The sequence below is a fragment of the Humulus lupulus genome, chromosome 2 (genome assembly GCF_963169125.1).
Source record: "Humulus lupulus chromosome 2, drHumLupu1.1, whole genome shotgun sequence".
NCBI classification, from domain to species: domain Eukaryota; kingdom Viridiplantae; phylum Streptophyta; class Magnoliopsida; order Rosales; family Cannabaceae; genus Humulus; species Humulus lupulus.
In genome coordinates, this window is record NC_084794.1 from 68,477,143 (window position 1) to 68,549,231 (window position 72,089).

General features: G+C 34.0%; 1 protein-coding gene, 1 non-coding gene and 1 pseudogene across 2 annotated transcripts; 2 read left to right on the forward strand and 1 right to left on the reverse strand.

The window, feature by feature from the left end:
* Positions 1 to 4,628: 4,628 nt before the first annotated feature.
* LOC133820317 (small nucleolar RNA R71) lies at positions 4,629 to 4,735 on the reverse strand. Its single transcript, XR_009886735.1, has one exon. It is a non-coding gene; the product is annotated as a small nucleolar RNA R71 (small nucleolar RNA).
* An 18,194-nt stretch (positions 4,736 to 22,929) lies between these two features.
* LOC133814370 (protein FAR1-RELATED SEQUENCE 4-like) lies at positions 22,930 to 33,937 on the forward strand (annotated as a pseudogene).
* A 20,709-nt stretch (positions 33,938 to 54,646) lies between these two features.
* Positions 54,647 to 61,606, forward strand: LOC133814371 (aquaporin NIP2-1-like). The gene is made up of 8 exons (XM_062247338.1): positions 54,647 to 54,866; positions 55,310 to 55,425; positions 56,450 to 56,568; positions 59,459 to 59,603; positions 59,876 to 60,100; positions 60,619 to 60,813; positions 60,930 to 60,991; positions 61,237 to 61,606. The coding sequence occupies exons 1-8, from the start codon at positions 54,647 to 54,649 to the stop codon at positions 61,490 to 61,492; spliced, it is 1,338 nt and encodes a 445-aa protein (XP_062103322.1). The 3' UTR covers positions 61,493 to 61,606.
* Positions 61,607 to 72,089: the final 10,483 nt, after the last annotated feature.

Here is a 72,089-nt window from a genome sequence, read left to right on the forward strand (position 1 = left end):
GATGAGATTTTGTTTTAGAAAAATAAAAGACAAGTAATAAAAATATTAATGATAAAAATGGTTTTCAAATGAGATATGTAAAATAAGATTATTAAGATTTTAGAATCTACAAAATGCAAGTTCAGTAGTATTTATAAGTATATTGATTCCCAAGTTTTGATATAGTTGAAATAAATCACACTATATATTTTTTCAAAATATATTTTCTATTCAAGCACAAGTTACTCTTTCAAAAATGTAGGATTTTTCTTCACTTATATAAGATATAATTTCTAAGCATTAGTTGTGTTACAACCTAATAGAACTACAAAAAATCAAAGAGATTATGTTTAGGCAAAATATGATACTTATGCTCTAAGAATTAGATGTGAACAATTTAATGAAAAACATTTAATCAAAGAATATCATATTTTTGCATAATGAAGAACTAAGTGTAATATGCTTTAACAATCAACACTAGATGAAAAATGCATATCTTTGATAGAAAAATCCATAAACAATGTTGTACAAATGGGAAATCAACATACAACAAAAAAAATACTATCTAGTTACATTTTGCTTCATCATTATCTTAATAACCTTTGAAAAAGATTAGAAGCTCATAACTAGATTCAAATAAAAATTACAAAATAACATACTTGACATGCTCTTCAAAAGATGAAAATGGTAGATAGAAAATAGTGAAAAGAAGAAAGAAATATGGAGTGTAGAAGAGGTTGGAAAAAAGATGAAGAAGAAGAGCTCCCAAATGGTCTTACAAGACTCTATTTATAGGCAAAATATGGAGATTAAATTAATCAAATTAAAATAAATAAATTGATTAATTTAATTTTGTTGGGAAGTGGTAGGATAAATAGAGTAAGTGTAAGAGTATTGGAAAGATGAAATGGTTGGTTGGGTAAAATATTAGTGAAAAGCTAGGGTAAAAAAAATGAATTAGGAATATTTATTTAGGTAAGAAAAATATGGAAAAGTGAATTGATATTTGAGTGAAAAATATTGGGAATAAAAATGTGAGTTTTGGGTCTTTTTGTGGCTGTGGTCTTTGGTTGGGTAAAAGATTGTGGATGTCTTTTTGTGGCTGTTTGCTGGGCTGGGCTGGCGCAGGCCCAAAGGCAGGGAGATGTGGGCCTCGGGTGGAGCAGGCTGGGGAAGCAACTGCTTGGGCGCGGGCGCTGGGCCTTCTTTGCTGAAGGAAGGAAGGCAGCATGTAATTTAGTTAAAGCTGGAAAGAAGTGCTCGGCTGGGGCTTCAGGTTGATGCAAATGTGATGCATGGCTGGGCAGGAAGCTGAAGGCTGAAGACAGATGAGGACAGCTGGCGTTGGAGTAGCTGATTGATGAGTGATGCTTCAGTGTTGGTGTTGAGAAAGCCAGGTGTGGGAAGTGGAATGGTGAAGCTGATTGGCATTGGGCCTTGGTTATGGCATTTCAAGAATGCCATTTTTTCTTTCTTTCTTTACTTTAAAAATGCCACCTTTTCTTTATTTTTTTTTCTTTTCAAGAGCAAAAGTGTCATAAATTTCCCTACAAAATAAATATAAAATAAATCATAATAAAATATTTTCAACTATAAAATAAATCAATTTAATTCTTTGAAAATATTAATTATAACTTAATTTATATTTCACATTTAAGTTCAATAATACACCATTTTTTTACCACTAAACACAACAATAATTCAAATAATTAAACTACAATATATTACAACAAAATAACTATAAGAACACACAAAAATATATAAAATCAAAATAAGACTAATAAATTCAAAATTACTTAAAAACTTAATAAATCAATTAAAAACTCAATAATTAAGCAACAATTAGCACATAAAAAGTGGTAGAATAACTCTATTTTGTAGAGTTATCAGGATGCAACCAGTACTTAACTCTTAGAAGTTGGTTCAAGTTGGTTAACAGATGTCTTTTTTTTTAGAAAAGCGTAAAATGTCGATCACAACACCAACAGAAACTAAGATTATTACCAGAAGGAAAAAAGGTGTAAATCAATCAAAAATAAGATTGGAGAAATCAATTGTCTCGAGGTTAGAAAACCTCATAATGTAAATTTACAAAAAAAAAATTGCTGTGTAAATGGTAAAAAGAAAAGAGAAGTCCTATGCCCCGCCAGGCTGCTCCGATGAGGTCACCACCTCGCCCTCCTGCTCGGCGGCTGTGGAAGTCTCCCCGATCTCGGAGGGCACCTCTTGTTGAAGGCGAGCTTTGAACTTCTCCAGGAAGGACTCCCACGTGTCCGACCCCAAAAAGGAGAAGTCACCATCTGGGTTGAAGACCCAGCAGTGGTACAGCATAGCCTCCATGGAGGAGATGGAAGTTACCCTCTCCGCCGCCAGGGCAGCCTTGGCCTCCTCGGCCTCAACTTTCGCGGCGTCTAGTGTGGCCCGAGCAGCCCTGGCCTCCTCGAGCTCAGTTTTCGCAGCGGCTAGGGCGGCCTTGGTGGCCTCGACCTCCAGCAGCTTAGGTTGAGATGCGTCCAGCTCAGCCTGCGCGGTTGCCAGGGCGTCCTTGGCGTCCTGCTCTTGTTTCTTGGCAGTCGCAAGGGCGGCCAGAGCAATCTGATGCTCACCCCTCATGTCCTCGAGCCTGGCCCTAGATCGGGATATGCTCCGGTGAAGAGCCAAAGCACCCTGCAAGACCAAAAGATAATAAGGCAACTGCCTTAGAAAAAAAACATGAGATGCATACGAGCAAGGAATACCAATGGCGAGGCCAACTTACTGTGAGAGCCATTGATAAGCGTACACAATATACGCTTATTTATAACCTTTTCAGATTGATTTGGTTGTTTTCTCAAGAGAAAGTTTCTATTTAATCTGTTTGGTGAACTTGTGCAGTGTGTCGTTATAATTCTGATTTGTTCGAGAATTCGGATAAATATCTGTTTTAGTAGTCGAAATTGGTTAATATTTGGAGATGTGGTGCAGGCGATATATCGGCACACTTGGGCGATATATCGCAGAAGGAGTATTTTCAATTTTCAGCTGAAGCAGAAACGACATCAGAAATTGCGTTTTTATCGAGTACATTTATCAGGCGATATATCGCAGCATTATAGGCGATATATCGGCACAAGGGCATTTTTGAAAATTTTATGGAAATTCGTAGGTTTTTGGATTTTTGTAAAAAGAATAAAAAGAAGATCAGGAGAGACAGAAAAAGGGGGAAGAGCGTTCTAACGGCAGAGGAAAAGAAACAGAGAAGAATCCACTTTTAATTTGTTTGTTTTTCTTTATGCTTTTGAATTTTAGATTGTGTGATGAAGTTTAATATTATGAACTAAATTTCTATTTAGAGTATTTTAATGTAGTCACTGGATATTCTATTCGTCTTTAATGCAATTTCTATGATTCTTTGAATTTATGGTTATCTATTGTTCTTATGTTTAATGCTTGTAATTCATTGGCCATCTTTTGCATGATTATTGGTTTTAATTCAATATCTGAAAAGTGAGAATTGGAATAGCTTTAGGCAATAGACATAGATTTCAATTTAGAACGAAAGTATCAAATTGGTTTGTGTAGCAACTAGGTTTTTGTTCTTAATGCGGTTTATGTATAGAATTTATCACAGACATGTAGAGAATTCACAGGCAAACTGAATATTTTATATCTTGAGAAAGAATAGAATTGTCAATAGTAAACTTGCTATAATCATAGATCAAAGAAACATATTAGTTGTATTATTGATTGAATAGAATTGAAGGTTGATGAAATTAGAATGCTCTAATATTTCGCTTATATTAAATTTCGTTAATTAAATTTTGTTTTTCTAGTAGATTGTTCATTGTTAATTGTCATCAAATTTTCATTAGTCAAATAGAAATAAAAATTTGCTATTGGTAATTATTAGATCAATTCCCTGACGGAACGATACTGTATTTCCACTACTATTACTTGTTCATTCGATTGCGTATACTTGCGCAGTAAAAATATCGCAACAAGTTTTGGGCGCCGTTGCCGGGGAATTGATATTCTATTAATATCAAAATAGTTAGTTTTTATTCTAATTTGGCTGTTTTTAATTATTTGAACTAATCCAAATTGTCGCATTTTGTTTTAATAGGTGAATCTTTTGTATGCGACGTGAAGGATCTGCAAATCTTGTGCCTGTTAATCATGAAATCGAAAGATCCTGCAGACAAAACAGAAAGAAAAAGAGGTTGGAAGCATCAATGGCTGCCAACCAAAGAGATGGGGTTAACAATAATGATGGTCCAAATCACATCGCTCAGGACCAAAATGTGCGAGCATTAAGAGATTATGTGCTCCCTGCTATCACAGGAGTGCACTCGTGCATTAGGCTGCCAACTGTTACTGCCAATAACTTTGAGATTAAGCCGACGATGATACAAATGGTCCAGACTTCTGTCCAGTTTGGTGGTCTCCCCAATGAGGATCCTAACTTGCACATAGTGAACTTCCTTGAGCTTTGTGCAACGTTTAAGTTTAATGGGGTGAGCGATGATGCAATAAGGTTGAGATTGTTCCCTTTTTCACTAAGGGACAGGGCAAAAAGTTGGCTTATTTCTCTACAAGCCAACTCGATCAATACATGGGAGGAACTAGCTCAGAAGTTTCTCTCAAAGTTCTTTCCTCCTGCAAAAGCTGCTAAGTTAAGGGGAGAAATCAATAACTTCTATCAGAATGAGGGAGAGTCATTGTACGATGCTTGGGAAAGATTCAAAGACCTGCTCAGGAAATGCCCTCATCACGGTATAGAGAAGTGGATGTTAGTCCATAATTTTTATAATGGGCTTTGCGGTACTACTCGCACTATAATAGATGCAGTAGCAGGTGGTGCTTTCATGAGTAAAGGGGCTGATGAGGCATATGAATTGTTAGAGGAGATGGCTATGAACAATTATCAATGGCCTGCCGAACGAGACACTTCACAGAGAAAAGTAGCTGGGGTACATGAGTTAGATGCTATCACTGCTTTAACTGCTCAGGTTGCTTCATTGACAAAGCAGTTGCAACAAAACAAGATCTCAGCTCAAGCCCAGGCTATACAGATGCAATCAAGGTGTGAATTATGTGGAGGGCCTCATTTGTATGAACAGTGTACAGCGGCCAACATGTATGGTAATATGCCAGTTAATCAGGCTCAGGTACAGGCAGTTGGTAATTTTCAGAGACCTTATCAGAATCCGTTCTCCAATACTTATAATCCTGGGTGGAGAAATCACCCAAACTTCTCATGGAGAAACAATCAGGGCCAACAGTCACAGTTTCAAGGGCCATACCAGCAACACATGTCACAACAGCCTATGAATCAAGCCTCATCGTCACACCAGCCTAGACCGCAAGATAAACCAGAAAAGCCTAATGACTTGCAAGCAGCCTTGTTGACCCTCACTAATACTCAGACTCAATTCATGACTGAAACCAGATCCTCTATTCGAAATCTTGAGACACAAGTGGGTCAGTTGGCCAACATGCTTAATAACAGACCGCAAGGGAATTTGCCTAGTAATACCGTGGTAAATCCTAAAGATAATTGTCAAGAAATTTCGTTGAGGAATGGTAAGCAAGTGGAGCAACCCAGTGTACAAAAGTCAGTGGTTCAGAATGAAGAGTTGGGTGAGAAATCAGATACAAAAGCGAATGGGGTTACTGAAGACCACCTAGGTTCAAACAAGTGTCCTCCCTTTGTTGATAACCAGCCAGTTCAAGTTCCATATCCTCAGAGGCTTAGAAAAACTACACTGGATAAACAGTTTTCTAAGTTTTTAGAGGTATTCAAAAAGCTGCATATCAATATTCCTTTTGCTGAGGCTTTAGAGCAAATGCCCAGCTATGTGAAATTTATGAAAGAGATTCTGTCAAAGAAAAGGAAGATGGAAGAGTATGAGACGGTGGCACTCACTGAAGAGTGCAGTGCGATATTGCAGAGGAAGTTTCCCCAAAAGTTGAGAGATCCGGGGAGCTTTACCATACCTTGCACAATTGGGAAGTTTGAATGTAAGCACGCTTTATGTGATCTGGGAGCAAGTATTAATCTGATGCCCTTAACTGTGTTCAGACGACTGGGTTTGGGTGAGGCAAGACCGACAACCGTCACTCTACAACTAGCAGATTGATCGGTGAAACATCCACGGGAAATTATTGAAGATGTTCTTGTGAAGGTAGATAAGTTTATTTTTCCTGCTGATTTTATCGTTCTGGATATGGAGGAGGATATGGATGTACCTATCATTCTGGGCAGGCCATTTTTAGCTACTGGGCAAGCTTTAATTGATGTTTAAAAAGGTGAATTGACACTTCGAGTCCAGGGTGAAGAAGTGGTATTCAATGTGTTCAAGGCTTTCAAGTTCGCAAATGTAAATGACAGCTGTTTCAGAGTTGACCTGGTAGAGAAAGCAGTGGCAGAAATTAATCTTATAGAGGATTCACTTCAGAAGAGTTTGACAATTGGGGATATGGATGTTGAGTTAGACAGTGAGGTCCAAGAGTGTGTACAATGGATGAATTCAAAAGGGCCAATTTATAATCGAAAATATGAAGATTTGGGCCAAGGACCTAAACGACCATTACCATCAGTTCAGAAACCTCCAGAGTTGGAATTGAAATCATTGCCTGAACATCTTCGATATGCTTTTCTGGGTGAGAATGAGACTTTACCAGTCATTGTGTCTTCTTCTCTTTCTAATGAAGAGATGGAAAAATTATTAAGGGTGTTGAGAACCCATAAGTTGGCAATTGGATGGACATTGGCAGATATTCAGGGAATAAGTCCATCCACAGTTATGCACAAGATCTTGATGGAAGATGACAGTAAGCCCTCTATTAAAGCACAACGTCGATTGAATCCAGCAATGAAAGAGGTGGTAAGGAAGGAGATCTTGAAGTGGTTAGATGCTGGGGTAATCTATCCCATTTCAGATAGTAGTTGGGTAAGTCCAGTTCAGGTAGTCCCTAAGAAAGGAGGGATTACAGTGGTGAAGAATGATAATAATGAACTTATCCCAATGCGTACCGTAACTCATTGGAGGATTTGTATATATTATCGTAAACTGAACAAAGCAACCAGAAAAGATCACTTTTCCACTGCCTTTCCTTGATCAGATGTTAGATAGATTGGCTGGACACCAGTATTACTGTTTTCTGGATGGCTATTCAGGGTACCATCAAATAGCCATTGCGCCTGAGGATCAAGAAAAGACGACCTTCACCTGTCCTTATGGTACATTCGCATTCCGTCGTATGCCATTTGGTCTGTGCAATGCCCCAGCCACTTTTCAACGGTGTAGGATGGCTATTTTCTCTGATACGGTGGAACGAAGCATTGAGATCTTTATGGATGATTTCTCTGTTATGGGGTCTTCTTTTGATGATTGTCTAAGGAAATTGGAGGCTGTGCTGAGAAGATGTGAAGAGGCGAATCTAGTCTTGAATTGGGAAAAATGCCATTTCATGGTAAATGAAGGCATAGTACTTGGGCACAAGGTGTCTAAGAATGGTATTGAGGTTGATAGGGCTAAGATTGCTACTATTGAGAATTGGCCGCCTCCAGTTTCAGTGAAAGGGGTGAGAAGTTTCCTTGGTCATGCGGGGTTCTACAGAAGATTTATAAAGGACTTCTCCAGGATTTCTAAGCCACTCTCGGCATTGTTGATGAATGGGGTGCCATTTGAGTTTGATGAGAAGTGTCCTGAAGCTTTCAAGATACTAAAGCAGAAACTGGTGTCAGCACCTATTGTAATTTCACCGGATTGGGACCAGCCATTTGAGTTAATGTGCGATGCAAGTGATTTTGCAGTGGGTGCGGTTCTGGGGCAATGTGTTGACAAAGTATTTCAGACTATTTATTATGCCAGCAGAACACTAAATGGCGCTCAGTTGAATTATGCCACCACTGAGAAAGAGCTTCTTGCCATTGTATATGCATTCGATAAATTCAGGCCTTATTTGATGGGAAACAAAGTTATTGTGTATACTGATCACTCAGCAATCAGGCATCTTATTGCTAAGAAAGATGCTAAACCTAGACTTATTCGTTGGGTACTTCTTTTACAAGAGTTTGATATGGAGGTTCGGGATAAGAAGGGTACAGAGAATTTGGTGGCGGATCACTTATCAAGACTTGAGTTGGGGGATAAGTCAGAATTTGCTGCAGGAGAGATTAATGAGAGTTTCCCAGATGAACAATTATTTGCAGTGGAAGATGAGTTGGTGCCATGGTTTGCGGATTATGTGAATTATTTGGCAGCCAATGTAGTGCCACCAGAATTTATTGGGCAGAGATTGAAAAAGTTTTATCATGATGTGAAGAACTACTACTGGGATGATCCTTTCTTATTCAAACAATGTCCGGATTTGATTATCAGAAGATGTGTGCCTGAAAGAGAAATGAAGGACATCTTGTTTCATTGCCATGCATCACCTACTGGTGGACATTTTGGGGGAGCAAGGACTGCTGCAAAGGTCCTTGAATGTGGATTTTATTGGCCTACTCTGTATAAAGACAGCTATGACTATGTGAAACGGTGTGATCGTTGTCAAAGGGTAGGTAATATCTCAAGACGTCATGAAATGCCTCTCACTAATATATTAGAGGTTGAATTATTTGATGTTTGGGGTATTGACTTTATGGGACCCTACCCACCGTCGTTTGGTAATTTGTATATTTTGTTGGCAGTGGATTATGTAAGTAAGTGGGTTGAAGCAGTTGCTACTTCAACTAATGATGCTAAGGTGGTAGTCAAGTTTATGAAAAAGAATATTTTCTCTCGTTTTGGCACACCTCGAGCGATTATAAGTGATGAAAGGACTCATTTTGCCAATAAGATTTTTGATTCCTTAATGGAGAAGTATGGAATTAAACACAAGATGGCATTGGGATATCATCCGCAGTCAAATGGGCAAGCGGAAGTGTCAAATCGTGAGATTAAGCTGATTTTAGAGAAGACGGTGCAAGTTAATAGAAAGGATTGGTCAAATAAGCTTGATGATGCGTTATGGGCTTATCCGACAGCTTTTAAAACATCAATTGGTACGTCTCCCTACCGTCTTGTATATGGTAAAGCTTGTCACTTGCCATTTGAACTGGAGCATAGGGCACAGTGGGCGTTAAAGAAGTTGAATTTCAATCCGGTCGCTTCGAAAGCATTAAGGCTAGCTCAACTGAATGAGCTAGATGAATTGCGTCATGATTCCTACGAGAATGCAAGAATCTACAAAGAGAAGACAAAGAAATGGCATGACAATAATATTGTCAATCGGACTTTTCAAGTGGGCGATAAGGTGCTGTTATTCAATTCCCGTCTCAAGTTATTTTCAGGAAAATTAAAGTCTCGATGGTCGGGGCCATTCATTGTTACAAAAGTCTTTCCATACGGGGCGTTGGAGATTCAACAAGGTGATTCTTCGTCGTTTAAAGTTAATGGACAGCGGGTGAAGCATTACTATGGAGACGAAATTGAGACGAAGGTCAATATTACATTGGTGGATTCTTGAAGGCAAGAAAAGTAGCGTCCGGCTAAATGACGTTAACGACAGCGCTTTTGAGAGGCACCTCATTATTTTTACTTTTCAGTTGTTTTCAGTTTTAAAATTTATGAACAATTTGTAGTGAGTTTACATTTCATTTTTGTTTTCGTTTGACATTATTTTTTTTTAATGTAATAAAACCGTGAACAATGTGAAAAAAGAGATGATTTTGAACAGCGTTTAGGCGATATATCGCCTGGACAACAGATTCGGATGGGATTTTTGTTTTAAGTTGGAATTTTTTTCATGTGCCCAGGAGATATATCGCCTACAAATGGCAATATATCGGCACCAGTGAAGGAGGAGGCAACATATCAGCGGTGCAAGAGGCGAAATACCGCCATGAAAGTCAGGGACGACGTTTGGCTATAGAGCATGTGGCGATATATCGCCACTTACAGGCGATATATCGCCTGGTGGAATTTTTTGGAAAAAAAAACATCACGTGGGGAGCACATGATCCATTCATTTAAGTATATTTTTCCCCCAAAAATAACCCAAATCCGACCCCTATTACAGAACCGAAACACTCCCAATATCCCCTTCTTCAATTTTTCCTCTCAAGCCAATCATTCTCTCAAGCATCCCATCATCTCCATCAAGCAATCAAGGGGCCGAATATTGCTGTGATTCACCACCAATTTCATCATCCTCTTCAAGATTTCAAGGTACATTGTTGAGTTTTGATGTGCTTAATGATATATTGAGGAAATTTGAAGAACTTAGATTTTGTGTTGGGCATTGGATGGATTTTTGGGGAATTATTGTGAGATTGGTTTGTGTTTATTGTTTTTATCATCTTGGGAGATTACTCTATATATTTGAGAAAGATTGTGGGGTTGTTTGAGTATTTTTGGCCACTTTTTCACGATTGCACACTAAGTGTTCGATAAAAGTACCCAATGAACGGTTTTGCCATAGTTTGGAGATTATTGGGTGTTTCTGAGTTGATTTGGGGTTGTTAGTGTGTTCAGTGACTATTAATTGTGTTTTTGCGATTCAACTACTCCATGGCTCCCAAGAAAGTGAAGACCATGTCCACAGTCCAACGTGCCAATGTCATTATTCCTCATACCTTTGTTAACCCCACTGCTCAAAATAAATTCGAGGAATGGATTGTTAAAAATAAAACAGTGATTGTGGAGTCTCACTTTCGGCCAAGTGAATTGGATGGCATTCTCCCACAGATGATTATTAATAGAAATTGGCAGCAGTTGTGTGAGCCAAAACTTTTGGCCAATATCAGTTTGGTCAGGGAATTAAATGCCAATGCTTTTGTGGAGAGGGATGATCATACAGTCTTAGTTCGGGGTAAAAAAGTTTGTTATTCTCCTCAAGTAATAAATAGGTTCTACGGCCTCAATGATCCATGGGATGACGATTATCGCGCAGGAGCCGCTGAAAAGGATTATGATTTGCTCTTAAAGAAAATGACTAAGCCCGGCTCTACTTACAAAATGGGGAGTGACATGGTTACTCCAAGATCAATCAGGGCCACCTGTTTGAGTCCGTATGGGAGGCTTTGGAACAGGTTCGTCATTAGTACTCTTATGCCTTCCACTCAACAAATGGAAGTAACTACTGAACGTCTATACTTGCTATATTGTATTTGTTCGGGCAAGTCAATCAATGTTGGGCGGCTTATCGCAGAGAGTATTAGTTATATTGCGCGAGGGGCCACATCTGGTGGTCATGGACATGCTTCGTTAATTACTAGTTTATGTAAGGATCAGGGAGTGCCAATGAACATTAATGAAGTCTCTGAACAATCTCCAATAATTAGTCATCAGTCAGTGTTACATCAAGATGAAAATTATGGGGGTGTTCCTCGACCCACTGGTTTGGGATACGAGCCTGTCGACCCGAGTCTGCTGCCATTGCCACCTACCCATGAACAACCTGAGTCTACTCGGCCGAAGAGAAAGGGTAGAAAACCATCCACTTCTAGAGCTACTGAAGGCTCTAGTTCTCGGCAATATAGCACCATGCAACAAGATATTGAAGATTTGAAGAGACAACAACAGCTGTTGTTGCATGGTCAAGCGGATATTAGAGATCATCATTTTCACATGACGAACTACATGGCTGATTTTTGTGGGGCATTTGCGCGCTACACATGCTTTAATGATTTTCCACAATGTCCTCCAGAATTGCGCCAGCCATATCAGTCGCCTCCAGATTCTGAAGATGACGAGTAACTGTTCTGTTGTCAGGTTTTTTTTAGTTTATTTTATTTTATTTTTATTTTTTTATTTTAGTTCAGTTCCTTTGGATTTCATGAAACAGTGAGGGCACTGTTTATTTTAAGTTTGGGGGACTATTTATTTTTCTTTTGATTTTTTATTTCTATTTTTAATGTTGGATGACTGTACGAAACTATTATTGACTAAGACAGGTGGGGCTTCAATGATGAATTATGTTAATTCTTTGATGTTGTTAAACTGATGCTTTGAATATGTAGACTATGTGCTTAACCTGTTGATAATTGATCTGAGTATTGTCATTTGTGTATTATATGTGTTTTATTTAATTTATGCTTCACATTATATAAGTTTATAAGTATTGTGGGAATTGGTATGTTTGGTGGATATGGAAATAAGCTAGAACTTGCTCAGTTAATTTGTTGAGACGAAATGCTAAATGAAGTATTCAGTAGAGATGATTTAGGCAATTTTCTTTGGTCAACGTTTGAGCCTTTCCAACTAACCCATAAAAAAGAATTATCCTTAGTTACCCTTTTTTAGCCTAAAATTTTGGTTTTTGTTCTTGATTATACTATTTGAGCCTAAATTTCCTAACTTCATTATTTTTCTTTTTCCTTTGTTATCATAAGCATATAATTTGTGGGAAAGAAGAATGGAAAATAGTGAGGTATTGGTATGATTTTAATGTAGTATGATTGTACAAAAAGAAGAGAGAGAGAAGTTTTTGAGATTATAAAAAAAAAAAATCACTTTGTCACACTCCTTGATTATATATATATATGGAAAATATTAAGTTTGGGGGAGTGTGACTTGAAAAAAAAAAAAAGGTGATAAGTCTAGAAAAAAAAATGACACAAAAAGAAAAGAATAAAATAATGAAAGTGTTGTAATCTCTCTCTCTAATTGTATAAAAGGGTGATTTTTGGTGTGTGAAGAGAAATTTGGCTGGTTTCGAGGTTTATATGCTTATGGTAATTCGGAGCCTAAATGACTATTTATCTACCTTTACCTAAGCCTAATGTTATGAGCCTATCAAAGTCCTTTTGATCTACTTGATACAGATTTTATATTAGTGGAGACAAGTTAATTGAGCAAGCTTATGGTGAATTTTGATGGGTTTGTGGTATGAATGAATGTTGATACTTGTAAAATTATGTTTTGTACGGTATTTGTTAAATGAAGTGTGTATTTGCATGAATGACAGTATTTGGAGATATTATTGATATGTTGAAATTCTAGTCACATGATCTGAAGCATTGGTTGAGCGATTGAAGAAGAATTGGAATTTTTGAGAAAAATTATGCCCCTAGTCTAAGTTTAAATTTTTCTGTAAAGTTAAGTCATCCAATAGTTTTTTTTTTAGTTTTGGATTGTTTCTTTGTTCTTTCTTTTGTTTTCTTGAGGACAAGCAACCAGTCAAGTTTGGGGGTGTGATAAGCGTACAAAATATATGCTTATTTATAACCTTTTCAGATTGATTTGGTTGTTTTTCTCAAGAGAAAGTTTCTATTTAATCTGTTTGGTGAACTTGTGCAGTGTATCGTTATAATTCTGATTTGTTCGAGAGTTCGGATAAATATCTGTTTTAGTAGTCGAAATTGGTTAATATTTGGAGATGTGGTGCAGGCGATATATCGGCACACTTGGGCGATATATCGCAGAAAGAGTATTTTCAATTTTTGGCTGAAGCAGAAACGACATCAGAAATTGCGTTTTTATCGAGTACATTCATCAGGCGATATATCGCAACATTATAGGCGATATATCGGCACAAGGGCATTTTTGGAAATTCGTAGGTTTTTGGATTTTTGTAAAAAGAATAAAAAGAAGATCGGGAGAGACAGAAAAAGGGGGAAGAGTGTTCTGACGGCAGAGGAAAAGAAACAGAGAAGAATCCACTTTTAATTTGTTTGTTTTTCTTTATGCTTTTGAATTTTAGATTGTGTGATGAAGTTTAATATTATGAACTAAATTTCTATTTAGAGTATTTTAATGTAGTCACTGGATATTCTATTCGTCTTTAATGCAATTTCTATGATTCTTTGAATTTATGGTTATCTATTGTTCTTATGTTTAATGCTTGTAATTCATTGGCCATCTTTTGCATGATTATTGGTTTTAATTCAATATCTGAAAAGTGAGAATTGGAATAGCATTAGGCAATAGACATAGATTTCAATTTAGAACGAAAGTATCAAATTGGTTTGTGTAGCAACTAGGTTTTTGTTCTTAATGCGGTTTATGTGTAGAATTTATCACAGACATGTAGAGAATTCACAGGTAAACTGAATATTTTATATCTCGAGAAATAATAGAATTGTCAATAGTAAACTTGCTATAATCATAGATCAAAGAAACATATTAGTTGTATTATTGATTGAATAGAATTGAATGTTGATGAAATTAGAATGCTCTAATATTTTGCTTATATTAAATTTCGTTAATTAAATTTTGTTTTTCTAGTAGATTATTCATTGTTAATTGTCATCAAATTTTCATTAGTCAAATAGAAATAAAAATTTGCTATTGGTAATTATTAGATCAATTCCCTGACGGAACGATACTGTATTTCCACTACTATTACTTGTTCATTCGATTGCGTATACTTGCGCAGTAAAAATATCGCAACAGCCATCCCCAGCGAAGACTCCATCACGTTCTCCGGGCTCCTTGTCTCAATCGCCCGCAGGTCCCTCTCGGCGGCATTGTAATAGTGGTCCACGGTGTAGCTCGTCGTCTCGTAGACCGTCCCCCGAAAGACATCGGGGATCTTCTCCAAAGCCCGGGGATGCACCGGAACGCGCACCTTGGGGGTTGTGGTCGACAAGGTCTCGGGGGGCACCTCCGTTTCCCAAACAGAGGCGAGGGAATCTTCTTCATTGCAGGAAGGGGTGAAGGCACTTTTTCCTGGGCAGTCGGGGCTTGGTTCTTCCCCTTTGCAGGGGACTTGGAGGTAGTCCCGATGGCCTTCTTCGCCATCCGGAGCTTTTTCACCATGGGCCTGGAAGCCCCGGAGGAAGGGTTCCCTCCAGGGAACATAGCTCGCAAATCGTTGTTCCCGGGCTGAGACATCTCCTCTGTGGAAACAAAAACAAAGCATTAATATACAAGTGAAAATATTTCTGCAAAACAACAAAAATAAAAGGGAAAACAGATCTCAAGTATGTATTGAAAGGGATCCTACCCTCCGAGCTAGAGGAGGAATCTATGGTCTCGACCACCGACCCCGGAGCTGCAGCAGGGGAGTCTAAGATAACGACTTCATGGGCTGGAAGAGGCTCTGGGTCCGAATCTGGCTCAAGATTAGACTCTTCTACGTACTTCCTAAGACCCGGAGCTACTACGCCCTCCCGGAGGGAGGGCCACGACCGAAGGTTGGTCCCGTACTCCTCAAAAAGGGCCGACCTAAAGGCTAGGGTATTATCTATGACTACAGTACCCCTAGGGCGGCTACTGTCATAACCCAGCATGAGCTGGTTGACGCATTGGAGTAGGGTTATGTCGCGGTCTGGGTCATTTCGATGGCGATGAACGAGCTGGCTAGGATTGAACCTAGCAAGCCGAAGATCTGCGGTGGCCCTATCTAAATCCCTAAACAGATAAGGGTTACCTTGGCCAGAGGGGCCGGCTGCTGCCCCAGACTGGGCCCTCTCCACGTTCACTTCTTGGGCAACCTCCAACGCCCGCTTCCGCCGTACGAGGGGCACCTCGTCCTCCTCGTCCTCTTCCTTTCCCGCGGCCTCTGCCTCGGGGATGGGTGCCATCTCGCGAGCTGGAGGGAGACCTCGCGATCTCCTTAAGGCCAAAGTCTGGCCCGGAGAGATTAGCTTGCACGCCAGCATCGTCTCGTCAGACACGAGCTGGTGATAGTCTTTTTCGCTTGGGGGCAGCCCCGCCAATGTCTCGTATTGACCCCCGAGGGTCACGGACTTAGTCGTCCTCGCGAAAATGGCTGCATGATTGTTTCTAAGTCAGGAACTAATAAAAGAAGCTAATCAGTAATCAACTTACGAGCTAAGAGTAGAGGATACTTACGAGGGCGGTTGAAATAGTGGTGTTCATAGTTGCGAAACCCCTTGGACATAAAGAACTGGTCTTTAAAATCGTTGGGGTGGCTGGGCAGCTCGATGACCGCAGCCGAATTTGGAAAGCGGGTCAGATAGTAGAACCCGTCGCCTCGCCCCTGCTGCTCCGGGCTGGCCTTGAGGCAGAAAAAGTAGAGGATGTCCGCCGGCGTGGGGACCTCCCATTCCTGCTTCAGGAATAAGTATTTCAGCCCTACTAATAAACGATATGAGTTAGGGGGGAGCTGGAAAGGAGCCAGCTTCACGTAATTAAGAAAGTCCGCGAAGTACTGGTCCAGTAGGAGGAAGGCCCTAGCCTTGAGGTGCTCGTCGCTCCAAGCGGCGTACTCCTCATCGAGCAGCGCGCAGCTCCGCTCACCTTCGAGGGGAGGTCGGGCGTCTAGGGCGCCCCTCCCTATTTCAATGTTGTGGGAAAGGAATATTTTATTCACTTTCCCCTGGGTGGTGACCTTCGAGGCGATCCTCTCGGCCTCAAAGAAAGCATCGGGCCCCACCTCGAGCTCCTGCTCCATGGCTGGACCGAAGACAGGGATTGGGGAGTCTATGACCACCTCCTTCCCCTTGTTGGCTTGCTGGGAAGAAGAACTGCCAGTACTCTTCTTGGATGCAGTTTTCTTTGGTCCCATCTGGTCGCCTAACGAACAAAAGAAGAAAATTTAGAAGGGGCGACCTAAGCATAAGAAAGAATCTAACGCGAAGTGTTTCCTTTACACGGGCTGAGGTAATCTCAGCCCGTGGAGAGTGAGACCACGCGGTTCTATGAACACGCGCCTGTGCTCCCAACAGGTCCCCGATTACTCGGAATCCGTGTGCCAGGAGGGTCAGAATAAAAGTTTTCCTTGGAAGGAAAGTTTCAGTAGGCAAACAGTGCAAAGCCGCATGTGAAGCGTGTCCCCTAAGCTACCCGATTTTGCACCCTAAAAACTGGTTATTTCAAATAGGCATACAAAAATTTTACCCAGAAAATCTCCCTAGAAAGCGTACCCTATGGATCATGTCTCTAAATGGTTTTTTCTACGGTCGATACCCTAGGACAAAACCCTACGCGTATCATACCAGCAAAAGACCAGCAAAATACTGCATGCTATTACAGAAACAGTTTACCTAAGCAACAGTGAAGAAGAAATTTAAAGCATGCGCAAGCGGAGGACTTACAGGGGTATTTTGGTGTGGTGAGATTGAAAGGGTCGTCTGGGTTGGAGTCTTGCTGGGATTGTTGGTGCCAAAGTCTCAAAGGAGCTCTCGTGCCTGAATTTCTGGAACGCTGGGAACAGTAACCGGAAGAAAGAGGGGGTTTTTTGAGACTGAGAAGAAAGAAGAAGATGAAGAAATGAGAAAATTTTCAAATGAACGAGTGGCCCATGCGAAAGGTGGCCACCCCTTTTATATACGTAAAAGGCCAAAAGAGGAGGGCCGTTGGATCGCCTTGATGTAGGATACGAGGATCACTACTTGAAAGGCGAAACGACGGCCAAGTATAGGCTAGGTCATTTAAAGCGGTTCTCGAAAGACGTACCGTCACCAACCACGATGTTCCACGTACTCGACGCCTGCGTAATGGGCGGAATGTGAAGAGTCCACAAAGAAGCCTAAAAGCCCCCACTGTGGCCCCAGATGACGTCATGTGCCACGAGCAAGGGCTTGGGGGGAAAATGTACACCCTAAATATCCACGGGCTATTAGCAAGTTGAGAAATGACATAATGATATCAGCCACGTGGATGTCACGTACCTGAAGCTGCTGTTACCAGGTCCTACCTCTTTAGCTCGAGGTAACCAAAGGCTTACTAAGATTACTAAGGAGTCGGGTCAGAAGTATGGACATCACGGGCTAAGAATACAACAAGCTCGAGGTACGAGCTTGGGTTGGCATCTATGACCCCATATAAAGTCAACCACGTAATGTAAACGTGCATATATCAGACATCACGTGTCTGATATATCCCTGAATTCTCGGACACGCAGCATAAACGTGCGTGTTCAGGCACCCACGACTGGGTTGGGCCGTGCGGCCCATTACCCCTCTTACCTATTGATTAGATCACACTTCATTGTCAAGTTTTAGGAATTAATCATGAATGTCACAGAAGTGACATGATGGGTAAGAAGGTCACGGGATGACCTCCATTGCCAACCCCCAGGTGCCCTCTCCTTATAAATATGGAGACCCTGGGAGTTGCAAGGGGTTGGAGTCTATTGTCTAAAGAAAGACCCTGTAAATAATATCAGAAAAATAGCAATAATATTGGCTGGTGGACTAGAATGATTTTAACCTTTGAACCACCTAAAAAAGTATTCGTATCACTATTTTATTTTAAGATCATTCATCTATTACGGTTCATTACTTATCACTAATCTCACTCTCTATTCTATTAATTATCTGTTGGCGAAGAACCGCGTCAACAAAATATATATGAAAAAAACACTTACAAACAATTCATAAAAGAGAAAAAAATATACAAAATAAAAAAAAATAGGTAGGACAAAGGGAGTGTAGTAATAAATAATAAATTTGTGAAAAAATAAAGAGGGTAGAATAAAATTTGAAACACTGTATAAACAAATGATAAATTTATAAATAAAATAAGTGACATGATTAATGTAAATAAAATAGAAAAATGAGTACCACAATAAAAAAATATGTACACATCATAACTTGTGTTCTTTCGGTAATACCTTTGAGATTTGGGAATTTTGTGAAAATAGCATTTAAAAAGAATAAAATTGACAAAGTAATATGTCATTTTCAACATTATGATACAGTACTTAGTGTGGATGGCTTCGATTTGCCTAGGTGATCTTAGTTGTCAAATAAAGTTTATTTGAGGACAATTATTTATTTGAGGACAATTATTACAGGGCTTCAATTTAAGTCTTATTAGTGGGACTTTCAATATTTTTTGACTTGTGAATAGTTTTTTGCACGATTTTTTTTTATGATCATGTATATTGTAGCTATTTAGAGTGTCCTGCAAAATTTCAGAAAATTCTGAATAGTTTACAATACCAAAAATTAAGTTCAAACATGTTGCTTTTCACGTACATAAAAAACATAGTCACGCGTGCAACATATTTGAACTTAGTTTTCGATAATGTAAATTATTCGAAATTTTTTAAAAATTTACAAGATGCTCTAAATAGCTACAATATACACGGTTATAAAAAAAATCGCACAAAAAACTATTCACGAGTAGGAAAGAATACTTCTAAATATATATGTGCTACCATTAAAAGAAAAATGAGAAAATGTTTAAGATAAAGAAGAAATTTTAATGAACAAACAAAACCCAAAAATATTAGTTTCTAGAGCAAAAAAATCACTTAGTGGCACTTTATAAATCACATGGTGTGCATCTTTTGAACTGGTTGCTACTACAACTTTACACAAATTAGGTCTGCCATTATTTGCAGAAAATACTTGGAAGAAAAAAATATACAGTGGTCGGTTTGAATGATCTGCAGAGAATCTGAGATTAAAAAATGAGGTTTCCAAGTTACAAAGTTGAAAATTCTTTTTTCCCTCTAAATGACTGTCGTTTATGGAAAAAGGAAAGCTATTTAAACTCAAAATTTTCCTAACATTTTTTTCAGCTAGTAGTAATAAAAATGAAAGAGAGAATTACAGAGAGATTAATTGGTAAGAAAAACTTACAGTTCTGAGATTGTTGTAAACTGTGGTTTTGTCTTACGGAGAGGAGAAGTTTTCCGTTTGGTTATGTACAGTGAAGTAAAAAGTAAAGGAAAGAAATACTTATTTTATATATATATAAAAAAAAATACTACAAAGTAGAAGTTACACATGTATAGCTTTACTTACTATGCTTTAGTTCCGTGTAGACCAGCTGTCATTTTATGGCAGTTGTAACTTGTATGTATTTGTTTTTAGAAATGCTATGATTCTGATTGGTTCGCGATTAGAAAACTGTATTTTTGAAAATTGGGATTCTGAAATGAAAATTTGAATTTGATGACTAAAAACATATTTCTGAAAATGTGATTGGTTCAATATCAGTAAATTGTTTTTGAGTTTTAAAAAACAAAATCTGTGATTGGTATTAAATTTGAAAATATAACAGAAACTGAATATGTAATTGGTTCAGCTGAATCTGAATATTATTTTAATTTTGTATAATATTAAATTTTGATTTATCAATAGATTTAATTAAATAAAATTTAATTATATTAATAAATTAATAATAGTGCATTGATTAACTTGATAACAATATTGTATTGTCATTAATTTTTTTTTTCTAAATTAAAGTTACATTTTTTAATTAACTAAACGTTGTTATAACTAAGCCACATTTGTCCGGCAATGTCATTTCTAACATTTTCCTTCTGAGCCATATAAGCTTGACTAAAATTAATCTCTAGTGCCTAATAAATTCCTGCTTCATCTCCTTCTTGTTGGTTTTCTATTGTTGTATTAGATTGACTTTCAGTTCCTTCAATATCTTCAACAAGTGTGGCATCAACTGAATATTGTTCAAACATTTTATCATTAATAATGGAGAGAATAGAGGGTTAGAGACAAAATAATATATCTAATTTTAGGGGAATAGGATAAGGGCTAGAAACAGATTAACAAATATGATTTTAGGAAAACAATATTCACACTCAGATCAAGAGCAAAAACACATTCAAACTCAAATCAAGAGCTTTTAAACTCAGATTTATTTCTCTTTCAATATCAAACATTGTGGAAATGACTCCTCTCTTTCTCAGAAAATTTTCACAAATGTACACAGTTGGTAATCTAGTATTTTTTTAATCAATTTTTGTGAGACCTAATATTAATGAAAATGATTGTACAATTTGTAGAGGTTGTCTAATTGGATAATTAACCTCGAATTTAAAAAAAAAAATTAATCAGTAAAGTGAATGAACATTGACATCCACCTTATGTTGCCGAGTTTAAAATATTGGGTTTGTAAACCAGAAAAGATCGTTTGCCAATGTAGCTTGATGCCAATGCCTTTCCACTCGAAGTGAGTGGAGAAAATGCTACCTGAAACTGTTCAAGAACAAATCCAGTGCAAAAGCTTTTCCTGTATGAATATGAAAAGAAAGAAAACAAAAAGAGAATCAAAATTCAATTAAGACGAGATTGGTAACGATTAGAAAGTAATTTCAACTCAATCCCAGTGTTGCAAACATAAAGACCGAGGAACACAAATCTTTTTGTTGCATAATCTTCAACTATATCAAAAGAATCCTTAAAACAAATGTCCCACCATATACTAGCTTACACTTCTAATGAACATACTATAAGAGGCCCATGTACCTTGATAATATGTTAATTTATATATGACTTAGACTTGAACACAAAACAATCCCAAACTAACCAAAAAATCAAACTTTGTTGGACCCTCTGGGGGCCAAAAAAAAAAAGCAATTTTATACATCCATATATATATATATATAATATATATATATAAACACAAAGCAATATCTGTTTGGGTTCCGATTTCACTTTATGCAGGTTTACCTATATATACATATATATATACATCCATATATAATATATATATATATAAACACAAAACAATACATGTTTGGGTCCGATTTCACTTTCTGCATCTTTACCTATATATACATATATATATACATCCATATATAATATATATATATATGTATATAAACACAAAACAATATATGTTTGGGTCGCGAGCTCTGCGAGTGTATGCGTTGAAAAACTGGTGTTCTTTCTTCTCCCAGATGTCTAATTCGCCATCTTCTTCAGAAATCGGAGGTGGGTTTGGGGATTCAATCGAAGAAGAAGACGAAGTTCAGATCAATAGCAAATATACTCAAAGGGCAAGTCTTAAAACAAAACTTTCAAAGAAAAAAAAAATTAGATGTAGAGGATAGAGAGAAAGAGAAAGAGCTCACCTTAGATGGAGTGTTGGCAACTACATGTGGACTGGTCGACTGAGATGTTGAGCTGCTTAGAGGAGAGAATGAAGTTGAGAGATTTTTTTTTTGGGTTTTTGAAAAGTGAGAAAACGTGAATTTATCGTTTTCTTTTTTACAACGTAAAATTAGGATTCGATTTGGATACAATTTTTAAAAATACTATACCACTCAAGAGTTTATATAGGCCCCACAGATGTTAATATTTGAAAATGATAAAAGTGGATCCAAATCCACTACCAATCAGACCCTAAACTTCCCGGTGGAAAAAAATCACGAGTCCAGGTGGAGTTACAAGTGTATGCCATATTAATTAAAAAATATGGTTCAATTTAATAATAAAAAAATAGATTTTGTACTGTTTATTTACTTTACCAAAATATACTCTATTCTTTTTCATTTCCTTTTACTTTGCAAAGAAGATAACTTTTCAACTACTCTCAGAAAACGGAACGGAACAGAAGCTTTTTTCATCTACAATATATCAAAGAGGAGAAAGAGAAGCTCTTTTCATCTACAATATCAAAGAGGAGAATCAATATAACTATTTTCATCAACTATGGGTAAATGAAGATTACGATAATGTGATATTTTTCTTAACATAGGTATTTATCATTTCATTTTTTTTCCTATTTCTTTTTTTATTTATAAACGAGAGATGCTATATGATAATTTTTTTTATCAATTGCTAATATGATAATTTTTAATCATAGCAAATAGGCTTACTGTGAAAGATAATTCCTTTTGTGGTGTAATATTCTTTTCCTCAAGGTATGTTATCGTTAAATAATTTTTTTTATACATGATATTTTCCTCCAAAATAAAATTCATTGTAGTGTGTAATTGTTCTTTTAATTAACCATGAATAATTATTCATATATGAACAAGTTTTGTGTGTTACCTATTTTTCTTAGCTGAATTAGCGCATGGAAGAGGCATATATGGACATGGATTTGATAAAAGAGAGAAGTGAAAGAGTTTTAGATAATAAAAAAGAGAAGGTTGAGTATTCAGAAATTCTAAAAGAACGGGAACCTCAACCTGGAATGTATTTTAGTTCATTTAGTGATCTTTATGATTACTATAGACACTATGGAAAGCAAGAGGGTTTTGGAATAACAAAGAAAACTTCACGTGCTTCAAAAGACAAAAAAACAAAATTTTTAACTTTATCGTGTTCTCGAGCAGCAAAACTATCTTAATCCAAATCCTTTGACAAAAATGGGATGTAAAGCCAGAATTAATGGTATTATTCTTGAAGATGGAAAATGTAAGATTAATTCAGTTATACTTGAGCTTAACCATGGGTTGAGTCCTCAAAAGTCACGATTCTATTTGTGCAATAGAGAGATAAGTATTGGTGCTCAAAGAAAACTTGAATTAAATGATCTAGCAGGAATAAGTATTGTAAATAATTTTCAATCATTTGTGGTTGAAGCTGGGGGTCATGATAATGTTCCATTTTTAGAGAAAGATTGTAGAAATCTTATTGAGAAAGCAAGACGATTACGACTAGAAGTTGGAGATGCTGAAGCAATTCACCAATATTTAGTTCGAATGCAGTCTAAGAATTCAAGTTTTTTCTATATGATGGATTTAGATGATAAGTCAAGAATCAAAAATGTATTTTGGGCTGATGCAAGGAGTAAAGCGATATATGAAGAATTTGGTGATGTGATTACATTTGACACTACATATTTGACAAACAAGTATGATATGCCCTTTGCCCCTTTTGTTGGAGTAAATCACCATGGTCAATCAATTTTGTTAGGATGTGGATTGTTATCAAGTGAGAGTACCGAAACATTTATTTGGTTGTTTAAGACGTGGCTTGCATGCATGTCTGGATGTGCTCCGAATGCCGTAATTACTGACCAAGCTCTAGCAATGAAGAAGGCGATTAAGGTAGTGTTTCCCCAAAGTCGACATCGTTGGTGCCTTTGGCATATAATGAAAAAGATTCCTGAGAAGTTATGTGGCTATCAGTCTTATAAACCAATTAAAAAAGCTTTGAAAAATTGTGTTTATAATTCTTTGACAAAAGAAGAATTTGAACGAGCATGGAGTCTACTCATCAATGATTTTGATCTTTAGGATAATGCACGGTTGCATAGTTTATATGAAGAAAGATATCGCTGGGTTCCTGCTTTTGTCAAAGACACATTTTGGGCTAGAATGTCAACTACTCATCGAAGTGAAAGTGAATGCATTTTTTGATGGATATGTCAACTCAAAGACAACACTTAAGCAATTTGTTGAGCAATATGATAGTGCTTTAAGAGACAAGATTGAGAAGGAAAATCGAGCTGATTTTCAATCTTTTAGCACGTTGATTCCATGTGTGACTCATTTTGCAATAGAAAAACAATTTCAAGCAGCCTACACAAATACAAATTTTAAAGAATTCCAAAAGGAGTTAACTGGGAAGATTTATTGTGATATTTCCTGTGTTGATGAAAGTTCTGGGTTATTCGATGTGTGTGAGGTTGTATTCTTTGATGGAGGAAGTAAAGAAGTTCATTTCAATAAAGAAAATTATGAGGTTCAATGTGCTTGTCAATTGCTTGAATTTAAAGGAATTTTATGCAAGCATGCTATCTCAATTCTTATTAAAATGGGAGTTCAAAATATTTCAATGAAATATGTTTTAGCAAGATGGAGAAAGAATTTAAGAAGATGTCATACAAAGATCAAACTTGTTTATGATGATTTACATAGCAATCTTGAAGCACGGCGATATCATGAGCTCCAAAAACAATTTGACAAAGTAGCAGATTGGGCTATTATCTCTGATGAAAATTTCAAAATATTTTGGAATTTGATTCATGAATTTGAAATGAACTTAGCTAAAGATGAAGCAGATTATATTGTGGATTTGGCTACCACTCAAGGTTCTCCTACTAAAAATCATCATGATGAAATGATTAATGAAAGTAATGAACCTCGTTCTCCTATTAATGTTCGAAGACATGGGCGTCCACCAAAGAATAAGAGAGTTCCAATGGTTGAAAAGCTAACAGCTATGAAAAAGAAAGGAAAAAGTGAAAGAATCAAAAAAGAAAGAAAGAAATTAAAGGCAAGGAATTTATCTTGCTATATATTGTTATATTCTTAATATTTATTCCCAATTAAAGCTTATGCATGTATTCCATATTTTTACAGGATACAAAGAAGGGAGAATGTAGTATACATAATGCGAACATTGCTGGTACATTAGATAGATTGAGTATCCAGGTATAATAAGCATCAAATTTGTATAGTGACTTGTTTATTTTTTTTTAATTTAATCATCTAGTAACTAGTATAACTTGATCTGTTACTCTTTTTCAGAATAAAGAAGCACAAATACAAATGACCATGTCATATGAACTACCTACAACACAAATTTTAGGTTTCCAACCAAATTTGCAAACCTTACCTATGTCCTACTTCCATTACCCACCATCATATAGTTTGAATCATTTTATCTTTCCAAGTAGCATATACAATGCACAAGGTAAAAACAAAATTCATTGGAAAAATTATTACATTGTTTATATCCTTGTTAATTTACTTGACCTTTTTTTTTTTTATAAAGAAACTGCAAACCTTTCAAATTCTGGCCAAACTAGTAGACAACATCAAATGGGAGAATATTTTTTTTTATTTTTGGCTATGTAATTGTTAGTTATCTTTACATGCATTCCACTGAAATTTTATTATATTGAAATTTGAATTTACAATTCCAGGATTATGAGGAAGTTCCATGATTGTGAAGAAGTTCAATATGAAGATCTTTGTAATATTTTTTGTTCTGGTTTAACAATGGTTGTACTGAAGAACTTCTAGTTAATTTAGTGTGATTAGATAAACCTTTGTAGCTTACTAATGCTCTCCTATTTTTGGACAAATTGGGTGTCAATGCAGTTCTTGACTAGAGTTACATACACCTCCCACTAAAGGTATCAAAACAGTTATATATACCTATAATTATTACAGATCTTTAAAAACTTTGATTAGTCACGTATCAATCTAGGATAGGCTTGTGCAATACCAAGCTATCAGCATCAACTTTTGAATGAGCAAAATATCACTTCTTAGTATTTCTCCACTCAAACGCATATATACAATCATAGCTCTCGTCATCATTGTGAAAAGTTTTTTATAGAATGATAATAAATCTTGCAACAAGATGATAATGAAACTAAATAAATATAATATTAACAACAACAAAAATTAAATGAAAATTATACACCAAAAAAATAATATAAATAAACAAAATACCTTTATTTTGATTTACATAAAAAAAGGAGCAAGTAGAAGACCTAGAAATTCGATTCATAATTCCTTTTATTGATTGTAAAAATTAATTTTCATATCAAATAGAAGTTAAATTTATTTTCTTGGATACTAAACAGAAATTTCAATGAAAATATTCAAAGTTAAAATAGAAAGAGGGAATAGGAGAAAAAAAAAACTTAAATATAAAATTTTAGATATACAAACCTATGAATGTGAACCTTGCCTTAACAAAATCATAAATGAGGGATTGAGCATTCAAACCTCTAGTCTTAGAATATGGACTATAAAATAATGTTTTGCATCTTCTCCATAAGCAAAAAGAAACAGAGGTTTGTCTTTCTTTTTCTATAGAAGAGAGAGAAAATAAAATTTAATACGTGTAATAAAGTAATCAAAGTTAAAAAAAAAAAAGTAAGTGCCATGTGGCTATTTGTATAGCCTACGTATTACCCATGATTTATTTCCATCGGGATGTATCTTTTTTCATTTTTTTTTCTTTTTTGAAGGACATGTGTCTCTTATTTTTACTACAGCTGTCAATAATAAATTTAAACATATCAGTTAATGATGATTATTCTATACATTAAATAATAAAATGGTAAAAATCACCGAAGGAATAAAAAAAAGAAAAGATATACAAGAACAAATCTGTTTAATTATTACGGTAAAATATCTAATTTTAATTTATTTAATTATTTTTTTATTTAAGTTTAAATCATGTTTATAATTTATCATTAAATATTAAAATTAATTGTAAAAAAAATAAAAAATTATTAAAATAAAAAATTTCGTTATCTACACATTTTATATATATATATCTGTTTTATATAAAAAGTGTGTAGATAACGGAAATTTTTATTTTAACGGTTTTTTATTTTTTTCCGTTAACTTTAACAGAATATTCTTATATTTAACAGAATATTCTTATATTTAATAGTAGATTGTAAACATGGCTTAAACTTAAATAAATAAATAATTAAACAAATTAAAATAAGATATTTTGAGATATTTTACAATGACAATTGTTTAAAAATAATAAAACCATACATGTTATAACTTAAATAAAATTTAATTAAACTTAATATCATATTAAACATATAATATATAACATTTTGTTGTCACTACCAAATTGAAAAGCTATAACAAACATAAACTTAAGCAAAAATAAATAAATTAAAATAAGATATTTTAAAAATATTTTATGATAATTTAAATAATTAAATCATATTTATTTTAAAATAATAAAGACATACATATCATTTTTTTTATCTTATAAATTTTTGTGATAGTTTATTTTTTATCAAGCGATTGTAGTTTTTTTTCTTCATAAAATTCATCAAAGGACATTGCGAGATATATTAGCACCTAAAAATAGTTGATGTATATATCCTTCTGTCTATAGTGTGACTTTTTCTATTCTTATTTTATTTCTATTATTAATTTCTTTTTAAATATTATTATATTTTATATATATGTCATGTAGTTGTGTAAATATATATCTATGTCGACGTTGTGTTTAAATGTCATATATGTAAAGATTATTGATATAAATATTTATATATACTATAGAACTATAATTTATTTTATAATATATATTTTTTTTTAAATAGTGAACCAGTTTTATTAAAATTATAGGCAATGTTTACAACTTTATAACTAAGCAAACGTGCATTGCACGTTGCTTCTACCTAATATATATATATACACTAGATATTTTAAATTTACTAGTACAATCTTTGGTTTCTCATTTTTAAGAGATGACGAAATTGTAAATATTGTTACATATATTTATTAAAAATTGTACTTACATTCCTATTTTTTTATTTTACTAATAGAAGCCTTTAATTTATATTATATATATAAAAAAAAAACTGTTTAATGAACAACAAATTACAATGGTGAATTTTACTTTATTTTTTCTTCTTCTTTATAATCTATGAAACATGCAATAACATTTGGTTTGTGATGAAATGACACAAACAACACATCCATAACTCTCAAGTATCTCACACACAACAGTCAAGCCAATGACTAAATTCCATGACATATTGTTTTAGAACAAATGACATATCATTTTCAAATGCCTCTTCTTTGAGAAATATATATCAATGAAACATAATTCAGCTTATCATCCTCAACCCCAGCCCAATATAAACACCTACAAGATTAAATTAAAGCAATTCAGCTCCATGATAGACAGGGTCGGCCCTAGCACAGGTGGGCTGGGCCTATGCCTAGGCCCCAATTAAAAAGACTCCATTTATTTTTGAAAAATATCATTATTTTTCTATATAAAAGGCTCCAAATTTTGAACAATACTAATTTACATAAAATTCATTTTTTTTTGATGAGAAATTATAGGAAATGGTCCAAAATAAAACCATCAAGAAGCTAATGTCCTCATTTTTAAAATTGTAGATAAATGACCATTTTACATTGTTGATTACCTAAATTGCCCATTTTTATAATTTATTTATTTATTTAGGACTGTATGACTTTAATACAGTGGTATATGTATATTAGTTTTGTTTAATTAGTTTTTATTTTAAAGTTATATTGATTTTTTAAGTTTTTTATAAGTTGTTGGTATATTATTTTCCAATCAGTGTATATGTTTTTTTGTGGTATGGTATATAATTTTTTTTTGTGATATTTAATTTCTATTTTATTATACATAATGATAGTATATAATTTTGTATCATGGTATATACATTTTAATGGTAGTATATAACTTTGTTAGCATAGTATATACATTTTTTAGTAATAATTTTGTAAGTTTTGATGGTATATTATTTTTCAACTCAGTATATATATTTTGTGGTATAGTATATCATTCAACAACTCATAAAAAATGAAAAAAAATCAAAATAACTTTAAAATAAAAACTAATTAAACAAAACTAATATACATATACCATAATATTAAAATATTTAGAATAAAATAGTAATTTGTTAAAAAGTGTATTTGGTAATATGTGATATTAAATAAATGATTAGACTATTTTACTACAAAATTAAAAACATGAACATTTACTTACTTTCACACAACATTAAAGGTCATTTTGATCCATGCCCATTTTTTTATTTTATAAAAATACAATATTTTGTATTGGGCCCGTAAAGTTCAGGGCCAGCCCTGATGATAGAAAATCAAGTATAGAAAAACATAGACATTAATTGAAAACAATCATCAACTAGTACTTTTCATATAACCCTGTTTAAGATGTCTTGAATCACTTTTTGATACATTTGAATCCAAATGAGAAATTTGCAAAATGAAACATCCATTATTACCCGATTGTCATGGACTCACCACACTACCTTGCTAGATCAGGTACTCTCAACCAATCATAGGATCTACAATCCATATGGTTCATACAGGAAATACCGAAATAGGTTGAACAAATGAGTAAACGCATTATCCAAATATGCATCTCAGTAAACACATAAAAAACAATATGGAAAGGTCCAATTTTCTTCGAACAAAGAAAACCTCCGTACTGAAAATAATACAACTATAATCATTGAATGCAAGAAAAGAAAAACATGAAAATTAATATTGCATAGAAGAATATTCAATAGATTACCTGGAACCTGGAGAGTTGGGCCTGGCTGAGGGAAGTGGGCTTGAAATGAGGCTGCTAAGCAGTGAAGATGGTATGGATTCTTGCCCTTCTCATCTTCATCGTCTACATTCTCCATCTTGTCATGAGACGATGGGTTTCGCCATTCACTTATCTCAAGTGAGCTCCACTAAACAACCTTTCGTGTTACTCAAGGACATCAGTTAGCTTGTTGCTCAAATTTAGCCATTAGCGTATTGTTGTTAGTGCACACATTGACGCTAATAATAAAACCCATTAGCTTAAGTTTTTTTAAACTAATGCCAATTGACTTATTTGAAATAAAATAAAAAAGTAAATTGCCCAAAATTCCATTATTAACGTGACCCTAATACATATTTCTATCTCTTCCTCATTTTCTAAAAATACCCAATCGCACATTCATTCTATCACCCTTTCACTTGCTCTCAATCTCTCTCTTGTTCACTCCCTCTCAATTTCTCTCACTGTGACTCTCTCTCTCTCTTGCAGGTGGCTCATGGGACCGACGACTAGGGGATGAGTCTCAAGGACTCGATAAGTTTTTTTCTCATTTTTTTTAATCTAGGTTTAGGGACCAATTGTGACATACTAACAACGTTAGCACATACTAACGCTAAAAATGGGTCCATTTGCGACAACAACTTTGGCATCAATTTCCCAAATGTGATTTACTTTAATTTAAATTTGTGCCAAATCCTATTTTTCTTGTAGGGCACCAATATAAAATAAATACCTGAAAGAAACCCAAAAAAGGTGAAAGAGACTTAGCGAGATAGATATATAAAGAAATCTAAAATTTACTAATATAAGTAAGAGAGAGATAAAGAGAGAGTCAAATTGCTAGGTAAGCTACCAAGCCAATGAGAGTTACTGAGTAATTGAGAGAGAGCTTAGAGTTCTTAAAGAGAGAAACTTTGATGGTGCGAGCAAAAAGAGTATTTACTTGGTATTTTAAAAATCAAAGTTAATTTTGCATTTTTTAACTTTCATTTAAAATGACCAACATATTCTTGCACAAGTTAAATTTAAAACCACTTTTTCTCAACTTCACTTTTAGTTGTAGCTTTTTAATAAAATAAAAAGATTTCTATTTTTACCAAACACAATTTGGTTTTCAACTTCTCAAAAAAACCTAAGGGTGTTTATTATTGGTTTGGTCTGGATTTCTATATTTTTGGAACCAAACTAGCATAGCTGTTTTTTTAAAATGTAAAACCAAGCCAATTAAATACTTAATCAAACCACTTAAAAATTGATTGCATTTTGGTTCATAACCTTGGTTTGGACTTTATATAATTGTTTCAATTTATTTTATTAAAAGAGCATATTGGTTTGGTTCCAATGTTTTTTTTTATTAATGTTATTTTTTATTAAAAAAAAATACTTAATTAGTCTGGTATGGTTTGAACCAACATAAATATTGTCAGAACCACCAAGATCAATCCATAAATGAAGAAAGTGATTCTTATAATTGAACCGCTAGCATCAAATTCTTTTGATTTAGATTTTGGCCCGATTGATTTGCGTTTGGAACCGTGGTTTACTAATTTTATCAACAGCCATACAAAAAAACTATTTTAACTTCTCAACGATCCTTCCCAATCATATAAGAACCAGCATAACTTGGATAATATATGGAAAGCCCTTGAAACATATTAAAATAAAATGCCAAGTTTGAAAAGAAACATCAATCACTTATAGATTTTTATTTTTTGCTATGACACTTGCAGAAATTTCGTCACATGTTTCGGTTGTTAGAATATTTTATTAAATTAATTAGAGTTACCAAAAATCATAATTTTAACTCATTATAATTAAAATTAATACTGGAATTAACTGATATATATTCTCAATATGGTCAGTATTATTTAAGGTAGTTACTCGATATTGAGTTACTCAATATCTCATATTCTATTGAACATTTATTTAAGATACTATTCTTTTCTTTTTGCAAATAAAAAACTATTAGATCGAGGCTAACAAAATCAATAATTGAAGGTATACTTTAATGATCATCTTTATTTTGTGACAATCATTTTCAGGCTATTCGGCATATTAGGATTATTATGCAACTAGATAAATTATCGTACATTTGATATTAAGAGTCATGCTATATATCTCTGCCTTGATCTTATTGTATATGCATATATATATATATATATGTGTGTGTGTGAACATTTATATGATTTGTATATGCTGAATATAGTCTTGCCAATTGCTCAAATTGTTCCCTCATTATATTATGTTTCTATTGCTCACTGTTGTTAGGAATGATTTAGTTTATTAATTCCTTACATTTTTGTGAATTAGTAGCACTGAAACCATGTTTTGAATATATGGATTCAAATTTCTTGGTTTAGGCATTCAGATAAACATTTGTTTTGCCTCAAACTTGTTTTTTTATTTTATTTTTTTATCCAAACTACATTAGACGTACCTTAGTTTATATGTCTTAGTGCCTCTAGGATAAAAAAAAATTGTTGCATCACATCTTAAAAACAAAGCTTTTGATACCTTGAGAACCATGTTAATGGACTAAAGCTTTGTTTAAATTAAACTTTGTTTTTGAGTGGTTGTTTATGAAAAATAAAGCTATTAATCTTCATATTCATGTATTTCTAATCAATTTGGGTTAAAATCCTATGTTTCTGGTGTCAAGAATGTCATTTTTCAGCCAGATTTTGTAATCGGATCTGTCATACCCGTTTTCTCAGCAACCAGGTCAACACGATCTGGATCTTTGAAGAAGACAAAAAATGACATGTCGTTTTCATGTCCACCGAAGTGTAAACGATATGTCGTTTATACACGCGAAATGACACAATAAGGGAAAAACGACTACATGGCATATTTAAAACAAATAAGAAAAAAATCCAAAATTTTAATTTTTGATTTCTAAATTATTTTGGGCAATAAATTTAATTTTTAATTTTGTTTATTTTAATTATGCATATAATTTAGGTAGTTTATATTTTATTTAGAAATAAATTAAAATGTGCAATTTTTTTTATTTGATATATTTTGCATGATTTATTTATCTCGTGCATGCAATTATAATAATTGTGCCAATTTGAGTATGTAATTACATTTAATGTTTTATTAAGTTTTAGTATAATTATTTATTAATTTATCAAATATTGTGTAATTAATTTATTGCCGTATTAAGTATTAATTTTTTAAATTAATTCTGCCAATTAATTATTTATGAAATTATTGCATTTATTTTTATCATATATATATAAATGTAGATTATTGTAATAATTTGTATGTTTATTTATATTTTAATTAATGCAATATTTATTATTTGTACAATTAATTTTTGAGATATTATAAGTATACTTTTACGGTTTTAAATGCATGATATATTCTACATTTGTGCTAGATATATTAAGCTTATAATTAACATATAGATTAGTTAAATGATATTTAGCTCATTAAGATTCATAATTTATTCTCTAATTAATTAGAATAATTACTTAGATAAAATAATTAAGTTATGAATATAATATATAAATAATTTTTGTAGTTAACATAGGAAATATACAATGCTCAATCTATACCGATTTTTAATGATATTCGGACGACCACACTAGGAGAAGTCTTAGTGATTGCCTATTATGTTGCTGCACAATTGATCTTAGGAATTAAGTAGAGCCTAAAACATAATGTCTAGTGAACCATATAATTTTAAATAATTAGGAAGTAGTCACAACATCTTTAATTATATAAAATTATACATTAAGTTGATTAGGATCACATAATGGACATAAATTGTGATTGGTTATATAGATATAATAATTTTTCCCCACATAAATTTTATTATGTTTATATAATTAATTAGGATATTATATTAAATTATTTTTTCTTAATCTACCCACATGAATTATGATAATTAATTTAATAGTTTTATCATAAAGTTTATTTAGATAGAAATATCAAACCTTAAATTTTTCCATTGTTTGATCAATCTATCATAATGTACATTCAATCTTATTAAATTAAAATTTTAGCCCACGTACAATTTTTGTTTAACTAGATTTCATTTTCAGCATGTTTATACATTGGTAAAACATGATTTCATCAACCCTCAATTCTTTAGATTCTTAAGTTTGTAATCATATTCATGTAGTTTCTCAGTCCGCCTCTAGTTTTACTGCTATCCTAACTAAAGTTCCTAAGCTTAGGCGTGACAATTTCAAGATATGGAAGGAGAGAGTTCTCTTCCATTTAGGATGCGCGGAAATAGACTACGCGATCACGAATGATAAACCTGTTGCAATCAAGAAAACCTGCACCGATGATGAGATCGCGTTGCCTACAAATGGGAACAATCCAACTTTCTGAGTATCATGTTCATCATGACTAAGATTCCTATAGGAATGTGTGGATCAGTGGAGCAACATGAATAGGTCAACGACTTGATTAAGGCCATCGACAAGCAGTACGACACCTTTGACAAGACCATTTGCAACACTCTCATCATCAAGGCTCACTAGAATTAAAGGCATACATGAGCACATCACCAAGATGAAAGACATCACTGGACAACTGAAGAAGTTTGAAGTGGTGATAGCTGACTCATTCCTGGTTCTTTACATCCTTAACAATCTTCCCTCCCAATACACGCCTTTAAAAATTTCCTACAACACACATAAGGACAAGTGGAGTATCAATGAACCGATGAACATGTGTGTACAAGAAGAAAGAAGGTTGTTAATGGAGCAAGGAGAAAGCACTCACGTGTAAACTCGGGGAAAGCCTAAAGATCCATCCAAGAAGGACAGAGGGAAAAATAAGAAAATGCCTCCCAAAGCTGGCATAAAGAAGGATTCCAACAAGTATTTTTTTTGTAAAAATAAAGGACATGTGAAAAAGGAATGTGTCAAGTTTAAGTAGTGGATGAAGAAGAAGGGTAATCTAATTTCTATTTTATGTTATGAATCTAATATAGCTAATGTCAATATTAACACATAGTGAATTGATTATGGATCAACAATTCACATATAAAATTCATTGCATGGTTTACAAAACCTAAGGAAGCCAGTGGGAAGTGAGCAAATCATCTTATCTAGAAACAAGATGGGCTCGCATGTGGAGGCTGTAGGAACATGCAATTTAATTTTAATTAGTGGTTTTATTTTAAAGTTAGAAAAGACATTTTATGTTCCAAGGTTTTCTAGAAACTTGATTTTAGTTTCAAGGCTTGTACCTTTTAGTTATTCCTTTACATTTTCAGATAAATCTTTTAATTCATTATATAAATCTGAATGTGTTGGAAATTGTATCTTGTCTAATGGTTATTACTGCATTAACTTACAAAATAATACCACTCTTAATGTTATGGATGATCACACTGGTAATAAAAGATGTGTTATTAATAAGGATTCCTCTACATTATGGTACCGGAGATTGGGACATATCTCCATTGATAGGATTAAGAAGTTAGTATAGGATGTGGTACTTAATACCTTGGATTTTACTGACTTTGATACTTGTGTGGATTGCATTAAGGGAAAGCATACCAACAAGTCTAAGAAAAGTGGTATCTATAGGAGTTCAAAATTATTAGAAATCATACATACTTATATATGTAGTCCAAATATGGACACATATGGTCAAAATCATTTCATCTCCTTTATAGATGATTACTCATGCTACATGTATCTTTACTTGCTTTATAACAAAAGTGAAGCTTTGGATGTCTTTATTAAGACATTAAAGCTGAAGTATAGAAACAATGCAATAAGTAAATTAAGATAGTGAGATCAAATAGAGGTGAAGAATATTATGGTAGATACACTGAGGATGGACAAGCACTTGGTCCATTTGCGAGGTTACTTGAAGAAAATGGGATTGTTTCCCAGTACATTATGCCTGATACACCCCAACAAAATGGTATTGCAGAAAGAAGAAACCGAACATTATTGGACATGGTGCGGAGTATGCTTAGCGTAAACTCAAAAATTCCTAGATCCTTGTGAACTGAAGCTCTAAAAGTGGTTGTGTACATATTAAATAGTATTCCAACCAAGGCAGTCTCAAAAATGCCTTTTGAATTATGGAAAGGTTGGAAACCAAGTTTGCAAAATGTACACGTTTGGGGATGCCCGTCTGAAGTTAGGGTGTATAATCCACATGAAAAAGAAACTCAACCCTAGGACCATTTGTGGGTATTTTATTGGTTATGCTGAAAGGTCCAAAGGTTACAGATTCTATTGTCCATCTCATAGCACTAGGATTGTGGAATCAAGAAATGTAAAATTTCTTGAAAATGACTTGATTAGTAGGAGTGATCAATCAAATGACTCAAATTCTGAGAATGATCATTCAGAACCTTGCACCTTAGGATCAAGAATAATTGTGGTTCAAAACACCCCTCAAGTTCAAACGAATATTGAACAACCACAACAAGTCATTGAAAATCCACAAGTTGATGATGAAGTTCAAATGGATCAAACTGTTCACAAATTACCTACAGTTGATGAACAACCAGCTGAACCACCTGTTCTCTAAGAGCCCGCTGGTGTAGGATTAAGGAGAACTACTAGAACGACAAAACCGCCAATTCCTAGTGACTACATTGTGTATTCGCAAGAATCTCACTACAATATTGGAGCTGAAAATGATCCAAAAACATTTTCACGAGACATGGATAGCCAAGGATTGAAACTGTGGTACAATGCCATGATTGAAGAAATGAATCTATGAAGAGCAACGAAGTCTGGGAACTTGTTGAATTGCTTAATGGGGCGAGGGCCATTGGGTGTAAATGAGTTTTCAAAACAAAGAAAGACCCATTAGGCAACATTGAGAGACATAAAGCAATACTCGTTGCTAAGGGATTCACTTAAAAAGAATGAATTGATTACACAGAGATCTTTTATCCTGTTTCTAAGAAAGATTTCCTTAGAGTAATCTTGGCATTAGTTGCTCATTTTGATTTAGAGCTACAACAAATGGATGTGAAAAATGCTTTCCTGAATGGTGACCTAGAGGAGGAGGTATAACATGAAACAACCAGAAGGATTCTCCTCTGATGAGCACTTTGTATGCGAGCTTAAGAATTCCATCTATGGATTAAAATAAGCATCCTGCCAATGGTATTTAGAATTCTATGATGTCATATCTTCATTTGGATTTGAAGAGAATGTCATGGATCAATGTATATATACTAGAAGGTCAGTGGGAGTAAGATTTATTTTCTTGTTTTATATGTGGACGATACTCTTCTTGCAACTAATGATAAAGGTTTTCGCCATGAGGTAAAACAAATCCTCTCAAAGAATTTTGAGAAGAAAGATATGGGTGATACTTCTAATGTCATTGGCATTAAAATCCATTGAGATAGACATCAAGGTATCTTAGGTTTATCTCAAGAAGTCTACATCAACAAAGTTTTAAAGAGATTTTGGATGAAGGATTGTTCACCAAGTGTTGCTCATATTGTTAATGGTGATAAATTAAATTTAAGCCAGTGTCCAAAGAACGATTTTGAAATGGAAGAAATGAAGAAAATTTCCTATGCTTCTGCTATTGGAAGCTTAATGTATGCTCAAGTGTGCACAAGAACTAACATTGCATTTGATGTCGGAATGTTAGGAAGATACCAGAGTAACCCAGGATTAGACCACTGGAGAGTTGCGAAGAAAATGATGAGGTACCTCCAGGTATTAGGGATTACAAACGGATGTTCAGACAAACTGACAATCTGGAAGTAGTTGGCTACTCAGATTCAGACTTTGCTGGTTGTGTTGACTCACGTAAATCAACATCTGGCAACGTGTTTATGTTTGCCGATGGAGCTGTGTCATGCAAGAGTACTAAACAAACATTGACTGCTACTTCTACTATGGAGGTCGAGTTCGTTTCATGTTTTGAGGCTACATCGCATGGTGTATGGCTAAAGAGTTTCATTTCAGGTCATAGAGTTATAGATTCTATTTCTAGGCCATTGAATTTTTTGTGTCAGTTCAGCTGCTGTATTCATGGCTAAGAACAACAAAAGTGGTAGTCGAAGAAAGTACATCGACATTAAGTACTTAGTTGTTTGAGAACGTGTTAAAGAAAATAAAGTGGTCATTCAACACATAAGCATTAAATTGATGATAGCTGATCCTTTGATGAATGACTTGCCACCTCATAAATTCAAGGATCATGTAGTGAACATGGGACTTGGTTCCCTTATGTAGTTTTTATTGTACAACTAAAGTTATTATCAATGAGACTCTTATTTTGATGTTTTCTCATATTTATGGGCATTTTTAATTTTATTTGAGAAAATTTTATCTTCATAGGACGTGAATAAACATATGATTTATTCATTAAGTTGCATCACCACATACATTTTATTGTTGAGTACGTAATAAATACATTGTAATATATGGAAGATAATATTTATCATAAAAGATGACCTATCACTATGATTCAGGTGTTTGCTACCTAACAAGGATAATCATTAGGCTTAAGTGCTATTTTAGTTTAAATGCAGACCAAATGGGAGAATGTTAGAATATTTTATTTAATTAATTAGAGTTACCAAAATCTATAATTCTAATTAATTATGATTAAAGTCAATATTGGTATTAACTGACAGATATTCTCAATATGATCATCATTATTTAAGGTAGTTACTCAATATTAAGCTACCTAATATTTCATATCCTATTGATTGTCAAATATTTTTATATTAATTGTGGCAGAAACCTTCATGAAATGTCTCAGCTATATAAATATAGGGTTCTGGTCCCCAAGCTCAACATTCAATTCTCATACACTACAAGAAAAAGTGTTTTTAGAGGCGGAAATATTACTGGCGGACAAAGTCCGCCGGTAATGAACAGGTTATTAGCGGCGGAGTACTGGGTCCGCCACTAATAATGGAGAAATTAAAATAAAAAATTAATTTTTTTTATTAGTGGCGGACTTGCCCATTATTAGCGGCGGATTGTTCGCTGCTAATACAATGTCCGGAAGAAGATAAAGAGAACGATTTCAAATTTATTAGCGGCGAGTATTTTTCACAATTATCGGCGGAATACCCGCCGCTAATAACATTAGCGGTGGGTCTATATCTGCCGGTAATAACCATTGTCCCGGCGGGACCTGCCGCTAATAGTGTATTACCGTCGGGTGAATATCAATACCGGCGGGTCCCCGTCGGTAATAATGTTATTAATGATTTTTCCTGATAGGCTTCGGCCTCCTCATATCTCTCTCTTCGCTCCCCTCTCCTCCCTCCTTCTTAGTTCTCATCCTCTCATCTCTGACCTCTCACCGTCGGCGTCTCTTCGCAGTAGCAGTCCACGACTTCCCGGTGCCGGCAGCAAGGAAGAAGGTCAAGTGGTATCTCAAGCCTGTGCATCTCTGTCCACGAATCCACCGCCCCCTGCCCAGTCCAAGCCTGTGCATCTCCATTGTCAAGTGGTATGAAATTCTATGAAATCAAATCTTCATTTCTTGTTTATGTATCTCATTATTTATATATTTATTTTTATTCATTTTTCTTATTGCAAAATCTGATATTGATTTGTATTTATATTTTGCTTGATTTTCAGTTTTGTCAATTTTGGAATTAATATTTTTGTTGGATTTAGATGAAGAGCATTGTGTTAATTGATATATCTTTGTTTGTATTTTTGCTTAAAAGTGTAATTGATTGATGTTTAGCTTATGTCAATGTGTACAATTTTCACACTTGGATGTGTTTTTGTTTTATTAATGATATGATTAATTTTTAATTATATAATTTAATAATTTTTTTTACAATTAATAATGATTAATTAAAAACTACTACATATCTTATAATAATTTATTTTTTAATTTTTTAATTAATTAAATAATAAAAGTTTGATTCAACATTATTTAATTAAATAATTTAATTTAATTTAATTTTTTATTAAATAACATTATCTAATTGAATAATTTAATTTAATTTAATAAAAGTCTTAAAAATTAATAATGATTAATTAAATAAATAATAAATTATTTTAATTTTTTTATTAAATATTATTATCTAATATTAACTAGTATTAAATTATTTGAATATAGAAATTGAAAATTTTATTTAATATTATAATTTAATAAAAAATTTTACAATTAATAATGATTAATTAAAAATGACTACATATCTTATAATAATTTATTTTTTTAATTTTTTAATTAATTAAATCATAAAAGTTTGATTCAACATTATTTAATTTAATAAGTCTTAAAAATTAATAATGATTAATTAAATAAATAATAAATTATTTTAAGAAATTATTTTAATTTGTTTATTAAATATTATTATCTAATATTAAATAATATTAAATTATTTGAATATATAAATTGAAAATTTTATTTAATAATTTTTTTTACAATTAATAATGATTAATTAAAAATTACTACATATCTTATAATAATTTATTTTTTAATTTTTTAATTAATTAAATAATAAAAGTTTGATTCAACATTATTTAATTAAATAATTTAATTTAATTTTTTATTAAATAACATTATCTAATTGAATAATTTAATTTAATTTAATACAAGTCTTAAAAATTAATAATGATTAATTAAATAGTTAATATTATTAATTATATAATTTAATAGTTAATATTATCTAATTAATAATATTAACTATTATTAAATTATTTTAATATAGAAATTAAAAATTTTATTTAATAAAAGTTTTTACAATTAATAATGATAAATTAAAAATTACTACATATCTTATAATAATTTATTTTTTCTGTCCCGGTATGCTTGTGATTGATGGTTGTTGACTACAACCATCAACTACAGGGATATCGGCACAGAAATGATAAGTTTAAAATATTAATAATAAAATAATGAATGAATTTTTTTTTTAATTTGAATAAAATTATCTAATAAAACATCATAAAATAACATAATATATTATAATATTGCATAAGATTTAAAAAATGATAACACATTTTTTTGTTATCCATTCCTATTCACATTACTAAAACTCACAGACTCTTGTAACACTTTAGATGGCGATTGACAAGACTTGGACAACATTGAGAAATCGTGCTTGTCAAGAATATTGGAATAGTCTACAATCTTTTTTGACGATGGCCTCGGAATATAAGGATTATGATGGAAGAATTAGGTGTCCGTGTGTCAAATGCATAAATAATAGGCTTGAAATTTTACCTGTTGTCGAATCACATGTATTCGATAGGGGATTTTATCAAGGTTATGAGAGGTGGATTTATCATGGGGAAGCGGAACTAGATGTTGTTGATGAGGTAGTTGATGATGATGAAGTTGACGAGATGATTCCCATAGTGGAGGACTTCCTCTTACCGCAACTGAGCAAGTAGACAATAATTACGGCGCAAGTCAATATTACGACGAGTTATTTGAGGAGATTGAAGCTGAGTTGTATCCTGGATGTGATTGGATTTCTTCCCTTAACTTCTTAGCTAAGCTATTACATTTGAAAGTTAGAGGGAAGATTCCTAACAACATATTCGATGAATTATTGAAGTTGTTAAAGCTTTCATTTCCGAAGGAAAATAAAATTCCATCAGCGTACTACGAGGCTAAAAAGAGATTGAAGAAATTAGGGTTGGGATACGAGTCGATTCATGTGTGCCAATATGATTGCCGTTTATTTTACAAAGAGCATGCAAACAAAGAGGAATGTCCAGTTTGTGGAACTAGTTGATGGGTTACTTTTGAAAAAACTAAAGGAAAAAAGGTGCCGCATAAGGTGATGCGTTACTTTCCATTGACACCCCAATTGAAAAGACTATACAGCTCAAGGCTTACAGCGAAGGACATGCTATGGCATCACACTGGGAAATCGAAAGATGATGGAGTGATGCGACACCCGGTGGATGGGACGGCGTGGAAGAACTTTGACATCAATCATCCTGCTTTTGCAAGTGATCCTAGGAATGTTCGTTTAGGCTTAGCTGCTGATGGATTTAATCCATTTGGCAACATGAACTTAGCATACAGCATGTGGCCTGTGGTGTTGGCGAACTATAATCTTCCACCTTGGTTATGTATGAAAGACAATAATTTGATGCTGACCATCCTTATTCTTGGTCCAAAATCACCGAGTAAGGACATAGATGTATTTCTAAGACCATTGGTGGATGAGTTAAAGGAGTTGTGGGTTAACAGAGTTGTTACGAGAGGTAGTACGACCAACACTATGTTCAAGCTGCGCGCAGCCCTTTTATGGACAATCAATGATTTTCCAGCTCAAAGTAGTTTGTATGGATGGAGTGGTCAGGGATACAAAGCTTGTTCCACATGTAATGAAGACACATCTTCCATTCGAGTGATCGGTAAGACATCTTATGTTGGTCATAGAAGATTCTTGCCCAGTACACATCGAATGAGAAGGGACACTGAGTTCGATGGCCAAATTGAGAGAAGACGTCCTCCGAAACGATTTACTTGTGAGGAAATATTAGAACAAGTGAACAACCTTCCACCCCAAGTTCCTGGAAAACACTTGTAGTTTGGAGGTGTGACATGTAGAAGAGTTGCGGAAGACAGAAATTGGAGGAAAAAAAGCATCTTCTACGAGCTTGATTATTGGTGTACAAACATTTTAAAACATAACATTGATGTCATGCATGTCGAAAAAAATGTGTGTGATAGTCTCCTCGGCACAATCTTGGACAATGATAAGTCTAAGGACACCACTAATGCAAGATATGATTTGAAGAAGATGGGAGTAAGGGAATCATTGTGGATTTATGAAGATGAGAATGGAAAGTTGATGAAGCAGCATGCTTCTTACGTGTTAACTCCTACTCAGAGACAACAATTTTGTCAATTTATTAAAGAAGTGAAATTTCCAGATGGCTTTTGTTCAAATTTGAAGAAAAAAGTAATCGAGAATGAAACAAATATCATTGGGTTGAAATCCCACGATTGTCATGTTATAATGCAACGATTACTGTCAGTGGGTGTTCGCAAGTTTCTCTCAAAAGATATATCGACCACCATTTCTGAACTATGTAATTTTTTCAAGCAAGTATGTTTGAGGACTATAAATGTTACAGATATGGAGGAAGCACAAAAAGACCTTGTTCTGATATTGTGCAAGATGGAGTTGATTTTTCCTCCGGCTTTTTTTGATATAATGATTCACTTGGTCTTACATTTGCCTGAAGAAGCAATTTTGGGTGGACCGATATTTATGAGGTGGATGTATCCTTTTGAAAGGTACATGAAAAAATTGAAGAACTACGTGGGAAATAAAGCTCATCCTGAAGGGTCGATAGCTGAAGGCTATGTCGCTGATGAGGCTATGACATTTTGTTTGATGTATTTCAAAGGGGTTGAAACAAAATTTAACCGTCTTGATCGCAATGAAGATTAGGTGTATGTCCCACGACACCTTACTGTGTTTCAATCTCAATGTCGTCCCCTGACAAAGGGAACTCTCAAGCCTCTCGACCTTGTGACTCGTGAAATGGCTGAATGGTTCATTCTTGACAATTCACCCGAAATTCAGGATTACTTAGAGTAAGTTTATTCCCTTTAAAGTGAAATTTATGTTCATTCAAAATTATTTTATCTAATATAGTCAAAGCATTCAAATTTACAGCGAACACCTAGTAGAGATCAAACTGAAATACCCAGATAGTGATCATAATCTTTTACACAAGAAAAATTTTCACCAGTGGTTTCATAAGAAGGTAAAATTGAGATTATTTTTAAACCATTATTGTTGTAATGATATTTTTATCATTCTAATATAGGTTTATTAATTTATTTAGATATATGACTTGCACAAACTTGGATCTTTAGAGAATGGTGATGAGTTGCTAGCTTTAGCATCTGTTAGGAAAATATTGTTTTGCCTCAATGGAAATGATTATAATATTACAACTCTATGCAATAATATTACAAGTAAATATAGATTGATTAAATAAGGTTACAACTCTATAACTGAAAATACAAATAAACTAAAGAAAGGAAGAAGATGATGAAGAAGAAGAGAATAGTGAGAATACAACTCTAAGCAAAAGATTACAAGTAAAATAAAGTGTTTAGACCAAATGAAAAGATTACAACTCTTAAACAAAATATACAAGTAAATAGAACAAGAGAATAAGAAGAAAAGCAATAGAATAAAAAGAAGAACAGAAACACAATCAAACTCTCACTTACACAACCTAAGTGAAGAGGATTGTGGATCACCAACTTGAACAAGGTTTAAAACCTTTGTCCAAAAGCTTATTTCCCCCTAACTCAAGCACTAAGGGATCTCTCTCAGATATTGGAAAAACTTTCTGGAATTATCAAGCCTCAGGGTGTTTCTAGTTAAGTGCTCTAGTGGATAGAAAAGTTGTGTCTTACAAGTGAGCTATAGGCTCCTATTTATAGATTTTAGAGACACTCTTTGAATTTCAAATTCCACCAACCCACATAGCTGTTACCAATGTTTAATTGGATTAATATGGAATTAAAAAAGAGATTTGGGAGTTATTTGAGTTTTTTGAGCCGTTCAACAAATATTGAAAAAACTGAAAATTGGTTAGTTTTTTGGCCTGTGGCCGCGGCCAGAGACAATGGTGGCCACGGCCACTGGTCTCTATCCTACAGGCCGCGGCCATTGAATGTTGGTAGCCGCGGCCACTAACCAATTTCAGCACAAAAAATTGTGCTGTTTTTCCAAACGGTTCCAAACCCTCCCAAATGATTTTGTAACTCCCAAAACACATTATTGGGGTTAAAATCATATCTCTAACAGCCATATCACATATGGTTTTATGAAATTCATCTCAATATTGTGTAACAACAATTTTACACAATAAAGGGTAATATTTGGAAGTTAAAAATTTGTAACACCAAATATGTTACATTATTTGGATGTATCTCATATATCTAAATATTGTAACTCTCTATTATATGTTATCTAAAATATTATATTATAATATAATATAATTTTACATTATATTATAAAATAATGTAACATTCCCCCACAAGATTAAATAGTTATCTATTGTAACACTTATTTAATCAATCATTATATTTTGAAATATAACATATCCCCCACTTGATTAAATAAGAACTCTCTCTTATAGGAGTCATTGCATTAGTGCATAAAGTAAAGTGTTTTTCAACTTGAACTTTACTATAGTGTAATTATCACAAAATTTTTCGAAAATTAGGTTGCACTAGGCATTGAACCATCTTTTCATGATGACAAATCGGTGATAACACATACACCTTTGCGATGTTCACTTGAGACCTCTATGTCTCGCTTTGCACCGTTAATAGCCATGTGCACTTTCCATTCATGGACGTTCTTGAGAATACTCCCAATTCTCATGAGAGGCGGCACCACCCCTAGGTCCATATAGGTAGAATTCTTACAGTATTTTTTTTACCAAAAATACTTGTCTTTACAAGACTGAATTCTATTAAAAAACCTTTTGGTTTTAACCCTCCACTTGGTAACACACAAGTACTCAATATCTCAGATGGGACTTGTTTTGAGTACAACTAATATTCACTTGATTGACCTGTTATTACCTATTGAACCTAACACTAGTTGAATAACTAGTGTTAAGATAGGTTACCATCAATCGTGAATCTCTTTAGGGAGTTTAAGTCCCATCCCTCGAGATGATGCAGCCACTAAATCCCTCGTTAGTGGCTTAGTGAAAGGATCCGCAAGATTTTCACTTGTTCTCACATAGGATATTGAGATGACTCCTCTTTGAATCAATTCTCTTACATATCCATGTCTTAGACTAATGTGTCTAGACTTCCCATTATACACTCCGCTATATGCTCTAGCCAATGTCGCTTGGCTATCACAATGTATCGATATAGTAGATACATTATCTTTCATTAGGGGAATCTCTATCAACAGATCCCTTAACCATTCGGCCTCTTTGCCGGTAGCAGCTAGAGCTATGAACTCTGCTTCCATAGTGGAATGAGATATACAGGTTTGTTTCTTGGAACCCCAAGAAATTGCACCTCCACCAAGTGTAAATACCCAACCAGTTGTGGACAAGTTGTCCCCAAGATTGGATATCCAACTTGCATCTGTATATCCTTCTAAAATCGAAGGAAATTTGGAGTAGTGAAGGCTTAGTCCTTTGGTTTTCTTAAGATAACCTAGGACTCTTCCAATTGCCTTCCAGTGATCCACACTTGGATTACTTGTAAACCTACTAAGTTTACTTACCGCAAATGCTATATTAGGTCTAGTACACTGGGCAGCGTACATTAGACTCCCTATAGCACTGGCGTACTCCAATTGAGCCACACTCTTCCTTCATTCTTCTCTAGTTTTACACTATGATCGAATGGAGTATTGTCATCTTTAACCTTGAGATGGTTAAATTTGTTCAATACTTTCTCAACATAGTGGGCTTGCTCTAACGCAAAACCCCCACTATGTTTCTTTACTTTGATACCGAGTATGGTATCAACTTCTCCAAGATCTTTCATCTTGAAGGTTGATGATAGAAACCTCTTCGTTTCTTCTATCCCTTTCATGCTATTACTTAGAATAAGCATGTCATCCACATATAAGCAAACAATGATCACATATCCCTTACAAGTTTTGGAGTATAAACACTTGTCTCCATTGTTATGTCTAAACCCATTAGACATGATGGCCTGATCAAATTTCTCATGCCATTGCTTAGGAGCTTGTTTCAATCCATATAAGGATTTTACAAGTCTACAAACTTTATGTTCATATTTTGGTAGGACAAACCCTTCGGGTTGTTCCATATAGACCTCCTCATTGAGGTCACCATTAAGGAATGTCATTTTGACATCCATTTGATGAACATACAAGTTGTGTATAGAAGCTAAAGCGAACAAAATTCTTATAGAAGTTGTTCTTGCAACAGGCGCATAGGTATCGAAATAATCGATACCCTCTTTTTGCCTAAACCCTTTAGCTACTAATCTAGCTTTAAAGGTTTGGATAGTGCCGTCAGTGTGGTATTTTCTCCTAAATACCCACTTACACCCAATTGGCTTAGACCCCAGTGGGAGGTCTACCAATTCCCAAGTGTTATTGGAAAGAATGGAATCCATCTCATCATTGATGGCTTCTTTCCAAAATGCACTATCTCTCGATTGCATAGCTTCTCTATAAGTCTTAGGATCATCCTCAACGAGAAGTACAATAGGTATTTTCCTAATGACTTCCTCTCTATTTCCTTCTACCATGTAGAATGAAATTCGTTTAGAATCTATCTCATCCACTACTAGACTTTTATGATTTTTAAGCCTTTGACTTCTTCTAGGTTCAAAGGGTTGCTTTACATCCTTTTGAGAATTCTCCTCTTGAGAATCAACTTTGGATATAGAAGCTTGAGAATTGTTCTCATATAACATATTCTCCTTTAGAGATGTTGAAGCTTGAGAATTGTTGTCACATAACATGTTCTCAAAGAATTCAACTTCTATAGATTCAATCACAATATTAGACTCTAAGTCTAATAGCCTATAAGCTTTACTATTGTTAGCATAACCAACAAAAGCACACTTTATGACTCTTGAACCTAACTTTATTCTATTAGGTTCGGTTTTCTTGCAATATGCAAGACACCCCCACACTTTGAAGTACCCTATGTTGGGTTTTCTTCCTTTCTATAACTCATATGGAGATATCTCATTTTTCTTCATCGGTATTCGATTAAGAATGTGGCAAGCGGTTAAAAGCGCTTCACCCCATAAGTTGAAGTTCAACTTAGAAAACACCAACATAGAATTTATCATCTCTAGATAAGTCCTATTTTTCCTTTCGGCAACACCATTGTGTTGTGGTGTATAAGGTGCAGTGCACTCATGAATTATACCATTTTCTTCACAAAATGTATTGAATTCATTAGAGAAGTACTCTCTTCCTCTATCACTTCTTAGCACCTTAATCTTTTTATTTAGTTGATTTTCAACTTCTAATTTATACAATTTAAAAGCATCAAAAGTCTCATCTTTATGCTTTAAAAGAAACACATAGGTATATCTACTAAAATCATCTATAAAAGTAAGAAAATACCTTTTACCACCTCTAGTTAAAACACCATTTAATTCACAAAGATCACTATGGATTAAATCTAGTAAATTAGATGATCTTTCTACACTAGGAAATGGTTTCTTAATCATTTTCGCCTTAACACATGTTTCACATTTACCATAGTTTTTAATATTGCATGCAATCATACCACATTTTACTACTTTTTTCATGGTAGAAAAACATATATGCGATAGTCTAAGATGCCACAAAAATAATGAATCATATTCAACAATATAGGCAAAATTAGCATTTTTATTGATAACATTGAAAGTTACATCATTGGTGCACAACTTAACCATACCCTCACAAGAGTACCCCTTTCCCAAAAATACATTTGATTTGGTAAGTATAAGTTTACCGGACTCAAAAATGGCTTTAATGCCGGGCTTGCCAAGCAAATCACCACTTACCAAGTTTCTACTCATTTCGGGAACATAAAGTACATTCACTAATGTGACTTTCTTGCCGGAGGTGAAGTAGACATCAATAGTACCTTTGCGAAGTACCTTGGATTTGCCCTCATTGCCCATTTGTATCTCATGGTTGCCCTTTGACTCTTCAAAGGTCTTGAACAATGATTTGTCATAGGTGACATGGACGGTGGCACATGTATCATACCACCACCCTTTCACCTTGCCTTGGACTGCATTCACCTCACTAAGGGTAACAACTATGTTTTCCTCTTGAGTTGCGTTCACCTTAGGTCCTTGTAGGTCTTTTCTATGTCTACACTCTCTAGCATAGTGACCCTTTTTCCCACACACGAAGCAAGGACCTTTCTCGCCCTTAAACTTGTTTGGGTTGGGTTTTGGACCCAAAGGTTTCTCATTACCCTTTTTCCCTTTGTTTTTGTGATGTTTTGGTTGTGACACCGTATTTGCTTTGGAAGTCTCTCCATTAGACCCCTCCACAAGTTTATCTCTACATATCGATTCCTCTTCGATTCGAATATGTTTTTGGATTTCCTCCAAAGAATAATCCTCATTTTTATGAATGATTCTTTTCCTATAGCTCTTCCAAGTTGGTGGTAATTTAGCCACAATAGCACCAACTTGAAAGGCCTCGGGAAGCTCTATCTTTAACACTTTCAATTTATTAACAATAATTTGCAATTCATGTATTTGAGGAAGAATAGGTTTATCACCAAAAAATTTGAAATCAAAGTATTGAGATATCAAAAAAAATTTGGTACCTTCCTCTTCCGCCTTGAACTTTTTCTCAAGTGCATCCCAAATCTCCTTGGCCGATTTGGTCTCGGTGTAGAGGTCATAGAGCCTATCGGATAAGGCGTTGAGGATATGACCCCTGCAAAGAAGGTTGTCCTCCTCCCTCTTCCTTTTCTTCTCCACCTTCTCGGGAGTGTCTTTGTCGGATGGCTCGGCTAGAGGAGCCAAGGAAGACTCAAGGATGTAGGCGATTTTGAGAGTGGTTAAAAGAAACCTCACCTTGTCTTGCCACCTAGTAAAATTTGATCCATCAAACCTATCCAATCTCACTAGGTCTTGGTTCATGATCTTGATTGTCTCCCTTTCCATTGAAACAAAAAAAGGCTAAGCTTTTGAATGTTAGGAAAATATTGTTTTGCCTCAATGGAAATGATTATAATATTACAACTCTATGCAATAATATTACAAGTAAATATAGATTGATTAAATAAGGTTACAACTCTATAACTGAAAATACAAATAAACTAAAGAAAGGAAGAAGATGATGATGAAGAAGAGAATAGTGAGAATACAACTCTAAGCAAAAGATTACAAGTAAAATAAAGTGTTTAGACCAAATGAAAAGATTACAACTCTTAAACAAAATATACAAGTAAATAGAACAAGAGAATAAGAAGAAAAGCAATAGAATAAAAAGAAGAACAGAAACATAATCAAACTCTCACTTACACAACCTAAGTGAAGAGGATTGTGGATCACCAACTTGAACAAGGTTTAAAACCTTTGTCCAAAAGCTTATTTCCCCCTAACTCAAGCACTAAGGGATCTCTCTCAGATATTGGAAAAACTTTCTGGAATTATCAAGCCTCAGGGTGTTTCTAGTCAAGTGCTCTAGTGGATAGAAAAGTTGTGTCTTACAAGTGAGCTATAGGCTCCTATTTATAGATTTTAGAGACACTCTTTGAATTTCAAATTCCACCAACCCACATGGCTGTTACCAATGTTTAATTGGATTAATATGGAATTAAAAAAGAGATTTGGGAGTTATTTGGGTTTCTTGAGCCGTTCAACAAATATTGAAAAAACTGAAAATTGATCAGTTTTTTGGCCTGTGGCCGCGGCCAGAGACAATGGTAGCCGCGGCCACTGGTCTCTGTCCCACAGGCCGCGGCCATTGAATGTTGGTGGCTGCGGCCACTGACCAAATTCAGCACAAAAAATTGTGCTGTTTTTCCAAACGGTTCCAAACCCTCCCAAATGATTTTGTAACTCCCAAAACACATTATTGGGGTTAAAATCATATCTCTAACAGCCATATCACATATGGTTTTATGAAATTCATCTCAATATTGTGTAACAACAATTTTACACAATAAAGGGTAATATTTGGAAGTTACAAATTTGTAACACCAAATATGTTACATTATTTGGATGTATCTCATATATCTAAATATTGTAACTCTCTATTATATGTTACAATATGTGACACACTTTGTCGTATTTATTTAATCTAAAACATTATATTATAATATAATATAATTTTACATTATATTATAAAATAATGTAACAGCATCTGGGTCAGATCACTTGGCAACCTACTACGAAGGTTGTATAGTTAACGGTGTTCGATTTATCGCTTATGACCGAGATCAAAAGCGCACCACACAAAATAGTGGAGTGTCTGTTGCGGGAACTGAAGGTTTTAACTATTATGGCACGCTTCAAGAAGTACTGGTTGTAACGTCCTACGTTTTTGGGTACCTTTAAACGACTCGGGTTGGGATTTTTCCCCCGGGTTAAGAATATTATTTTAAATAATATTATATTTTGTTTGTAAGTATTCCATGAGTTATTGCTAGCCAAAATATGAATTTTGTGATTTTAAAAGTCAAGATAAGACTTTCGGTCCTGGACCGACACAAAAACCCTGATCGGGTAAAAATCTCGGAAAATAAAACGAAAAATCATGGCAATTATATTTTGGGCATAAAATACATTCATAAAAGTTAAGGTTTGGTCAAAAATAATAAACCTAAAAGAAAATGGAAATTTTAAGGCATTTTGTGGTAAATGCCTAATTTTGCCGAAATGGGGAATTTTATTCCATGAATGGACCTTAGGTTAAATTTTATTATGTGATTAATTAAATTAAATGTGAGAGACATTAAATTTAATTAATTAATGTTAAGTTTGGTGATTAAAACTTAATAAGAGTGAAAAAGGTGTCAAAAGCCAATTTGGACTTTTCTTCTTATGAAACCTTTATTAACCTTTAAAAAAAAAAAATTAATGATCACATATATGGCAAAGGGTGGTCGGCCATGTGGTATTTTAGGGTGGTGTGAACCCAATTTTATAAAGATTAAATCCCATTTAATTAAGAAGTCAAGTGGGCAAGTGGGTAGAAAAGCACTCAAGTGTTTTGTGATATTTTGAAGAGTATTGTGAGCTATTCTAACCCCCAAAACCGATCCCCACACTCCCTCATTCACTCTTATCTGATTTTTGAAGACTCTCTCAAGTGTTCTCTCCATTTTCAACCCCAAGAACACCAAAGAAACTTGGAAGCTAAGTCTTGGTCTAGGAAGGATTTTCCCTAAGGTAAAGTTTCATTAATCTAGACTTTTGTCAAGTTTTAATCATAGAGTTTCAAATAGCTAATTACCTATGTTGTTGGGGGAAGTTGGTTAGGGTTTTTGAAAGGTTTTGGAGGAGCCAAAGCTAATAGGAAGGTCAAAACCTTAAGCAAGAACACCAAAGAGGTAAAAAGTTTACTCTTGATGATTTTGTTGTAGGGTTTTTAGTTTTAAGCATTATTTTGTATATTTAATGCTTAAAGTTTCTTGTTGGTGATGTAATAAGGTTATGGTAGTTGTTTAATAATTTTTATGATGCATGTGTATTGATTTTTGAAAATGGGAACCAAAACCCCCAAGAGTTTTGTAGGATTCCCTAAAACAAAACATGTTTTAAGTTGTGACTTCCAAGGGGTCAAGCAGCCACTGTATATTTTTTTTGTAAAATTAAATTGTACTGTGATGTTGTTGAGATTGAGTACATAAAATTGAGCTTTTGAAACACTAAAAAATGTTTAGAAATGAGTAAGTTATGCTATTTCAAAGTTTAGGTAAAAAACTGTTTTTTCGTATTCTTATTTTCGGAACCAAGTTTGGACAGCCACTGTATAGGGAAAATGAACCCAGTTTTTTGTAAAATTTTGTGGACATATTTTTGGCATAACCTATTATTCTACTGTAAAATTTGGTAAGAAAATATTGAATGGTTTGAAAGTTATTAACTGTCAAAATTTGGAAAAAATAAGGGCTTGAAAATAAGGTCATTTTTACCTCATTGTTGGAAAATGATTTCACCAATAAAAAATGCTCATTTTGACCTAAGATTTTACAAAGACCTAAATGACATAACAAAAATGGAATTGAGAAATTTTGGTAACAATTGGGTAAGTAAATTTCAAGTTATGAACTAACGAAGTATGTAGTTAAAAATATGAAAAATAGGTTTTTCACACTTAGTGTAAAAATGAGATTTTGGAACATAAGGTAAAAAGTAAAATTTTGTTTATTTCAAGATATAAATTGGTAAGTCTTGAAATCATATTTTCACTAAAATTACCCCTTTGAGTTTAAATGAATTATTTTTATTAAAGAGTTTTTATTCTTTCTAAAAATAAGAGATTTAATTTATTAATAGTTAATAAATTAAAAGAGGGTTTAAAACCCTATATTTTGAGAAAATAATTAAATGAATTATTTTTCTAGTAAGTAAAAATTGATTAATTGCTTTTGGAAAATTAATTAGTCAAGATGAGAAATTTATAACGGTTTTCCTAATTAAGACAAATTAGGCAATTTTCTTAAATCGGTTTTTAGATATTAAAACCTTAAGAAAACTAAAAGGAAAATTTAAAGTGTTTATTTTCTTTAAAAATATTTAAGGAATTTATTTGTATTTTCTGGATGTAATACCGGCTAAAATCTTACATATTTTAACCGACTAGTCGAAAGTGCGGGTTAATAGCGATACCTTGAAAGAATAAGATTTTTAGCGGGTTGTGGGGAAATACCATTGTGATACCCGAGCCTAGGTATCGAGACCTTAGGATAGGTCTCCCCGAGACTTAGGGTTTAGTCTCGAATATTTTGTATGACTTTCCTTAATAGGTTTAAAACCAAATAAGGATTATAAATCCTTACAAATGACTTTTATTAAAATGACCAAACTGCCCAAAATAATAATAATGAATTATGAGTGCCATAATTAATCCGAGTATACTGTATGGATAACTACAGTATTGGCTAAGCGTAACTGGACTGAACGTTGGAGGGTGAAACTTGCTGAGCGCTAAGGACTCCAAGTAAGTCAACTTATATTGTATGGCTGCAACATGAAATGATTATTGTCTTGTATGTTAGTATAGGGATACATGCACATATATAGGCTGTCATAGAAAGTTGCTTAGAGACGTTAGTCTAGTGAGTGCTGATTTAGAAAATATGAACGATAGAAGTCCGTCATATCCTAGACGGTTGATCCCCGTCACACTGCTTGATTTTATTTATGTCCGGTTCATTACCACGACGAGTGGCCATGAGATGAGGATAAGCTGGTTAAACCTAGGGGCGCCAAGATAAATGGGACCTAGGGGCCCTCATGCTTACTTAATCATTGGACGGTTAGAATCCGAGCAAGTGCTCTGATAAGTTATTCCCGGATAGCAGCCGTGAATATTGGCCATTCAGTGAGAGTGCCTAGAGATACTAGGGGTTGCCAAGATAGAGTGAGGCTGAACACCCTAGGGGCAATTGCTCACCAGCACCACTGATTAACATAGATGTCTCCGTAAAACCGTGTAAATTGGATTACACTCTTGGATAAGTAGCGATGCCCTAGGTAACACGATAGTTACCCTTGATGAGAATATTTATTGGCTAGATCTTAGTGTGGAGACTCGGTTCTCTTTTACAGATTAGCAATTATGTTGGAGGGCGCGTTACGCCTGAATTGTTGGAAATTGTCGAGCGTTGGTCTCGAATTATATTGTGATATAATATATCTGCTTGCTCTGGGATTTTCTGAGTGCAGGGATATAATTGTTGGTAAGATATAGTTGTGATATAATATATCTGCTTGTTCTGGGATTTTCTGAGTGCAGGATGTTTATCTAGATATGAATTAATTTATCCTTGGTTATCAGGCATGACCATAAGTTTGCCAGGATGCTTTGGCGTTCTTGAAATTGATTGTGTAGGGTCCGGATGGGTCCGGATCCCTATTTCTCTACCTGCTTTGTTTGAAAGTTGATCTTACTAAGCGTTTTCGCTTACCTAGTTGTTTCATGTTGTAGGTAAGAGCAAGGGCAAGGCAGAGCAGTGAGCGCTGGAGTCTTCCTTGCAAATGTACATGTGGACCGACCTTTTGGGAAGCCTTTTTATTTTTGGAAATGTTGTGTAATTTTCCTAAACTAGGCTCACTCTAATCTTTATAAAACATGTTTGTAACTAAATGTTAAGTATGACCATACGACTTTTTAAAAAGTTTTTTTTTATACGGGTTTTTGAGACATTTTGTTAAATGAAAACATTTATATTTCCACATTATCGAGTCTTGAAAATCCGGGTCGTTACACTGGTCTTATCTTTCACTGGTGCATATTCAGTTGCATTGTTTAGGTGTAAATGGTTTAACACTGATCCAAGCAAGAAGAAAACAATCATTGAAAATAATATCACCAGTATAAACGTCAGTAGTGAATGGTACAAAGATGAGCCTTATATACTTGCTAGCCAAGCTAAGCAAGTATTCTATCTCGATGATCTACTTAGAGGCCGACACTGGAAAATGGTTGAGGATGTCAATCATCGTCAAATTTGGGACATCAAGGACGATGAAGCTGATGCAGATGTTGATGTTGTACGTGACAGAAGCTCATCAAATTTTGTGTTGACCATGGATCTCGGTCAGTTGGTTATGGAGTCTCATGAACCTGCAACATATATTGGCACTATAAAAAATTCACTTGCTGATCAATTGGATGATAATTTCATAAATGACGACTTAGGTGAAGAAGAAGTCGATGAAGAAGATGAATTGCTAGTTGATATTTGTGAAGATGATGTTAATTATGTGTCTCCAATTGATGTTAATTTAATTAATGATGAAAGTGATAGTGATTATTCTACATAGTTTTTATATTTTTGTAATAAAGACAATTGTTTAAAATATAATATATGGGACTTGTAATCATTTTGTTCATTTCCATTGGTGATATTTGATACTAACTAATAATTTTTGTTCCTAAGTACAATGTCAGCGGATATAGCCACCTCTCACGGCGGAGATGGTGGAGGTCTAGGCCCGCCAGATCCTAGTAGAGTACCCTCTTCCTGCGAGTCAGGTTAATAATAATTTTCAAATTTTGCTCATAGCTTGAAAGTCAAGCTTAACGAATGTTTAATATATATTAATATTTCAAATTTTGGTTATTGTTGAAAATGTGGATAGCTGAAGTGCCGAGAAGAAAGGGTCGTGGCCTGGCTAATAACACACCACTTGCAATTCGAAGGCGAAATTCCGGGAAACCACTAGATCTTCAGCTTGATCCTAGGACAGACAAAGTGGTTGGCTTGGAGGACCAAGCTTTTTTCCGCGAGATAGGCCTCCAAGTCACCTTGTTGTTGCCAGGACATTACTTGGATTTTGCTGATGTACCTCAACAATTTAAGGAACAAGTCGTACAAAAGATGAAGGTAAAAATTTAGAACAAGTCTTGTGGTATAAATTTTTTATTAAAATCATTTACAAACTAAACTAACGTGTTATTTTTTAATGTAGCATTTTTATAATGTTGACGGTCATCCAGAACCCGAGAGAGTTATGAAAACTATCTACACAGAGATATGCAAAAGATATTCTGTGAGAAAGAACATCAGACGTACTCACTTCAAAAAATATTACTCTAATCTGGAAGATTTGGAGAGTGTTTTAGTTGCCCCACCTGACCATTGCACCAAGGAGAGTTGGAAAGATATTGTTCAGTTGTTTTTTAGCCCAAAATTTATTGCGCGATCCAACCAAAACAAGAAAAACAAAAAAGAAATGAAGTATACATCGACGCAAGGCACAAAATCGATGGCAGCTAAGTGTCACCAATTTGTAAGTAAAAATATTAATTTAATTTAACAAAATTTTACATTCTAACTTCCTATCTCTACATTTGTATAGGCGAACCCTGATGAACATGTTATTGATACTTGGAAAGATAGCCATTTGAGAAAATCGACAAATTTTTTTGTCAACGACACAGCTCGAGAAACTTTTGTAAGTTTAAACTTTTGTGTTATTATTTTCATTAAACTATGTTACTGATGTGTTTCTAACACTTTTTATGAACAGGAAAAAATGACGGAAGTGCTTGAGAGGGCACGACTTCAAAGCCAGTCTCAAGGACCGACGGAGGGATCTGAAACTGGATCTGCTGCTGATTCCTCGTCGATCGATCAGTACGAGATTATGAGTAAAGTACTTGGGGAGAGGTCTGACTTTCAAAGAGGAGTAGGTTACAGCAAAGGCAAAGGGAAAAAATCAGCTTCCAGCTCCACAAGTCAAAGTTAGTCACAGGCCCAACCTGCTCATACACCTCAGGAAGACATGGCTACTATGGCAGAAATGATGAAGTCAATGCGTGAAGAGATCCGGATGTTGAAATCTCAACAAGGTCCATATGGTAATCCTCAGCATACCAGTACAGAAACTGAGTCGCGGTTTGAAAGCCTTCTGCAACGATATTTACCATCATAACCTGAAGGTGGTATATCTTCTCAAAGTCCACCTCCTTGGTCGATGCCACAACAACAACAACATTTTTATCCACCTCAACAGAATTATCCAAACATGTATGGACGCTCCTCCCAGTCCCCTCCTTTTTATTACCACGACGTCCCTGCGGGATCTTAGACGTCACATCCTAGGCGTCGTGACTTCGGGGATTCATCGCAGCAGCAACATCCACAGCAGATGTATGGTCAATTTGTGAGTTTGTCGCAGTAGTAGATGTATGGTCAGTTTGAGAGTTTATTGCATCAGTCTCCCTCGGCGCGACCACATACTCGACAATTTAGATTATCTTCGCAGCAGCACTCTCCACAAGCACCACAGTTTGCTTCACCACCATTGCCGCGCCCTAATACTAGTGATCAAGATATTGATCTTAATGAATATTTTACACCTGGTTGGCCCGATCAAAACAATAATAATTAGATTACGTTTTTTTAATTATATTAAGACAATTGAAATTTTATTATGTTTATTTTATGATTAGTTCATATGTAATTAAAATGAGACAATTGATATTTTTATTATGTTAATTTTATGATTAATTATAATGCTATTTTTTTTTATGAATATTAATTGTGTTATTAATTATAATTTACGTTAAATATTATTATTTTTAAATAAGTATTATATGTATATTTATTATGAAATAAAATAAAATCAATTATTCTATTTTAATATTAGTATTTTATTACCGACGGATTAATAGAGGCAGAACCCGCTGGTATTAAATGAGTTAAACGAGACTGACAGAGTTATTTTATATCGGCGGAGTCTCGCCTCTATTAATCCGCCGGTATTAATACAATATCGACGGGTGTGTCAGTCGGTCGGTAATTCCGTTAATACCGACTGATTATTACCAGCGGGCCTTTACCAGCGGACTGCCGCCGGTAATATATATTACCGACGGACACACCATTTATTACCGCGGAATCCTCCGCCGGTAATACTAGTTTTTTTTGTAGTGATACTCCATCTAAAGAGCTAGTGAAAGCTTGTAAATCTTTTACCCTCACTAATACTATTTTCCTTTTTTTTTTGCATATCAAAAGTTCTTAGATCGAGGTTAACAAAATTAATGATGAGAGATATAGTTACCATAACTTAACACAAATGTCATAAAACTATAGTTGTATAACAAGAATGCCGACAAAACGAGGTCCAAACCAAAAAAGCACATGGATCTATAATATATATTATCTTAATTTAGATTGTAGATAACTGTACACCATATAAATTAAAAAGAATTAGTTAAATAAATTGAGAAAAGAAAAATTAAATGAGTTTGATGTTTGTACGTATTCATTGATCAGTTAACTCAAATATATTTAATAAAATTTTATACTCTAATTAAATTTATACTCTAATTTTGTAGCATTGAATCTATATTTTTATTTCAAATTTATTGTGTTTATTTTTGTAATGTTGAAACTTATATTTATTAAATTTTTTTGACACGTGAACAAACTATAAGATTAGGCATATTATCAGATAAAGATATTTGACGTAAACTATTATTTGATTTAATTTTAATTATTTTCAGTCACGTCATTATTTAACCAGTAAAATTCTAAACAAAAAGAGAAGGTAGTTTTTTCAAATCTTTACTTCAACATGTATAATAGTTGCCAAACTATTTTCTTAACTTTTCTGTATATAAATATAATTAAGTATATAGTTGATCTCATCTAGATAATGTGGTCACTAATAAATTTGTGATTTTTTTCACTGATTGATGATAAATTATTTACAATAAAGAAATTACTGTAGCCACAAGTTACACATTAAAAAAAGTGGAGAAAAAAAGCTCATAATTTTATTAGGGGTGGTTTAGATTTAGGAGACTGAGAATAGATCATACCGGACTATGTGATGATATATTGGCAGCCAGTTGGCACCTGATACTGCTTGCCAATAAACACTTGGCAACGAAGCACCTCTCCCTTTGCAACTTGATCGATCAATCAATCTTGGTTAGTGGAAACAAGTTATATCGTGCTTAATAAATATATATATATATTTGTATGAGTGGAAAATTAATTTATTGAGGAAGACCGGCCCTTAAGACCAAATCACTTTCTGGTATCTATTTAGGCTGACCAGTAGATATAGAACTGAATCTTGCTATATTACTGATCTTATATATGTATATGGAATTAATAATGTGTATGTGTATATACACTGATGTGTGCAAGTTTATGCTTTATTTTTTATTTCAAAGTTTATGATCAGTGAGAAAGATTGGGCAAAAAGGAGATCCAAAGTACGCGGTTTGAACAGAAAAAAAGAATAGAAAAAGGAAAAAAGTGTATGCCCATACATATGTTTGCATCATCATATTTTCTACTAACCAATTGGTATAACAATTAGTTGTTAAAAAGAAACATATCATGAACATAAAAAAAACAAACACAGAGATATTATTATCTCATGATTGATTCCTCTTTTCATTTTTTTACACTATATCTATTTATCAAAGACCGATGGACGTACGACGATGATAAATTTCTTGAGATGTGATTAAATTTCCATTAATCTACTGAATTACTAGATAAGTACGTATCTAGCGAGACATGATATAAAAATAGATAATATAATAGTTTTGAGATTTTATCACGCACGGTCACAACTCACAAACTCATGACAACACAGGAGCATGCGATCTCTATTTAAGTCATCGGTCCAAGATTCATTAGTGCATACCTAAAATTACAAAACCCTAGATAGAGACCTAGCTTACCAAAGTTTCATCACACTTTTATCTACTGTAGATTGCGCTCTTTTAGTATATATAACTACACTTTTCAACCTTTCCAGTTCACAAATGGATATATCAATAGAAGGAGAAACTAAAATGACTATTCATGCTGACCATGATCAGTCACAAAATCATGTTAGCCCATCATCATCCCCTCTTTGGGTACTCTACTATAAGGAGTATCAATCTAATTTTCTTCGAAAGGTACATATACATATATACAGTATATGTATTCTTTTTCCAAAACTCCCATTAATTCGTTTCATGTATTACATATAAGATATAAATATACATATATAAATATATGTATATGTACTAAGTTAGTACATATACATATATTTATATATGTATATTTATATCTTATATGTAATACATGAAACGAATTAATGGGAGTTTTGGAAAAAGAATACGTCGAGCGGTTTAAGGTTAATATAATAACAATATTGCTCAATCTTGTTTAAATATAATGATGATAGGTGCTGGCAGAAATCATAGCAACGTTTCTGATGGTGTTTGTGACATGCGGTGCGGCTGCCCTAAGCCAAAGTGATGAGCGCAGAGTGCCACAGCTGGGAGCATCACTTGCCGGCGGCCTCATTGTCACCGTCATGATCTACGCCGTGGGTCACATCTCCGGTGCACACATGAACCCTGCCGTCACTCTAGCTTTTGCAGCGGTTCGACATTTTCCATGGAAACAGGTAATTAACACTTGATGATCACTTGCTTTAATGCTAATATATTAGATAATTTGATTGCAAGAAATTATAAATTGAGAATATATAAATATATATTGACGATCAAGTTGTCATGATACATTTGTTTCTTTCGTTTCATTGGTCATGAGATAAAGAGATCATGACACTTAATTTGTTAACTAAACAAATTAATTAATAAACATTATGACACACACGTGTTTCTATGCCATAGATGAGTGAAGAGAAGTCGGTCACAAGAATCCAATAGTTTTCCAAAATAGTGTTTCGAACATTAATTATTGGAAAAACTTGGAATAGGGACATAAATTAAGTTTTTGATTGTATACAAGAGGAAATGATCGTTAATTATGAAGGAAAAAAAAAGATTAATAAGTTTTTTAAAGGATTGGGCAACATATATATGTATATATAGCTTGATAAAATTTATTAGTGAATGTGTAATTATTATGAATACAATATAAGCTAGCAAATATATACATAAATCGATCATTGTATTGCAGGTTCCGTTGTATGCAGCAGCTCAACTCATAGGAGCAATTTTAGGTGCATATACACTACGTGAAGTGCTAGACCCAATACAATATATTGGCACCACAACACCGTCAGGGACAGATGTTCAGGCTTTGATCATGGAAATAGTTGTTACCTTTATTATGATGTTTGTCACTTCTGCTGTGGCAACTGATACTAAAGCTGTATGTTACAATATATATATATATAGATAGATAGATATATGATTATTCTTATATTTGTATTATAATCAATTCATCTTCGTCCAATACTTGACTCAAGTTTTTTGCTTTGCCTCCAGGTTGGAGAGCTAGCTGGTATAGCAGTGGGTTCAGCTGTGTGCATAACATCAATCTTTGCTGGGTAAGCAATTATGGGTTCAGAAAATGGGAATGGCCCAAACCGGCCCAAAAAGGGACTGACAATAAGTCTACTTCACAGTCCATAAAAATTTCTCAAATTTAATACCACAGACTAATATCATTCTATAAGGTTTTACTACCTGTTATTTAGTAGTAAGAATAGAGAAAAGGGAAATTAAGTTCAAATTTTTAAAGTTTTAATTAGATTAGTTCATTACACAAAATAAGTGGTATTTGTGAATACAGACCAATATCAGGTGGATCAATGAACCCAGCAAGAACACTGGGCCCAGCAATTGCGAGTGGAGAGTACAAAGGGCTTTGGGTGTATATGGTTGGCCCAGTCATGGGAACGATGATGGGCTCGTGGGCCTACAGAATGATTCGAGTGGATGACAAAGCTGTCCATGCAATCTCTCCCTCCTATTCATTCAAACTTCCAACCAAGATGAACAACCACCAACACGTTGTAGTTGACCCAAATATTGACTCTCTCGTCTGAAAATTCTATGTATTTTATTTTCTCCTATAAATATTAATTTTCGTTTTGGAGAAATCCTAGATATTAATCAATACATATACATGTAACATGTTAGTATTAATGAAGTGAGCCAAACAAGAGTAACACCGTTTCCACTAACTTTAGTGTCTGTCGTGTTCAATTATTATTTTTATTTTATTTTTTGAAGAACTGCCATATTCAATTATTGATATAAATAAATAGATATCTTTTAATAGGCCGTTTGGTGTGGGGTATATATCAACATGGGGTATATTAATGCATATACTCATATATTTTATAATGCTTAATACATATATATTTCAACATTAATGGGTTTTAATGTTATTTATTATATTTTACTTTTGGAAAGTTTTATTTTTTGCGATGTTTTTTATATAGTAATAATATTTTAATTCTAATGAAATGCAAATAATACATATTTTCTAAAGAAAAATTTGGGCATTATATATGGGTGCTTCTATATGCATGCAAAACCTTCTATATATTTTTTTCTCTTATCACCCCTTTCTAAATAATTTCTTCATAAATTTAAAAAATTTCTTTTCGGGGAGTTGTATTTACACCTCAAACTATTTATACCCTAAAAAAGTACATTTATTTATAATTACACTCTATTTATTTTCTATATAGATTAGGTCTTCAATTCTATACATATTTTACAAAGAATAAAAATAAAATTATGCACAACATTTATTAAAAAGTAGAAATTAAATAACAAATTGAATGCCTCTTAATAAAAGTAGATAATTAAATAAGGATTGTATTAAATCCTAAAAATAAATTCAAAAAAATAGAATAAAATTATCATATTATATTATTTTTTTCTAGTGATTTTTTTTTTATTATTGTATTGCAATTTAATTTTTAGAGATTAGACAGAGTGTATGTAAATGAAAAAAAATCATAGTTTTAATTTTATTTATAATAAATGTGTACTAACTAAAATTTTAGATATATAACTAAAGATTTTAAAATGTACATTTTATTCATTTTCTTTTATAATAAATATGTAATAGTTTCATTTTCTAGAAATAGCAATACATTGATGAGGCGTAATAGTGTATTCATACATTTATGTATGCGTTCATACATTTATGAGGTGTGAATATAACTCTTCTTTCTTTTTACACCTTCTAAAAAAAAGTAAAGTACACAACTTTCCCTATTAGAAATTAAAAAAAAAAAAGGTCATCTTAAAAAATATTTATTGTTTAAAAAAAATAAAACAATTTTACATTCTCAACTCAAAAATAATATAATTTAAGAATAAAAAATCTTAATCACAATTTTCACTTTTACTTTTCAACTAAAAAAAAAATTATTCTATTGGAATAAAAATTGTTGGTAAAATTATAATTTTGATGTTTTACATTTGTAAAGATCATAATTAAAAAAAAAAAAAAACTCTTAAAAATGATAAATGAATCAATATATACATGTGAACTCCATCTCAATGTTACTATCTATGAATGATTACTTTAAAAATTGACGACATGACAAAGGGACAGTTTGATACAGCTGTATTGTGAGGAAAAACAACTCTGTGTTTGGTAAATTAAGTATTGTGACATGGAAAAAGTTGTATGAGGATGTGATATTTATTTTATTTTATTTAAACAAATTTACATGTTTAAATTAAATATATTTTTGATAAAAGACTATTAAAGTGATTATAAATAAAAAATATTATATTATATAATATATGTTATTGTGTGTATATATATCATAACTATTCGATGTAGCTAAGTGTAAAGACCCGACCAACATAAAAATCTCATACCATTAAAAACTACTAAGGCAATAATTATATATCTTTTGGATATATACATATATATATACATAAAATAATAAAACTTTATTATAGAAAATTAAAAATACGAGATCCCATTGTTTATACATAAAATCATAAAGAAAAATCAAACATTTATTTTTAAATATTCAAATACTAAATGTGGAAATCATAAATACATAATAAAAAGACTCAAAGGTCAATGTTATCCTCGATCGATTCCATTGGTCCATTCCTTTAGTCCTCACCTGATACACATGCCAGAGTCGCCATGGATCAATCCCGCCTACCATATTCATTTACCTGCACAATCTAAATAAAAATGAATGAGCCTAATGCCCAGTAAAGAAAATTTACTAAAGCATAACATAAAACTTAAAACATCAAAATGTATTACAATATTAATGACCATTAACTCATTATCGTAGTATGTGATAGATACATCTATAGTCTCATTGCTATTATTTAGAGGTAGGTTTAGACACAACTATAGTCTACGATAATGATAAAAATCTCGGGATTTTCTATTTAAGCAACTATATTTCCTAAGAGACTAAAAGACATAAAAACAAACAGACATACACAAAGCACATAGCACATAAATCTAACTTATTTTCCTTACCATGAGTGTGGAGAGAAAAAGAAAGAGAAAAGATTGCTTGCTATAGAAAACGTCCAATCAACCTTAAATACAACATAAGATATATATATTAGAGCCTTATAATAAAACTATACTTTCAAGAATTTTCTAAACCTCATAAAGTCACACCTTCAACCTAGAGCTAAAATGATGAAATCCCGAGTCTACTCTTTAATGTCTATCTCCAACAACTATACCAAGAGTTTGGATACTTTGGTAGATTTTGGTTATATATTGGCTTGATGGGGTTCAATATTTCGGCTATAATAGGGTTTAGAAAGACAATAGTGTTTAAGGCAAAATAAAGAAAATAGAAGAAAAAGACCCCGAACAATATACGGACTAGTGTTTCAGCTATGGCTATGTAGAGTGTTTATGGCAAAATGGAGAGAGCTTTTGGGACTATGGATTTCGATGTGAAAGGTTTCAGAGAGCTTTTGAGTGTGAGAAAGATGGTGAAGGGTAAGTCTCTATTTATAGGCTTCAAACCCCAACTCCCTTCCTTGATTTTCTCCACACTATTCAACTTAAATTTTAAAAATCAAATCTTCCCTCCACTATCTGGTTTTGGCCAGCCTAGTCTTACTCCCTTTTTGTAGCTACATCATCTTCAAGTATGCCACATAGTCTCCATTTGATTCAAACTTTAGTCAAAGTCCAAACTACTATCCCATATCTCGTAACTCTGGACCCTCCTGTAGTAAAATTAATGTAACTAGAGCTGTAGGAGTTAGATTTAGGCCATTTTTATATCGTTAGATAGCTAATTAAATTATCTACAACTTTTTAGAAATACTATTTTTCCAAAATAATAATATAAATGGGTTAAAACTAGGTCTAAAGTTACAGCATCCTAAAGTTACGAAAACTTCATTTACTTATCTAACTCTTAGTTCAACCATCACACTACTATCTCTACTTAATTATTTGACTACTTAAACTAAATCTTTTAAATACCCATTTACTTAACTCTTCTTGACACATAATCACTTAATTCAAATAGATCTAATCTTGCCTATCTTTAAAATTTAAATTGAGTCAAATCCTTCCTATTTTTGTGCCAAACCTGAGATTAACTTATTTTGGTTTTCATTTTAATTATAATACTTGGACTTAGTTTAATGTCACATGTTCACTTCTTAATACATCAAATAACATGTGCATTTAATACTTAATAAAATTGTACATTAATTTAATCATATGTAAAATAATTATAATTATCCAAACTATAATTATTTATAAGTCATAAAATCACAACTTAATTAATTTAAGCTTAAAGAAATCTTTGTTCCACAACTCAAGTCATAACTAAAGCTAACCTAAGATCATATTTAAGGAGCTTATAAGAAAATAATAACCTTGGTTAATACATTCTTCCCCCTTTAAAGAAATTTCGTCTTCAAAATTTTACTTACCATATACTTTTGAATACCGTGCTAGAATGTCTTCCCCCAATTCCCACGTTGCCCCCTGTTCTGTGTTATTACTCCATAAGACATTGACTATCAGAATACTCTTCGACTGTAATTCCTGCACCCTCTTCTCTAGGATGCGAACCGGTCGTTTCTCATAACTAAGGTCTTTCTAGAGTGCTAACGTATCGTACTGAGAACGTGGGATGAGGCTGACACATATCTACGCAGCATCGAGATGTGAACGTGCAAGAGCTGGTGGTAGGGCTAATCTATACGCTTCTGGTCCCACCTTGTTCAAGATCTCAAAAGGACCTATGTACCGGGGACTAAGTTTGCCTTTCTTCCCGAACCGCTTCACTCCTTTCATTGGAGATATTCTTAAGAAGATTTGATCTCCAACTTTGAATTTCGCATCTCGTCACTTGGCATCTGCATAACTCTTTTGTTGACTCTAAGCAGCTAGCATACACTTTCTAATCAATTCCACTGTGTCTTGAGCCTCTCTAACAACCTCGGGTCCAAGAAGTTTTATTTCTCCTACCTCGTCCCAATGTAAAGACGATCGGCATTTCCTTTCGTAAAGTAACTCATAGGGCGCCATACCGATCGTTGCTTGGTAGCTATTATTGTAGGGGAGCTCTATAAGTGGCAAACACTTACTCCATGATCCTCCAAAGTCTAGTACATAAGCGCGCAACATATCTTTTAAAATATGTATGGTACGCTCGGACTGTCCGTCGGTTTGAGGATGAAATTTCGTACTGAGACTTAGCTTGGTACCCTTGGCTTGCTGCAAGCTTCCTCAAAATCTCGATGTGAACACTGAACCTCTATTAGATACTATGGTCTTAGGGATTCCATGCAATCATACAATTTCTCGAACATAGATGTCTGCATACTGGTCTGCAGTATACGTAGTCTTGACAGATAGGAAGTAAGCTGACTTTGTGAGTCTATCCACCAGAACCCAAGTCGAGTCGTGTTGCTTACTTGTCCGCAGTAATCCTATCACGAAGTCCATAGCTATGTCTTCCCACTTCAATTTAGGAATACTAAGCGGTTGCAATAAGCCTGCGAGTCGCTGATGTTCTGCCTTTACTTGCTGGCATATTAGGCATTTGGACACATACTCTGCTACGTCTTTCTTCATTCACAACCACCAATATAGTGCCTTAAGGTCGTGAGTCATCTTGGTAGACCCTGGGTGAACTGAGTATGGGGTAGTGTGTGCCTCTTCTAATATCTTCATCTTAATCCCATGGTCATTCGACATGCATACCCAACCCTTAAATTTCAAGAACCCATGACCTGATATAAGAAATCCATAGTCTTGCCTTCTTTGCTGCAGCCATATGTGATAATAATGCGTCATCATGCCCTTGCCCGATTCGTATATCCTCTAGTAAACTTGACTGGATGGACAAGTTAGCCAGTTGACCCATGACTATTTCTATCTCGGCATTAATCAGCTATTGTTGTAGCGGCTTCTCAATTCCAGATAATGCTGTCAGACTTCCATAATTCTTCCAGCTTAATGCCTCTGCAACGACATTTGCCTTTCTTGGGTGGTATAGGATTTCACAATCATAGTCCTTTACTAGTTCTGACCACCTGTGTTGCCTCATATTGAGCTCCTTTTGCGTGAAGAAATATTTTAGACTCTTGTGGTCCGTATAAATCTCACACCGTTCTCCATAAAGATAGTGGCGCCAGATTTTCAGTGCGAAGACCACCGCTGCCAAATCCATATCGTGTGTTGGATAGCATTGCTCGTATTTTTTCAGCTGTCTTGAGGCATAGTCTATCACCTTGTCATTTTGCATCAGTACACAACCTAAAACTTGCTTGGACGCATCACAATATACTACAAACTTGTCGTTGGGTGTCGGTACACAAAGTACTGGTGCTGAACACAATTTTTCTTTGATCAATTGGAAGCTTTATTGACATTTATCCGTCTAGTTGAACTTTTGCTGCTTCTGGGTTAGGTTGGTAAGCAGAGTGGCTATCTTAAAAAAGCCTTCTACAAATCTCCAATAATATTTTGTTAGCCTGAGAAAACTTCTAACTTCTGACGCATTCTTAGGTCTTGGCCAATCCTTCACTGCCTCTACTTTAGTTGGGCTACTGCGACTTCATCCTTGGATACTATATGCCTGAGGAACGCCACCTGTGAAAGCCAAAATTCATTTTTCTTGAACTTAGCATAAAGTTGGTGCTCCTTTATTCGCAACATGGTCAGTCTTAAGTGTTCCTCGTGCTTGACTTCGTCCTTGCAGTACGTCAATATATCGTCTATGAAACCATGATGAATTTTCCAAGTAATCCTTGAAGACCTAGTTCATTATGTCCATAAATGCGGCTGGAGCGTTGGTAAGACCAAAAGACATAACTAGGAACTTGTAGTGTCCGTATCGAATCCTAAAAGTTGTCTTTGGTATATCTTCTTCCCTTAGTTTGAACTGGTGATAATCGGACCGTAGATCAATCTTTGAAAATACCGTCACTCCTTGGAGTTGATCAAATAAGTCATCGATCCGGGGTAGCGGGTACTTGTTCTTAATTGTCACCTTGTTCAGCTTGCGGTAATCGATACACATCCACATGCTTCTATCCTTTTTTTTCACAAATAGAAATGGTGCCCCCATGGAGAATGGCTCGGTCTAATGAATCCCAAGTCTAAGAGCTCTTGTAATTGCGTTTTCAAATCCTTGAGTTCGATAGGTGCCATTCGGTACGATGCCTTTGAGATAGGCTTGATTCCCGGTACTAGTTTGATTGTGAAGTCAATTTCCCGATTAGGGGGTAACCCTGGTAAGTCATCATGAAATATCTATGAAAACTCCTTTATAATGTGGATGTCTCCTACCTTTAATGGTGTTTCTTGTGCTACATCTGTGACACTTGCTAAGAATGTGTGACATCCTTTCTCTATCATCCTCTGAGCTTTTAGAGATGAGATAAGCGGTGTCTGAAGTCCTGAAAATTTTCCCATAAAACATAGTTTCTAAGCCTCAGGGTTTTGAATGTCACTTTCCTGCGTCGACAGTCGATGGTTGCACCATGTCTTGCTAGCCAGTCCATGCCCAGTATTACGTCAAAATCCTTGATCTTTAGCTCTATCATGCTTCCTCTAGCTCTGTGCCCTCGACTTTGATCGGTACTCCCCGTACTATTCGTGATGATAGAACAATTTCGCTCGAAGGTAGTTCCATAACAAACCTATTTCTAAATATTTCACAAGGTTTGTATAATTTCTCTATCATTCCTAACAAGATATACAAGTGTGTTGCTTCCGAAAACGCTCGTAGACTGGTTCCATGTACTGAGCTCATCGGCCATCCCCCGTACAAATATCCTCTATTCAGATAGTTGCCATTTGGATATCCTCCGCTCTTCTCTGGCTGGGGTGCTTGAGTTGCTGGCTGAGGCTGCGGCTGAGGTTGTCATTGTTGTTGCAATAGTTCTTCTACTTGTTGTCGTAACCAAATAACTTCACCATTGTTGTCAACTGGAGGTGGTGCGTTTTCATTAATAGCAAGTCTTCCCCTTCTTCTGACTGGAGGGGTCTCGAGTGTCCCGTTGGTGGTGCTGGGGCGTGCAGACCTTCAGAGTGACATCTTCGGTAGAATTCTAACTGTCGAGAGGAACACTCTAGAACTTACCCTAATAGTTTCTAAGACAAAAACTTAGTCTAAGCAAACATAAATCAGGCCTATCAGTTATGATTTCTTATGAAAATTTATGTAAGTCATCTTTATAAATTGGGGTGTGTTTCTATACTTAGACTATTAGGTCATCTTTATTATTCTCTAAGTCTGTTTCTAACCACCCTATATGACTTAATTCTTAGGCTTGAAACTTGTCGCTGTTGCAAAGTTAACCATATTGAAGGAGGGCTGGAATCAATAAAATCGTTCCCACTACTGTGGTCCCTTAAACTCTCAATACAGAATCCGGTCAATTGATTTGTATCCACCCTCACTGAACTCAGTCATTATTTATTGAATTCATTCGTAATTAATTATGATTTCAAAAAAAAATTAAAAAAAAAACTCATACATGCTAATAGAAAAATAACAACTTTATTCATTGGATTTTTTTTTCACTTATTAAAATAATAATTCAAAATAAATAAAGAAACAATACTAATAATAACTAGGGTAAAATTCTAAAAACCAGGATCTTCTACATCTGACCATTCATCTAGCATATCATTTGTTATTTCCTCATAATCATCAATATCATAAGCCTCGAAACTACCATGGGGAATATTCATTAGGATATTATTGGCAAACCTAAGTATAAGAAAATAATATTTCATGGCTACCGATAAGTCATCTTCATCATCTATAGCTTCCCATAATTCTTCCAAGTTTGAAACCACAGAAGGCATATCTTTAAAAAGCCTAATTACTAGGACATATTGTTCCATGACTCTCATCATAATTTGCCTAGTGATTTGAAGGTGAACTATCTCCTTGTGAAATTTGACCAATCTTTGAGTGATTCTTTATAGCACTCCTATTGTATCACTTTGCTCTTTAATCCTTTACAATGCCTTAATGACACGAATATCTTGATAAGTCATGGCTCCATTCATTTTGACTGAAAACATAATGACTAGAATGTTAGATTTTAACATAAACATAATATTCATAACATAAACACTTACATTGTCGGTTAGATCCAGAGCTTTTGCGTGTGTATCAAGGAGAAATTTATGCATATGAACCATGACTCTGGTACCAACTGTAAAGACCTCAGACCTTTAAAAACAACTAAGACAATAACTACTATATTTTGGATATATATACATAAAATAATAAAACTTTATTATAGAAAATCCAAAATACGGGATCCCATCTTTTATACATAAATCATAAAGAAAAATTATACCTTTATTTTTAAATGTTCAAATACTAAATGCAAAAATCATAAATACGTAATAAAAAGACTCAAGGGTCAACGTCATTCTCGATCGATTCCATCAGTCCATTCCTTTAATCCTCACCCGATACACATACCAAAGCCACCATGGATCAGTCTCGCCTCCCATATTTATTTACCTGGACAATCTAAATAAAAAGGAATGAGCCTAATACCCATTAAGGAAAAACTACTAAAGCATAAGATAAAACATAAAACATAAAAATGGACTACAATATTAATGGCCATTAACTCATTACCATAGTATGTGATTGATACCGCTATATTACTATTGCTACTATTTAGAGGTAGGTTTAGACACAACTATAGTCTACGATAATGATAAAAATCTCGAGATTTGTTATCTAAGCAACTATATTTCCCAAGAGACTAAAAGACATAAAAACAAACATACATACACAAAGCACATAGCACATAAATCTAACTTATTTTCCTTACCTTGAGTGTGGAGAGAAAAAGAAAGAGAAGAGATTGCTTGCTATAGAAAACATCCAATCAACCTTAAATACACCATAATATATTTATATTAGAGCCTTATAATAAAACTATACTTTCAAGAATTTTCTAAACTTCATAGAGTCATACCTTCAACCTAGAACAAAAATGATGAAATCCCGAGTCTTCTTTCTAATGTCTATCTCCAACAACAACACCAAGAGTTTGGATACTTGGGTAGATTTTGGCTATATATTGTCTTGAAAGGGTTCAATATTTTGGCTATAATAGAGTTTAGAAAGGCAATAGTGTTTAAGGAAAAATAAAGAAAATAGAAGAAAAAGATCTCGAGCACTATAAGAACTAGTGTTTTGGCTATGACTATGTAGAGTGTTTATGGCAAAATGGAGAGAGCTTTTAAGACTATGGATTTCAATATGAGAGGTTTTGGAGAGCTTTTGAGTGTGAGAAAAATGGTGAAGGTTATGTCTCTATTTATAGGCTTCAAACCCCAACTCCCTTCCTTGATTTTCTCCACACTATTCAACTTAAATTTTAAAAATCAAATGTTCCCTCCACTATATGATTTTCACCAGCCTAGTCTTACTCCCTTCTTGTTGCTACATCATCTCCAAGTATGTCACATAGTCTCCATTTGATTCAAACTTTAGTCAAATTGCATACTACTATCCTATATCTCGTACCTATGGACCCTCCTATAGTACAACTAACTTAACTGGAGTTGTATGAGTCCGATTTAGGCCAGTTTTATATTGTTGGATAGCTAATTAAATTATCTACAACTTTATAGAAATACTATTTTTCTAAAATCATAAAATAACTAGGTCCGAAGTTACAACACCCTAAAGTTACGAAAACTTCATTTACTTATCTAACTCTTAGTTCAACCATCGCACTACTATCTCTACTTAGTTATTTGACTACTTAAATTAAATATTTAAAATCCCTATTTATTTAACTCTTCTTGACACATAGTCACTTAATTCAAATAGATCTAATCTTCCAGATCTTTAAAATTTAAAAAGAGTCAAATCCTTCCTATTTTTGTACCAAACCTAAGACTAAGCTATTTTGGTTTTCATTTTAATTCTAATACTTGGACTTAGTTTAATGCCACATGTTCACTTCTTAATACATCAAATAACATGTGCATTTAATACTTAATAAAACTATACACTAATTTAATCATATGTAAAATAATTATAATTACCCAAACTATAATTATTTCTAAGTCATAAAATCATAACTTAAATCTTTTAAGCTTAAAGAAATCTTTATTGTACAACTCGAGTCATAACTAAATCTAACCTAAGATCATATTTAAGG

Coding starts and splice junctions, on each gene's coding strand:
- LOC133814371 (XM_062247338.1), top strand. CDS start 54,647: ATGGTTGAGGATGTCAATCATCGTCAAATTTGGGACATCAAGGACGAT. Junction 59,604..59,875: donor AATCTAATTTTCTTCGAAAG/GTACATATACAT, acceptor TAATGATGATAG/GTGCTGGCAGAAATCATAGC. Junction 60,101..60,618: donor GACATTTTCCATGGAAACAG/GTAATTAACACT, acceptor ATTGTATTGCAG/GTTCCGTTGTATGCAGCAGC.